Here is a 72,089-nt window from a genome sequence, read left to right as displayed (position 1 = left end):
AGAAAGACTCCAAAAGAATGTGAGCTGTATTTTCAATCTCCGCGACTCGCGGAGTTTGAAGGCCAAAAATGCCGCGAGTCGCGGAGCCCCAAGTTTTGAAAATCCCTATAAAAGCAACCGAATTCTGAGCATTTTTAATTACAATATATCCATCCATCTCTCTATCTATATCGTAAAATATATATATATATATATATATATATATATATATATATATATATATATATATATATATATTTATAATTTATATTTTAATTTTAATTATAATTCTAATAATAAGGGTATGTTAGCGAATGTTGTAAGGGTGTAAGTTGAAATTTTGTCCGTGTAACGCTACGCTATTTTTAATCATTGTAAGTTATGTTCAACCTTTTTATATTAATGTCTCGTAGCTAAGTTATTATTATGCTTATTTAATCCGAAGTAATCATGATGTTGGGCTAATTACTAAAATTTGGGTAATTGGGCTTTGTACCATAATTGGGGTTTGGACAAAAGAACGACACTTGTGGAAATTAGACTATGGGCTATTAATGGGTTTTATATTTGTTTAACTAAACAATACCTTGTTAATTTAATATACAAACTTATAATTCGACGTATTTATATATAACCACATACGCTTGACTGGGTACGGTGGGCGGGATATCTATAAATACCAATAATTATTCATTTTACCGGATACGGAACTGGATTAATAGTTAATAGACTTGTTGAAACAGGGGTGAATTACATTCAAGGGTAATTGGTGTAATTGTTAACAAAGTAGTAAAACCTTGGTTTACACGCAGTCGATAACCTGGTGTATTCATTAAACAAAGTATTAAAACCTTGTTACAATTCGAATCCCCAATTAGTTGGAATATTTAACTTCGGGTATAATGATAATTTGACGAGGATACTCGCACTTTATATTTATGACTGATGGACTGTTATGGACAAAAACCAGACGGACATATTAAATAATCCAGGACAAAGGACAATTAACCCATGGGCATAAAACTAAAATCAACACGTCAAACATCATGATTACGGAAGTTTAAATAAGCATAATTCTTTTATTTCATATTTAATTTCCTTTATTTTATATTTAATTGCACTTCTAATTATCGCATTTTTTTATTGTTATTGTATTTAATTGCACTTTTAATTATTGTACTTTTTAATTATCGCAAGTTTATTTTATCGCACTTTTATTATTCGCAATTTCATTATCGTTATTTACTTTATGCTTTAATTTAAGTCTTGTATTTATTTTTAACATTTTACATTTGGTTTTAACTGCGACTAAAGTTTTAAAATCGACAAATCGGTCATTAAACGGTAAAAACCCCCCTTTATAATAATAATATTACTTATATATATATTTGTATTTTTATAAAAGTAAACTAATATAGCGTTAAGCTTTGTTTAAAAAGATTCCCTGTGGAACGAACCGGACTTACTAAAAACTACACTACTGTACGATTAGGTACACTGCCTATAAGTGTTGTAGCAAGGTTTAAGTATATCCATTCTCTAAATAAATAAATATCTTGTGTAAAATTATATCGTATTTAATAGTATTTCATTGTAAAATTTAATAGTATTTTTATACCACTCTGCTAAAACATCAAGTATTTTTGGCGCCGCTGCCGGGGAAACTCTTAAACGCCGGAAGCGCAACGCTAATATAAAAAAAAGATTTTTAGTTTACTTTTATTAAAATTCGTTTTTATAAAAATACGTTTTAAATATTCGAAAATATAAAAAGAAAAACAAAAATATAGGTATTTTTAAGATTTTGATAAATATTTAAGTTTTATAAAGTTTCTTTAGTTTGTAAAAATATAAGTTTTATTTAATTTATTTTATAAATATATTTTATAAATATAAAAAAAACCGAAAAAATATATATATATATATATATATATATATATATATATATATATATATATATATATATATATATATATATATATATATCTAGCTTTAAGATTTTTATTTATAAAATTATAAAGTAGTCTATTTTTTTTTCTAGTTTTGTTTTCAATATAAGTTTTTATTATAAACATATTTTTTTTTATATAAACAGAAAAATATAAAAACAGAAAATAAAAAAAATAAAAAGAAAAACGCGTCGAATTTTAAACCTGTCAGTTGAAATTTTGAACCCCGCGACTCGCGGGGTTTGCTGCTTTAAATACCGCGACTCGCGGAGTTTCCCTGACACGCTGACAGTACCCTAATTCAGCATTAATTACGTATAATTATTAATTATAATTAATTATAACCCTAATTAGGGTTTAGGTTATTTTATTATTTAGTTAAGTTTTAATTAATTTGTATTTAAAATTTTAATTAGTTTTTATAAATTACAAAATTAATAGTTTTAATAAATAAATAATATAAAAATAATATTTTTATAAAAAATTGTACTTTTTACAACTTTTTGTATATTTTTATATTTTGTCCCTTTTTAATCGTTTTAGCGTAATATTTGTATTTTTAGCTCATATTTAGTTTTAAACTTAGTTTTTGCAATAGTTATTTTACTTCTAGATTTTTAGGCTTTGCCGTAAAATCCCTTAAGTGCTTTTTCTTTAGGCTAAGATTTAGGTGCTTTAGAATTTTGCGACACCTTTTTAAGATTTAGTTTCTTTTTAAGTTATTTCCATTTGGGATTTAGTTTTTCCTGTAAGCTTTAATATTTTTAGACGACTTTTTCCTATGTATCAATTATCATTCCAATTAGTAATCTCAATTTGCGATTATAATTTTAAGTTAGTTGTAGTAATAAGGTTAGGTTAGTCAAGTGTTTTTAAGTTTTATAAGTTTCTTTTATTTTTCCGTCACCTTTTATTTTTCAACCATTTTTCTTTTTCGACCTTTTTCCGACGAACTCTTTTTCTTTCTTATTTCTCGCTATTCTAGTTTTAGGACATAGATTTTTATTCTACTTCTTATCTAAATTTCTTAAAATTACGAAAATTTATTTTAAGTGGTTAAATTGATAGACATCAAAATTTTCTGGTTCGTAGTAATAGTTGGATTTGTACGTGGACCGGGTTATTGGAGCCAAACAGTCCTCAATTATATTGAGACCAAACGAATCCTGCCCCTCTGCTGCATCTTTTGGCTATTCGAAACGTGGGCAAAATCAGAAAAGTCTATTGATTGGATAACTTATTATAATTTTTCTTTCCTTTTTAAAACTAATAGGATATTCAGTGAATGCACCGAGCAAGACGTTCACCACCTTTTGTACGTTCACCACCTGTAACTAGATCAAGACATTTAGCAAATATTACTGCCGTTGATTTTTCTTTAGAATCGTCATCCAGTCGACCAAGTACTTCAGTTCAAATTTCCGATAATCCATTTTTTGAACCTGACCTCACAATTGAGAATCCGGAGAATATTCAGGAACGATTCGTAGATCCTGAACCACTAAACTTTCCTCCGGAATCACCAATCATTCAAACAGAGATTGTTGAGGAACGAACCATTAAATCAGAATCCTCTAGTGATTCCGATTCAACAAATTCAATTATGGAGAATCTGGAACCTTTAAGTATGGAAGACCGAATGAGAGCTAAACGCACTGGCCAAGGTCACGCAATTACTCATCCAGACATTAATGCGCCAGATTATGAAATCAAAGGACAAATTCTACACATGGTGACTAATCAATGCCAATTTAGTGGTGCGCCGAAGGAAGATCCAAATGAACATCTACGTACCTTTAATAGGATCTGCACACTATTTAAAATCCAAGAAGTGGAGGATGAACAGATATATCTCATGTTATTTCCCTGGACTTTAAAGGGAGAAGCCAAAGATTGGTTGGAATCGTTACCTGAAGGGGCGATCGATACATGGGATGTTTTACTTGACAAATTTCTTAAACAATTCTTTCCTGCATCTAAAGCCGTAAGACTTCAAGCAGAAATTGTTACGTTCACACAGAAGCCAAATGAAACCCTATATGAGGCATGGACTAGATATGGAAAGTTGTTAAGAGGATGTCCGCAACATGGTTTAGACACCTGTCAAATAGTACAAATATTCTACCAAGGATGCGACATCACTACAAGGAAAGACATAGATATAGCAGCTGGTGGTTCTATTATGAAGAAAACCGAAACTGATGCTTACAAAATTATTGATAACACTGCTTCCCACTCACATGAGTGGCACCAAGAAAAAGATATCGTTAGATCATCTAAAGCAGCTAGAGCCGATTCTAGCCATGACTTAGATTCCATTTCCGCAAAGATAGATGCTGTGGAGAGACGAATGGAAAAGATGACTAAAGATATTCACTCGATACGAATTAGTTGTGAGCAGTGTGGAGGACCACATTTGACAAAAGATTGTCTCAGTATTGAATTAACAATGGAACAAAGAGAGAATATTTCATACATAAACCAAAGGCCTGGAAATAATTATCAGAATAATTATCAACCGCCAAGACCGATTTACAATCAAAACCAGAATTATAACCGAAATATTCCATACAACAACCAACAAGGTCCTAGCAATCAACAAGTATCCAATAATACTTACAATCAGCAAAGACCTAATTTTCATAACAAACCACCACAACAAACCGATGATAAAAAGCCGAATTTAGAAGATATGATGACGAAGCTAGTTGAAACTCAAACGCAATTTTTCACATCTCAGAAACAAACCAATGAACAAAATGCTCAAGCATTTAGAAATCAACAAGCTTCTATTCAAAATCTGGAACAAGAAGTAAGTAACCTAGCAAGGTTAATAGGTGAAAGAAAACCGGGAAGTCTACCTAGTGATACAAATGCTAACCCCCGGAATGAAACAGCTAAAGCCATTACCACAAGAAGTGGTACAACACTTAAACCACCTGAAATACCTGTAACTTCTGATGAAGCTATTCCTACTCCAGAAGAACCATAACCTGATCAAGATAAGGAAAAAGAACCGGTAGTTGAAAAGGTTAATGAAGATAACACAGTTAAGGCTAAACCTTATGTTAAACCATACCAACCACCACTTCCTTATCCGAGTAAAATGAAGAAAGAGAAACTTGAAGCCGAGCAATCCAAATTCTTGGATATGTTTAAACAGATAAATGTAAATCTTCCTTTCATTGATGTGATTTCAGGAATGCCTAGATATGCTAAATTCTTGAAAGATCTAATCTCAAATAGAAAGAAAATGAAAGAACTCTCGGCTGTTACTATGAATGCTAATTGTTCAGCAGTGCTGTTGAATAAGATACCAGAAAAACTATCTGATCCAGGAAGTTTCACAATCCCATGTTTTCTGGGTAGTCTTAGTTCAATAGAAGCATTGGCAGACTTAGGTGCTAGTATAAATCTAATGCCGTATTCACTATACGCTAAACTAGACCTTGGAGAATTGAAACCAACTAGAATAAGCATACAACTAGCCGATAGATCAATAAAATATCCTAGAGGGATAATGGAGAACATGCTAGTTAAAGTTGGTACTTTAGTATTTCCAGTAGATTTTGTTGTTCTGGACATGGAAGAAGATTCTCAAGTTCCTCTCATATTAGGAAGACCATTCTTAAACACGGCTAAAGCAATGATAGACGTGTTCGGAAAGAAACTGACCCTAAGTATAGAGGATGAGAGTGTTACCTTTTCAGTTGATAGAGCAATGCAACAACCACAATCTGCAGATGATACATGTTATTATATTCAAACTATAGATGCACTTGCAGAATTATTAGAAGAATTTCCAGAATTACAAGGAACAGGAGAATGTTCTTTAGGAGAAGGTAATGAACCAATTGATGAAGCTGAAATGTTAGCTACACTTATAGCTAATGGATATGAACCAACAACAGAAGAAATTCAAATGCTAAAAGAAGAAGATAGATATCGATATAAATCATCGATAGAAGAACCTCCGAAATTAGAGTTAAAGCCACTTCCAAACCATTTGGAATACGCTTATTTACATGGTGAATCTGAATTACCTATAATAATATCATCTTCTCTTACTGAAAATGAGAAATCACAACTCATTTCTGTGTTGAAAGCTCATAAACCAGCCATTGCATGGAAGATTCATGATATTAAAGGAATAAGTCCATCGTATTGCACACATAAAATCCTTATGGAAGAAGGTCATAAAACGTATGTGCAACGCCAACGAAGACTAAATCCTAATATGCAAGATGTAGTTAAAAAAGAGATTATTAAACTGCTAGATGCAGGTTTGATATATCCAATTTCTGATAGTCCATGGGTAAGCCCAGTTCAATGCGTGCCTAAGAAGGGTGGCATGACTGTCATTACAAATGAGAAAAATGAGCTTATTCCTACTAGAACCGTAACAGGATGGCGTGTGTGTATTGATTATAGAAAATTAAATGATGCCACCAGAAAAGATCACTTTCCCTTACCTTTCATTGATCAAATGTTGGAAAGATTAGCCGGAAATAGTTACTATTGTTTTCTAGATGGATTTTCCGGATATTTTCAAATTCCAATAGCACCCGGGGACCAAGAGAAAACCACATTCACGTGCCCTTATGGTACTTTTGCTTACAAACGCATGCCATTTGGACTTTGCAACGCCCCAGCAACCTTTCAAAGGTGTATGATGGCGATTTTTCATGACATGATAGAAGAATGCATGGAAGTATTCATGGATGACTTTTCAGTCTTCGGTGATACATTTGAATCATGTCTAGTTAATCTGGAACGAATGCTTATTAGATGCGAACAATCAAATCTAGTACTTAATTGGGAGAAATGCCATTTCATGGTTAAAGAAGGCATCGTTCTTGGACATAAAATTTCAAAAGAAGGAATTGAAGTGGATAGAGCTAAAGTAGATGAAATTGCTAAACTTCCACATCCCACCAATGTTAGAGGAGTTAGGAGTTTTCTAGGGCATGCCGGTTTTTACCGACGTTTCATAAAAGATTTTTCTAAAATTGCCACTCCTATGAATAAACTCCTAGAAAAAGATGCTCCATTCATCTTTTCAGATGAATGTATCAAATCTTTTAATATTCTTAAAGAGAAACTCACTAATGCGCCGATCATGATAACACCAAATTGGAATCTACCATTTGAACTAATGTGCGATGCAAGTGATTTTGCAATGGGAGCCGTTTTAGGACAAAGGATTGAAAAACGATTTCAACCTATATATTATGCTAGTAAGACATTACAAGGAGCACAAACGAACTATACAACTACTGAAAAAGAACTCCTTGCTATTGTCTTTGCTTTTGATAAATTTCGATCATATCTCGTTCTAGCAAAAACGGTGGTCTATACCGACCATTCTGCTCTTAGATACCTATTTTTAAAACAAGATGCTAAACCAAGATTAATCTGTTGGATCTTACTCTTACAAGAGTTTGATATTGAAATCCGAGATAAAAGAGGAGCAGAAAATCTCGCCGCTGATCATCTTTCTCGTCTTGAAAATCCCGAATTAGAAGTACTAAATGAATCGGCCATACAAGACAACTTTCCTGATGAATATCTATTGAAGATAGATTATAAAGAAATCCCATGGTTTGCAGACTATGCAAACTACTTAGTTTGTGGATTCCTTGAAAAAGGATTATCGTACCAAAAACGAAAGAAATTCTTCAGTGATATAAAACACTATTTTTGGGAAGATCCACATCTGTTTAAAAGTTGTCCCGATGGAATAATACGCCGATGTGTATTCGGAGATGAAGCCAGTAAAATATTAAACCATTGTCACACAGGACCAACAGTAGGGCATTATGGGCCTCAACTAACAGCAAGAAAAGTTTATGATGCTGGATTCTATTGGCCTACAATTTACAAAGACGCACACCTTCTTTGCAAATCCTGTGATGCTTGTCAAAGGGCCGGAAAAATAAGTCAACGTGATGAAATGCCACAAAATGTCATCCAAGTATGTGAAGTATTTGACATTTGGGGTATTGACTTTATGGGTCCGTTTCCAAAATCTCATAATAATCTATATATACTCGTAGCCATTGATTATGTATCTAAATGGGCGGAAGCACAAGCTCTCCCAACTAACGATGCACGAGTTGTAGTCAATTTTTTAAAACGTCTTTTTGCAAGGTTTGGAACACCGAAAGCTTTAATAAGTGATCGGGGTACTCATTTCTGTAATAATCAACTTGAGAAAGTTCTTAAAAGATATGGAGTAACTCATAAAATCTCCACCGCATATCATCCACAAACAAGTGGACAAGTTGAAAATACCAACCGAGCTTTAAAACGTATTCTAGAGAAAACCGTAGGATCAAATCCGAAGGAATGGTCCATTAAATTGGAGGATGCACTCTGGGCTTTTAGAACAGCCTACAAAACTCCAATTGGAACCACACCTTTTAGACTTGTTTATGGAAAAGCATGTCATCTTCCAGTAGAAATTGAACACAAAGCATTTTGGGCTTTGAAGACATGTAATCTTGATTTACATGAAGCCGGACGTCTACGATTAAGTCAACTAAACGAATTAGAAGAATTAAGACATGAAGTATATGAAAATTCGTTAATCTATAAAGAAAGAACGAAGAAATGGCATGATAAAAGAATCAGAAGATCAAAAGAATTTAAGGAAGGAGACAGAGTTCTTCTTTTCAATTCACGATTCAAGCTATTTCCTGGAAAATTGAAATCAAGATGGTCTAGACCATTCATAGTCAAAAGAGTTTTCCCATACAGAATAGTAGAATTAATAAATTCAAATGGGATTGAATTTAAAGTTAATGGTCACAGAGTTAAACACTACATACATGGTCCGATGGAAGAAGACAATGAAGTTAATCACAATTTTGACACCACAGCTAACTAAGTGTGGGGAGAATCAAGTCTTTAAAGGATAATATGTATTTATGTTAGAGTTAGATTGTCTGTTTTCGTGTAGTTCTCGAAAATGGAACCCGAATGGTCTTTCCCTAGCAGACCCTAAAGAACTAGTCTTCTCCCCCCATTCTGAATTTTTATTTTTTTTAGGTTTTTACAAAATGAAGACTGCCTGTGAACTAAACCATGGTCTAATGCTACACGCTTTGATCACTAAACGTAATAATGACACAATACCGAGTGAATTAGTATCAGTAATCAGAGAAAGAATGGACGGAGTTAGAAAAGAATCCAGATGCGAAGATAATAAGTTACAATTTGGTAAAGGAAAATCAAAATCCGCAGCGAAAAGAAGAGCACGACACCTAGAAAGATGTCACAAATGCGGAAAATGGTCACATGGAGGTAAATGTTCAAATAATCAAACCTATTCAAATACCGAATTTGTTACTTTATGCAGAGACGAACCGTTCATATGTTTAGAAGAAAAGACACTGAATACTCGAGGTTACGCCTATGTAGCTATGGAAAACCAATTAAACCGACTATCTTATGAATGGGATAGATCATATAACTAAGAAATCTATTTCACAGGTATGTCTGTACAGTTTTTATATTTTTTTATTCTATTTTAACCTTTTGATAATAAACGCTAATTTGTTCACTATAAAGTATTAAATTGGTATTGAATAAAATTAGGTTTGGCGACCGAAATTATTGATATCATTCAAAAATTTATTACATCACTGCGAAATTTAACGTTTATTCTTAAGGTATAAGTATCTTTAAACAATCAACCCAAAATATTTCAAAAATTCGTCATGAGTTAAATTAGGTTTTGGAACCGAAATTACTTTACCGAAAAGAGGGGCGCATATTTTTGATAATATTTGATTGATTAAAGTGGGATAAAAAGCAAAAAAAAGATTTTTAATTTTATTTTTACCATGTTTTTAAAATTAATATTTAAATCTTAAATTAATATTGTAAACTTTGTAAAAACAATATATTTAAAATTGTAAATATTTGAAAAATTAATATAAGTTTGGTGTGAATTTATAATATGAATTTTTAAATTAAGTTTGGTGTGAATTTTTAATTTTTAAAATATGAATTTTAATTTTATGCATTTCAAATTTTAAGTTTGGTGTGAATTTTTAATATTAATTTTGAATTTTATATTTAAGTTGTGTGAATTTAAAAACAAAAATTTACTTTATCTCATTAAGTTAAAAATATGATTTTTAAAATTCGTCGTAAGTTGAAGACTAGGTTGTTGAACCGAAATTACTTTACCCGAGGGAGGGACGAGAACTTTTATTATCATTATTTTTAATCTTATTGAATTAAAGTATGCCAAAAACATTAAAAAACCCCAAAAATCTTAGCTTTTAAAACAATCGCTACAACATTTTAAAAATTTTAAAACAATCGCTACAATACTTTGAATCGAAGGACGGACTAGGACATCGATCCGAAACGACCTCGTCCTAAATAACAAGGGAAACAAAATTTTAAAAATTAATTACTTAATTGTTTTAATTAATATAAGATGTTAAAAAAAAAAAAAAAAAAAAAAAGCAAACTCCGCGACTCGCGGAGTTTGAAGCCTTAAACACCGCGACTCGCGGAGGGATGAAATTACAGAAAAAATATAACAGCCGAACTGATCAGTCCCAACACACCACACCAAAAATACTGAAAAAACACTGCGAAAAACCCGAAAAAAATCGAAAAAAAACTCCCAAAATTACAATTTTTAACCGTTAATCATCAAATCTTTTACTAAAATCATGTTGAGAAGGATGCTATCAAGGAATTACTCAAGAAAAACGGTAAATTTCTACACCTAAACACCATTTAATCCGAAAATTAGTGTTCTTGAGCAATTTTTTTCCCAATTTGATTTTGATGCTTTTTAGTGTAATTAGGCTTAAATTGTTTATGTATTATGCTTGTATAACCTAGATTGATGCTATTTAACATGATTAGAAGCCTTAAACTTCAAATTTTGAGTAATCTAGGGTTTATGTTCTTGAGCAAATTTGGGACTTTTTGATATAAACAGGTTATGGCCGATTTTTGTCATGAATTATTGCTAAATTAAGTAGTGTAACATGTTTAGGTAGTTAAATGATCCAAACTTTGAGCCTAAACATGATTTTGAGAATTAAAGTGGACTTTTTCAAGTCTAAAATTCATGAACTTGATTTTTGAGAGATAATGCCATTTGAAACTTGTTTAATTACTAGTAATGATTATTTTGACATGTTATTTGAGTTGAATGCTTATGAACTTGGCGAACATTTTCGTATATGCTTATTTGAAAAAGTGTAGATTTGATAAAAATGTGAAAATGAGCTTAAGTTTGATATAAATTGATCATGTCATTGTAATTATTTTCATTAATGATTTTGCTGACACTAATGCATATTTGGATGCACAAAAATTGTGTTTGATGTGTTTTGCAGACTGAAAGGGGTGAATCTTCATCCCAAGCTCGCAATGCTCCTGCTGAGAATGCGGAACAACAGGAGGTGGATAACTACTACAAGCAGGATATACCTCATCCAGTCATGATATTTTCTGATATGCACTTGGAAGATTTGCATCCGAACCTGAGATTTGACAGACTTTGGATAGATTATCCAAAGTATCAAAGGGGGTTGCATACGCTTCATTCTAAAGTTGTTGAGGTACCTAGGGTCATAGAATGGGGACCCTTAGAAGCTGTAGAATTGGCCGGGCCAATTAGGGAATTACTTGTACAGAGGTATGGTAATTCTACTTTTAATGACTGGGTACGTTTATTCACCATGCGTAGACCTGTATATAAAGTATGGTGTGAAGAATTGTTGTGTAGTATAGAGTTGAATGATCGGGTAGCTAGTTTAACCGATCGATCTTTTATTAGATTTTTGTTAGGAGGTTCGATGCGCCACATGTCTTTACTAGACATGGCTCAGGCTTTATGTATATATACGTCTGAGGAGTTAGCATCTGCCGATTGTAGAGGGTTGATACTAAATGGTAGAAAGATAGATGAAAATTTTGATACACACGGTGTGTGGAGTCAAATGACAAGCCATCACCATTTCAAAGGGGGAAATTACTCTTATTTGGATATAGATAGAGCTGAATTAAGAGTAATTCATAGGTTTTTAGCTAATTCGATTACACAAAGGGGTAAGAACAAGGAAAAGGTAAATGAACAGGATTTGTTTTACCATATGTGTATTCAAGACCAACAAAGCGCTGTAAGTATACCGTATTGTGTGGGTTATTATTTATCAGCTATGGTTAGGGGGATGAGACCGCATAGCATAATAGGAGGTGGTATTTTTATTACTTTGATTGGTGAATATCTCGGTGTGGATATAAGTCGGGGGGGATTATTAGTAGAAGAACCAGAACCCCGCAATACTATAGGTTTAAATGTATACCATGGTGCGAAAGTTTTGAAGAGGCGAAATAACGCCGCAGTACAATACCATGGTAGACATCCACAGGTTGAGAGAAACCAACAGCAAGGTAATGTAGGAGGGGGAAATGAGATGCAAGAAATGCAAAGGTTTATAGCTTCACAGGAGTACGAAAATGCTAGACAGAGAGCATTTGAAGATTGGCAAGTTCATCAGAACAAAATCATAGCTCATTGCCAACATATAGGTAGAAACTATATTCCTACACCAAAACCCATATTCCCTCCCTGGTCTATAGAGATGCAGCCACCGTATCCTACGTATAACCCTGCCGAAGCATTTTATAGCACCTATGGTTATGCTTGGAACCCCTATTGGTACCAGTATCATCCCTAGTCTACTTAGTTTTATTTATTTTTTAATTTGTAATATTGATACGTTTAATACTTATGTTAATATTGTAATAGTTTTTATAATTTTCTAACTTTTATTCTTAGATTTTAATAATTTTTGAATGTGGGGTAATATACCAAACTTCAAAAATATGTATATATGTTTGCAGTTTATCTTATGTACACAACAGGGTAAAACAACGCATTTTCAAAGACTGGCATTAAGTTCAGCAAAAGCAACTAATTTTGACGACAAGATGCAAAATATATGTGAAATAACAACAAGACGGAATGAACAAATGATGTGCACCATTTATCATTCAGCAAACAAACGCCAATATGTTTGGAAACTTTGGTAAAATTTAATCATTTTCACACAAATCACCCTCAATAATTTAAATTGTTACTGATTTCTTGCAAATGAGGGCATTGCAAGATCTTAAGTGTGGGAAGGGGTTAAATTCTTTCGGATTTTTAAAATTTTTTACTTTATACACTTGGTTATCATTAAAAATACTAGTAAAGCAGTAGTTGTATTAGAATCTAGTGCTCTCTGATAATAAAGAACAGCCCTAGTCATATATACTGACTACCCAATTCTAGTAAAATTTTTCAAAATTTTCAATTAAATGAACTCAAAATCATGTTTATACATATTTATGAACGATAAAACTAGGCTTTAACACCGAAATTATTGTTACCTCGGAAAGGACATAAATTGAGAAACAAACCAAAATGATAAAATTCATTTAAAATGGAATAGAGGACGATAAAAAGGAAAATAAAAGCCAAGTGTGGGAAAATTTACCAAGTTATCTTAAACATTTATCACATATTTTTGTACAAATAACTGAAAATGCTTTTGCTTTGGACTAAACTAAAAAGTTTTACCCGATGAAAGAAAAGAAGAGATGGATCTACACGATGAATCAATTCCATCATTAAAAGGAAGTAAAGTCTTCCGAAAAAGACACGCGCTTCTTGATTTAGGTCATGAAGTTGTCGTCCAGACCAGCTGTAGGTTGACGAAAAATCTAGAAAAGTCATCACTAAAATCAGCAGGAAATCCACGGACCTCAGCATTGAACAGGGTCGCCAAGTGGTCAGATTTATCCTAACCATGAGAAGGATTTATCTCGTACAATGGGGGGGCACCATGCAAATTAGCTGGATAAGACTAATAAATCAGATCCCCAGAAAGGATAATCTCCTTAAAAGATCAAAAATCAGCTTTTAAGCCTGATATTACTCAATCCTAGAGATTGACCTTAAAGATTGAGAATTCAAACTCATGGAATTCAATGATATCTAAACTCGAGCTTGAACGAGAAAATATTTTGATCAAAATTATAAACCGATTTGTTTTCTGAAAACCCTATTTTCAATGCGTTCATTACCATTGAACGTAAAATCCTAGGAATTCACCTGGAATTCATTAGGTCACCTGAACCAAATCGGGTGTCAACCGTAAGAACGGTGGTTGCATAGCATGGTCAAAGACAAGACCTTGTGCCAGACCGAAAAATTATAAGGGTGAGCTTTACTATTGCTCCTACCAAGGATAGTAATTGCGTCCGACACGTTATAGACCATAATCAAATACATGTCATTAGACATTGCCTTAACAGTTGCTTGTTCAACGCTTTCCTTTACAACCGGACGGTAGTTTACCGAAAAGTAATATATGGGACAAGTAAACTGGACGTGTTGCTTTCCAAATACAAGGTTAGCAAGTGGGTGACACAAAACCGCAAGTTTTGAGCTAAAATTTTCAAATCTGAAACCCACCAAACCCACAAAAATATTTTGCAAACACCGGTAAAGGGTTATTCCGGAAAACTTATCTAGGGTAAAAACTAGATTTAATTTTCAAAAGATCAAATGTTTTCATAAAGATCCAATTTCCTTAATGGATCTAAATTTTTATAGTCATATGGGACTGTAAACCATATCGTTACTACCATTGTTAATACCACCGTATAGAAATCACTGATGTACAAAGTGTGAAGAATAAAGAAGTGATTCTAGTATTTCAAGACGATATTGCTTGAGGACAAGCAACGCTCAAGTGTGGGAATATTTGATAATGCTAAAAACGAACATATATTTCATAGCATTATTCCTCAAGAAAGACAAGCTTTTAGTTGCAATTGTTCTATTTACAAGTGATATTCGTTTAAATAATAAAAGGTGAAGACAAAAGACAGATTCGACGAATTGAAGATGCAAACGACCAAAAAGCTCAAAAGTACAAAATACAATCAAAGAGGTTCCAATTATTGATAAGAAACGTCTCGAAATTACAAGAGTACAAGATTCAAAACGCAAAGTACAAGATATTAAATTGTACGCAAGGACGTTCGAAAATCCGGAACCGGGACATGAGTCAACTCTCAACGCTCGACGCAACGGACTAAAACTTACAAGTTAACTATGTATATAAATATAATATAATATATAATTAATTATATTAATTATATATATATTATATTTATAAATAAATCGTCGGCAAGAAAGACTCCAAAAGAATGTGAGCTGTATTTTCAATCTCCGTGACTCGCGGAGTTTGAAGGCCAAAAATGCCGCGAGTCGCGGAGCCCCAAGTTTTGAAAATCCCTATAAAAGCAACCGAATTCTGAGCATTTTTAATTACAATATATCCATCCATCTCTCTATCTATATCGTAAAATATATATATATATTTATAATTTATATTTTAATTTTAATTATAATTCTAATAATAAGGGTATGTTAGCGAATGTTGTAAGGGTGTAAGTTGAAATTCTGTCCGTGTAACGCTACGCTATTTTTAATCATTGTAAGTTATGTTCAACCTTTTTATATTAATGTCTCGTAGCTAAGTTATTATTATGCTTATTTAATCCGAAGTAATCATGATGTTGGGCTAATTACTAAAATTTGGGTAATTGGGCTTTGTACCATAATTGGGGTTTGGACAAAAGAACGACACTTGTGGAAATTAGACTATGGGCTATTAATGGGTTTTATATTTGTTTAACTAAACAATACCTTGTTAATTTAATATACAAACTTATAATTCGACGTATTTATATATAACCACATACGCTTGACTGGGTACGGTGGGCGGGATATCTATAAATACCAATAATTATTCATTTTACCGGATACGGAACTGGATTAATAGTTAATAGACTTGTTGAAACAGGGGTGAATTACATTCAAGGGTAATTGGTGTAATTGTTAACAAAGTAGTAAAACCTTGGTTTACACGCAGTCGATAACCTGGTGTATTCATTAAACAAAGTATTAAAACCTTGTTACAATTCGAATCCCCAATTAGTTGGAATATTTAACTTCGGGTATAATGATAATTTGACGAGGATACTAGCACTTTATATTTATGACTGATGGACTGTTATGGACAAAAACCAGACGGACATATTAAATAATCCAGGACAAAGGACAATTAACCCATGAGCATAAAACTAAAATCAACACGTCAAACATCATGATTACGGAAGTTTAAATAAGCATAATTCTTTTATTTCATATTTAATTTCCTTTATTTTATATTTAATTGCACTTCTAATTATCGCATTTTTTTTATTGTTATTGTATTTAATTGCACTTTTAATTATTGTACTTTTTAATTATCGCAAGGTTATTTTATCTCACTTTTATTATTCGCAATTTCATTATCGTTATTTACTTTACGCTTTAATTTAAGTCTTGTATTTATTTTTAACATTTTACATTTGGTTTTAACTGCGACTAAAGTTTTAAAATCGACAAACCGGTCATTAAACGGTAAAAACCCCCCTTTATAATAATAATATTACTTATATATATATTTGTATTTTTATAAAAGTAAACTAATATAGCGTTAAGCTTTGTTTAAAAATATTCCCTGTGGAACGAACCGGACTTACTAAAAACTACACTACTGTACGATTAGGTACACTGCCTATAAGTGTTGTAGCAAGGTTTAAGTATATCCATTCTCTAAATAAATACATATCTTGTGTAAAATTATATAGTATTTAATAGTATTTCATTGTAAAATTTAATAGTATTTTTATACCACTCTGCTAAAACATCAGGTTGACATGTGATTATGATGAGTAAGTATCTCACTAAGTATATTAACAATGTGTGATATACATAAGAAATGAGATTACTAAGTTAAGAAACTCGAAATGATATATATAACGATTATCGTTATGATAACGTCTACTAAATACATATGTATCATATTAAGATATTGATACATTATATTTAACATGATAAAATGATATTAAAATATATCATTAAGTGTGTTAACAATGAACTACATATGTAAAAACAAGACTACTAACCCAAGAATTACGGAACGAGACTTATATGTAACGATTATCGTTGTAACGATATTTTAATGTATATATCATATTAAGAGATATTCATACATCATAATATCATGATAATATAATAATTTAACATCTCATTTGATATAATAAACATTGGGTTAACAACATTAATTGAGATCGTTAACTTAAAGGTTTCAAAACAACATTTACATGTAACGACTAACGATGACTTAAGGACTCAGTTAAAAGGTATATACATGTAGTGTTTTAATATGTATTCATACACTTTTGAAAGACTTCAAGACACTTATCAAAATACTTCTACTTAACAAAAATTCTTACAATTACATCCTCGTTCAGTTTCATCAACAATTCTACTCGTATGCACCCGTATTCGTACTCGTACAATACACAGCTTTTAGATGTATGTACTATTGGTATATACACTCTAATTATCAGCTCTTAGCAGCCCATGTGAGCCACCTAACACATGTGGGAACCATCATTTGGCAACTAGCATGAAATATCTCATAAAATTACAAAAATATGAGTAATCATTCATGACTTATTTACATGAAAATAAAATTACACATCCTTTATATCTAATCCATATACCAACGACCAAAAACACCTACAAACACTTTCATTCTTCAATTTTCTTCATCTAAGTGATCTCTCTCAAGTTCTATCTTCAAGTTCTAAGTGTTCTTCATAAATTCCATAAGTATAGTTTCATAAAAATCAAGAATATTTCCAAGTTTGCTAGCTTACTTCCAATCCTGTAAAGTGATCATCCAACTTCAAGAAATCTTTCTTATTTACAGTAATATATATTTCTAATACAAGGTAATACTCATATTCAAACTTTGATTCAATTTCTATAACTATAACAATCTTATTTCGAGTGAAAATCTTACTTGAACTTGTTTTCGTGTCATTATTCTGCTTCAAGAACTTTCAAGCCATCCAAGGATCCTTTGAAGCTAGATCCATTTTTCTCATTTCCAGTAGTTTTATCCAGAAAACTTGAGGTAGTAATGATGTTCATAACATCATTCGATTCATACATATAAAACTATCTTATACGAAGGTTTAAACTTGAAATCATTAGAACATAGTTTAGTTAATTCTAAACTTGTTCGCAAATAAAATTTAATCCTTATATTTTGACTTTTAAAATCAACTAAACACATGTTCTATATCCATATGATATGCTAACTTAATGATTTAAAACCGGAAAACACGAAAAACACCGTAAAACCGGATATACGCCGTTGTAGTAACACCGCGGGCTGTTTTGGGTTAGTTAATTAAAAACTATGATAAATTTTGATTTAAAAGTTGTTCTTCTGGGAAAATGATTGTTCTTATGAACATGAAACTATATCCAAAAATCATGGTTAAACTCAAAGTGAAAGTATGTTTTCCAAAATGGTCATCTAGACGTCGTTCTTTCGACTGAAATGACTACCTTTACAAAAATGACTTGTAACCTGTAATTCTAACTATAAACTTATACTTTTTCTGTATATATTCATAAACTTAAGTTCAATATGAAACCATAGTAATTGGATTCACTCAAAACGGATTTAAAACGAAGAAGTTATGGGTAAAACAAGATTTGATATTTTTTTGATCTTTTTAGCTACGGGAAATGTTTAACAAATCTATACAAATCATATCCTAGCTAACTTATATTGTATTATACATGTATTCTAATATATTATGTAATCTTGGGATACCATAGACACGTATGTAAATGTTTTGACATATCATATCGACCCATGTATATATATTATTTGGAACAACCATAGACACTCTATATGCAGTAATGTTGGAGTTAGCTATACAGGGTTGAGGTTGATTCCAAATATATATATACTTTGAGTTGTGATCTAGCCTGAGACGTGTATACACTGCGTCGTGGATTGATTCAAGATAATATATATCAATTTATTTCTGTACATCTAATTATGGACAACTAGTTGTAGGTTACTAACAAGGACAGCTGACTTAATAAACTTAAAATAGTAAAACGTATTAAAAATGTTATAAATATATTTTGAACATACTTTGATATATATGTACATATTTGTTATAGGTTCGTGAATCGACCAGTGGCCAAGTCTTACTTCCCGACGAAGTAAAAATCTGTGAAAGTGAGTTATAGTCCCACTTTTAAAATCTAATATTTTTGGGATGAGAATACATGCAGGTTTTATAAATGATTTACAAAATAGACACAAGTACATGAAACTACATTCTATGGTTGAATTATCGAAATCGAATATGCCCCTTTTTATTAAGTCTGGTAATCTAAGAATTAGGGAACATACACCCTAATTGACGCGAATCCTAAAGATAGATCTATTGGGCCTAACAAACCCCATCCAAAGTACCGGATGCTTTAGTACTTCGAAATTTATATCATATCCGAAGGGTGTCCCGGAATAATGGGGATATTCTTATATATGCATCTTGTTAATGTCGGTTACCAGGTGTTCACCATATGAATAATTTTTATCTCTATGTATGGGATGTGTATTGAAATATGAAATCTTGTGGTCTATTGTTACGATTTGATATATATATATATATATATATATATATATATATATATATATATATATATATATATATATATATATATATATATATATATATATATATAGGTTAAACCTATAACTCACCAATATTTTTGTTGACGTTTAAAGCATGTTTATTCTCAGGTGAATACTAAGAGCTTCCGCTGTTGCATACTACAATAAGGACAAGATTTAGAGTCTATATTTGTATGATATTGTGTAAAAACTGCATTCAAGAAACATATGTCGATGTAATATATTTCTATTGTAAACCATTATGTAATGGTCGTGTGTAAACAGTATATTTTAGATTATCATTATTTGATAATCTACGTAATGTTTTTAAAACCTTTATTGATAAAATAAAGGTTATGGTTTTTTTAAAAATGAATGCAGTCTTTGAAAAACGTCTCATATAGTGGTCAAAACTTCGCAACGAAATCAATTAATATGGAACATTTATAATCAATATGAACGGGACATTTCATACGCTGTCAGATGGCGCCCTAACCTGGTGGAACACACTGGCTCAAGCTAAGGGTATTGATGAGGCTTATGCCATTCCGTGGGAAGAATTCAAGGGGGCCATGATCGAAGAGTACTGCCCCAGGACAGAGATACAGAAAATGGAGGCTGAGTTCTGGGAGTTAAATGTTGTGGGTAGCGATCTTGATGGTTACAACCATAGGTATCTGGAATTAGCGCTGATGTGTCCCACGATGGTCACCTCGGAATTTAAGAGAATGGAACGATACTTGTGGGGACTTCCCAAGTCCATCCAAGGAAATGTCACCTCTTCTAATCCTCCCAACATCCCGGCAGCTATGCGCATGGCGCATACCCTTATGAACCAAATTATCAGCAAAGAACCGGAAAAGGGTAAATCCGAATCGGGAGCCAGTGGTGAGAAGCGTAAGTGGGACTACAACAACAAGGGGAGAACCTATGATCAAACCCCCGCTAAGAGGCCTAACGATGAAAGGAACCCTAACCCGAACACTAGCTCAAACCCCAACTACAAGGGTAGTCTACCACAGTGCAAGAGGTGCTACAAGCACCATACCGGGTACTGTAATGCGGTCTGTGAAAAGTGCAACAGGATCGGGCACGTTGGCAAGAACTTCAAGATTCCCATCCCAACTGTGAGGACAAACCTAAACGGACCAAGGAAATGCTATGAGTGTGGACAGCAGGGCCACCTTAGGAATGAGTGTCCCAACAAGCGAAAGGACGGAGGACCACCGCGTGGAAGAGCTTTCAATGTGAACGCAAGGGATGCCCGTGAGAACCCCGACTTGGTTACAGGTATATTCACTATCAACAATCTATTAGCCTCTGTCCTATTTGATACTGGTGCCGATAGGAGCTATGTTTGTAGACACTTTTGCTTTAAGATAGATTGGTCATTAGTGCCTTTAGAGGAGAATCTGCTAGTTGAGGTAGCCAATGGGAAACTTGAGAAAGTTGACCAAATTGGCCGAGGAGCTATTATTAACATAGCTGGCGTGGATTTCGAAATAGACTTGATACCCATCAAATTGGGAAGCTTTGACGTAATTGTCGGCATGGACTGGTTGACTAAAGTAAGGGCCGATAATATCTGTGGAGATAAAGCTCTTCGTATACCACAAGGAGATGGTGAGCCATTGACTATTTACGGAGAGAGATGTAACTCGAAGCTGAACCTCATTAGTTGTATGAAAGCGCAGAAGATCATGAAGAAAGGACGACTTGCTGTTTTAGCACACGTGAAGGCTTTAGAATCAGAGGAGAAGAGTGTGAATGACGTACGAATCATGAATGAATTCCCTGACGTCTTTCCGGAAGAGTTGCCTGGATTACCGCCACCCAGAGCAGTGGAGTTCCAAATCGATTTAGTGCCGGGAGCTGCACCCGTAGCTCGAGCGCCTTATCGTCTGGCACCTTCAGAACTGCAAGAATTGCAGAGTCAACTTCAGGAATTGCTCGACCGAGGGTTTATCCAACTGAGCTCGTCGCTTTGGGGGGCGCCCGTTTTATTCGTGAAGAAGAAGGACGGATCCTTCCACATGTGTATCGACTACCGCGAACTCAACAAATTGACGATTAAGAATCGATATCCTCTTCCCCGAATTTACGATCTTTTTGATCAGCTACAAGGATCGAGTGTGTACTCTAAGATTGATTTGCGATCCGGTTACCACCAGTTGAGGGTGAAGGAGAGTGATGTGATGAAGACTGCGTTCAGAACCCGCTATGGTCATTATGAGTTTCTCATGATGCCGTTCGATTTAATCAACGCACCCGCTGTATTCATGGACCTCATGAATCGTGTCTGCAAGCCTTATCAGGATAAATTCGTTATCGTCTTCATAGATGATATCCTCATCTACTCCAAGAGCGAAGAAGAACATGAGCAACATCTTCGGTTAGTGCTTGAACTCTTGAGACGAGAGCAGCTTTATGCCAAATTCTCCAAGTGTGAATTTTGGCTGAAGGAAGTCCAATTTCTGGGTCATATTGTGAGTAATCAAGGTATCAACGTTGATCCCGCCAAGATTGAAGCTATCAGCAAGTGGGAGACACCCACTACTCCGACTCACATCCGCCAATTTTTAGGTCTTGCCGGTTACTACAGAAGGTTTATTGAAGGTTTTTCGTTGATTGCGCGTCCTTTGACTGCACTGACTCACAAAGGAAAGAAGTTCGTTTGGGAAACCGAACAATAAGTAGCATTTCAAACCCTAAAACAAAAGCTAACCACCGCACCTATCCTATCTCTTCCTGAAGGCAGTGACGACTTCGTTGTGTACTGCGATGCTTCGAAGAATGGTTTTGGTTGTGTCTTGATGCAAAGAACGAAGGTCATTGCTTATGCATCTCGTCAGCTGAAGATTCATGAGCGAAACTACACTACCCATGATCTCGAACTTAGAGCCGTTGTCTTCGCTTTGAAGTTGTGGAGACACTATCTTTATGGGACAAAGAGTACCATATTCACCGATCACAAAAGTCTCCAACACATCTTTGACCAGAAACACCTGAACATGAGACAACGACGATGGATTGAGACGCTGAATGACTATAATTGTGAACTTCGTTACCATCCTGGTAAGGCCAATGTTGTAGTCGACGCTTTAAGTCGAAAGGAGAGAACGGTACCTCTTCGTGTTCGGGCTCTGAACATCACCATCCATTCGAATCTCAATAGCCAGATCCGAGTAGCCCAAGATGAGGCTCTCAAAGAGGAGAATATTTCTCAAGAACACTTGAACATTCTCGTTTCACGATTCGAGGTTAAGGAGACTGGACTCCGATGCTTTGCCGGAAGGATTTGTGTACCTAGTTATGGAGATCTACGGAGCCTTATACTAGATGAAGCCCACAAGTCGAGATATTCGATTCATCCAGGAGCCGGAAAAATGTACCACGATCTTAAGGAACAGTATTGGTGGCCAAATCTTAAGAAGGATGTTGCAACTTATGTTGGGAGGTGTTTGACTTGCTCGAAGGTTAAGGCTGAACATCAGAGGCCATCTGGATTACTCCAACAACCAGAAATCCCACAATGGAAATGGGAAGCAATTACGATGGATTTCATCATGAAGCTACCAAAAACGGTGGGCGGATACGATACAATATGGGTTATCGTTGACCATCTTACAAAATCTGCTCATTTCCTAGCAATGAAAGAATCAGATACAATGGAGAGACTTGCTCAACTGTACATCAAAGAGGTTGTATCTCGTCATGGTGTGCCTCTATCAATTATCTCAGATCACGATCCCCGTTTTGCTTCCAGATTCTGGCGTTCTTTGCAAGGAGCCTTGGGAACTCGTCTCGACATGAGCACCGCGTATCACCCCCAGACCGACGGTCAGAGCGAACGAACGATTCAGACTTTGGAGGACATGTTGCGTGCCTGTGTTATTGACTTCAGAAAGTCTTGGGAAAGGCATCTGCCGCTAGCCGAATTCTCTTACAACAACAGTTATCATTCGAGTATTAAAGCCGCGCCTTTTGAAGCGTTGTATGGCCGCAAGTGTAGTGACCCGGGAATTTTCGACTAATTTTAAACTTAACTCTCGATACGATTTAATATATTTTGACACGATAAGCTAAGTCTATTATCCTGAGTCTCAAAATTTTTGAACTGTTTTCTTGCATTCATTTAACTTCGACTATTTCCGACGATTCACGAACCTGTACTTGTAAATAAATATAAGTATATATATATATATAATATTTGAATTAATAAAGTATACTTTAATTAATTGGAATTGAAAATGTAAAAATAATAATTAGAATAATTAAGTTATTGTTAAAATATATATATATATATATATATATATATATATATATATATATATATATATATATATATATATATATATATATATATATATATATATATATATATATGAATATATATATATTTGTTATATTGAAACTATATATGACTCTATTTTATATATATATATATATATATATATATATATATATATATATATAATATAAATATTAATTATCAAGTAAACGTCATCAAATAATATAATATTACATAAATAATAAGTGATATTAAAATTCGCAAGTTCAAATATAATTGTTATATTAATATTATTATCGTTACTTTTAATATTGGTAATATTAAAATCAATAATTGTATTATTAATATTATTACTCATAATATAAAATATATATATATATAATTGTTATGTATAAGTTATTATATTAACTTGACTACTAAAAACAAATATTATTATTTAAAGCTATTATTATCAGTATTCTTATTAATATTATTATCATATTAATATCCTTATTATTTCTATTATCATTATTAATGTTATTAATATCATGATTATTATTAATGCCTATTATTGTACATAGTATTGAGATTATTATTATCATCCAGTAACTAAATGTAATAAAATTATCATTTATTGTTAATAATAATATTATTTATCATTTATTATTACTAGTCACTTTATTAATAATATTATCATTAATAATATTATTATTAGGAGTTTTAATAATACTAATATGATTATACTTGTTAAATATCAAAATTTAAGAAATTGATATATATACATACATATATAAACAAGATACATAAATACAGATTTATGTATAAATACATGTGTAGATATATATATATATATATATATATATATATATATATATATATATATATATATATATACACACACATATGGTTAATTATATAAAAATAGGTAATTACGTATTTGAATTTATAAGATCCAAAAAAAATCAGTTTCCTGTCTCACCCAATTAGTGTAATTGATTGATGATAACTGTTTCTAATTGATGAGATTAACCACAACACATTCCAAATTCTATTACATGTCGATCTCCAAAGCAAACAGATTAGTTGCAAATCGTTTCCTACTTTTATATATTCTTCCCTTTACGTACTGAACGAACCTTCCTATCCCCAATTTGTTACACGTCCAAATCCTTTCTCAATACAAACAATCTGATCAATAGTATAAATCGTACGATTCTGTTAGCCATCATTATCTGACTTATTTCTTTCTTGTTTTCTTCTTCTTGTTTGAAGAACCATGTGCGTTCTGTTACATGTTGACTTCACGAATCAATTATAATCAATAATGATCAAAATATCTGATTCATTCTCATTATGTATATCAATCACTACAATTCATAATTAAAACAAAAATAATGAGAGAGTTAAGACTTACACCATTACGTCATTTTTCTTCTATGAACCCGACAACCCATGCCACCACCACTTTTTTTTTCTTCGAGCCAACTATATCACCACCACATTATCGATGAAACCTTTCACCACCTCTAGCATCCAACACCACCTTGCTCGAACTCTTTCTTGTTTTTCTGTTTTGAACCAACGGTTATCACCTTTCGATCACTACTTCAAACCACAGCTCAACACCACCATTAATCTCCTCTCTCTCTTATCTTCTAAACCGTAAACCACAATCAAACTTATATTTTTTTTCCTTCTCTTCTCCTGGTTCGTTAGTCGTAACCCTCAACCATTTTTTCTTCTTCCTCGTAAACAAACCAACTCAACCATCACCAAGGAAACCTCTTGTTCAATCACAAAAGAACATCAAAACTGAAATATTCTTTTCATTATTTTCTACTAACTGCGAAGGCTCCTATTTTATAAACATATTTAAAGTGGTGATAGTTAGTATAATAATAAATTCCATGATTTTATCCTCCATGATGGCGGACCCAAGATGGGCACATACATCACGCGTAAATATATTCTTTTGATGATGATTGAATACGGGATTTAATAAGGTTAATGGTAGGGTACCTTAGGTTGACGAGATTGTCTCTATCTTTCTATATTTCTTTTTTTTTACGAAACCTCAACTAGACTATATTCAAAAAGTGATAACGGGTTCCTAGTGGGCTGTGGACTCAATTTAATATGGGTCGGTTTTTAGATAGGTGGATGGGCCGTAGGAATTTAATGAAAGTAAGGTACCAGCTAATCTCATATTAATCAAGAGTTTTTATTCGGCTGAAATATATATCTTTGTTGCTGCATAAATCGAAAACAGTCCACGAATCTTTTATCCTATTTGTTGGGCCGTGACCCAACTTAAACTATTTTGTTGAGCTGCTACGATGCTGTTGTCTCTGCTGTTATTCGAAGATTCAAAGGCGTATGATAATGAGGTTAATGAACGAGCAAAGAATAGAAAGATTATAATTATGATTCATAATTTATGGTTATGATTATTACTATGATGAAGATTCATTGCTACTGATATCGCTGTTTCTATGGATAATCCAACACACACACACACGAGTTAAGTGAAGGTGAAAATGATATATAGTGTTATCGAATAAGAGAATGATTAAACGAAACCGATAATCATGATTTTATGTTGTTATAAGAATGAAAGTGGAGATGGTTACGGTTAGGTGTTGTATAAGGAAAAGATCATAACAATGAGCGAAGAGGGATGCTAACGCTTGATAATATGATGAAGGTGGTTCATACAGCGATTTATGATGATCCACGATTATGATCTTATAGGTTGTGATTATGTTAGATAGTTATATTTAATGATAATAATAAGAAGAAAGGGAAACAGCAAAAGCCAGGATAAATAAAATTAAGGGGTGTATTTAGTCAGAAAAACAGGAATAGACGGATGGTTAAGGGGTGGTGTCGGGTAACGAGAGGTCGTGGGTTTGAGCCTGGGAAGAGTCATTTTTTTTTTAGGCCATTACTTTGAGGTAGTATTCTCTTATTATTATTATTATTAGTGTTATTATTATTATTATTATTATTATTATTATTATTATTATTATTATTATTATTATTATTATTATCATCTAAGAAATATTAGATACATAAAAATATATTTGATACATAATATATTAGTATTACATAAAATTATAAAATAAACGTATTAACACTAATTATATAAATATTTACATATAACAAATTATTAATTTTCAACATGATACTAATCACATATATATATAAGACTATCTAAATATTAATTATTTTAAATGAATATACAAACTAAAAATATAAGATATATAATTTAAAATATAATATATAAATTAGTTCGACTACAATTATGTGTGTTAATATATACATAAATGCTATAGGTTCGTGAATCCGAGGTCAACCCTGCATTATTCAATTGTTCAATGTCGTTATATGTATTTTTACTACAAAATACAGTATGGTGAGTTCATTTGATTCCCTCTTACTCTTTACATTTTTGGGACTGAGAATACATGCACTGTTTTTACAACTGCTTTATTAAATGCTTTTGAAATATATTTTGAACTGCGAATACATGAAATGCCTTTATAAATGTTTGACGAGACAGACACAAACAAAACATTCCTTGAATGAATTATTATGCAGACAGGAGTTCTGTGGATTATTGCTGAATTATGTGGACAGTATGATTGCCACAATTGATATGAATATTTTTCCCCTGATTATTATGCTTGGTAACCTAAGAATTAGAATTCGGGTATGGCCCTAATTCACGCGAATCCTAAAGGTAGCTACCGAGTTTGACACCCTCACCCAGAATGTTCACTAGACGGAAGGGCTAGTGGGCGTGGTGTTTAGTACTTCGAGGTTTATATTATTATTATACAGAAGAGATGTTCTATTTTGGGGATATTATTATGCGCATTATATGTTAAGGTCGGTTACCAAGCCAAGCTATGAAAGCAATGAAAAGTGAATGTTATGTATCGAGAGAATGATTTTATCTTTTTGCAGTTTGCGAAATACCTGATTTGAGATAGTAACTTTATCTCTGAAATACCTGATTTGAGATAGTAACTTTATCTCTAAAATGAAAATATTGTGGTCTATCAAAATGATGAATTTTTACTGTTTACAATAAACTTATGAACTCACCAACCTTTTGGTTGACACTTGAAAGCATGTTTATTCTCATGTATGAAAGAAACCTTCCGCTGTGCATTTGCTCATATTACATGGAGTCGTTCATGACATTTAGACGTCAGTTCACCGCGATGGTACCATGTGTTATTGTATTCGTTCGGAAGATTTTGTACGGGGTATGACAGCAAGTGTCGTTCTCCTATTTGTTGTGCCGAGTTAGGCGAAGTGCAAATCACCGGACCCAAGATAGTCTATGAAACGACGGAGAAGATTTCTCAGATTCAGGCGAGACTTAAGATGGCCCGCGATCGCCAAAAGAGTTATGCTGATCTTAAATGTAAAGACTTCGAATTCAATGTGGGTGACCGAGTAATGTTGAAGGTCGCACCTTGGAAAGGCGTAATTCGTTTTGAAAAGCGCGGAAAGTTAAACCCGCGATATATTGGTCCTTTTGAAATTTTGGAACGTGTTGGACCTGTTGCTTATCGTCTGGATCTTCCGACTCAGTTGAGTGTTGTTCATCCTACCTTCCATGTATCAAATTTGAAGAAGTGCCTTGCTCCACCGGAACTTGTCATACCATTGGAAGAACTTACGATTGATGACAAACTCCAATTCGTGGAAGAACCTGTCGAAATTATGGACCGTGAAGTCAAAACCTTGAAACGCAATAAGATTCCAATTGTCCGAGTTCGATGGAATGCCAAGCGTGGACCTGAGTTTACCTAGGAACGAGAGGATCAAATGATGCAGAAGTATCCTCACCTTTTCCCAACTCCATCACCATCAGCTTAAATTTCGGGACGAAATTTCCAATAACAGGTGGGTAATGTAACGACCCGACTTTTTTGACTTGCTTTCGTGCCTTGTATTTTTGCAAAACTGCGATTTTGTGCGTACTATGCTACTTTATACTCTGGAAACTTGATATACGTGGTTTACTTCCAATTATATGTTAAAACGTGCCTTTAAGTGCGTAGGATACTTGACTTGATCACCGAAAACCTTTATGACCGTTAGTGTCACTTAACGTTTCGAATAAACCGCGGACTGCGCACACGTTTGACTTTTGTCGTAATCGGAATATTATGACTGTGAAATATTAATTATTATTTTATAATAATAATTACTTGGGTTTTTGGATGCTTAATTACGCGTAGTAATTTAATTAAGCTTACTAGTTAGTCTTGTTGGACTTTCTACCTTGTTGGACTTGAGCCCACCCTACTCTAGCTAGTGGCCCAATTAATTAGCCCACTTATTAATTACTAGTGACCCATTAATATATAAGACAATTACCCATTTAATTAGAGGGAACATGCTAGCAAAAATGTCAAGTATTATCCATAATGTTACATGGGATCCTAGCATAAGTACCTACTTTAGACAACCATTAACCAAAAAGCAACTTTGTATCCCCCCTCCCCCTACAAAACCTACGGCCATAAGGCCCCTCCCCACACCCCATTCACCTATAAATACTAGCCTAATCCCATCCATTTAACACTTGCTCTCATTTGAATTTCACACACACTTGCTCTCTTATTTCCTTTCTAGTCTTTCTCACTCTAGAAACTTGTAAGTTTTGCCTTTTCTTCTTCTTCTTCTCCTTTCTATTTCGTGGTCATCATCATCATTAAAGATCAAGCTTTTTAGCTTTGATCTTGATTACATCTTGTTGATTCAAGCATGAATCCTTCAAGATCATGGAAGATTCAAGCTTTCTAGCTTTGAATCTTCACCAACTTTGTAGATCTAGATTATTTTAGTTTTAATCATGTTATTTTGTTGAAAAGATTCAAACTTGTGTTTGTAATCTTCATGTATCTTAAAGATCCAAGCTTTATGCTTCAAGATCTTCAAGAACAACCAAGATGCAAGCTTTCTAGCTTGAATCTTCATATCTTATTGTTGGATCTAAGTTTTCTAACTTATGATCTTGTTATTTTGTTAAAAAGATTCAAACTTATGTTTGTTATCTTCATGTAACTTAAAGATCCAAGCTTTATGCTTCAAGATCTTCAAGAACAATAAAGTACAAGCTTTCTAGCTTTGCAACCTTGTAACTTGTGTGAATAGGATCCAAGCTCTCTAGCTTAGGGTTCCATCACCTCATTTGACTTAGATTGTGTTCATACTTGTTTGATTGATGTAAAGTTTGTAGCTTTAGTTGTAAATGTGACTTGTAATTGTGTTAAGACTAAGGATATGATGTAACCTTGGTTCATCATCCATACGTAGAGGTCGTAACAGCTAACCGAAGTCAGCCTATTGTTTCAATCTCTATTCTTGTCAAACTTACTTAGCTTTTATGATGATGAATGATGAAGATGATGACACTTAAACTTATTTTATGCACTATTAGAATTTATAAAGACAACCTACTGACCTAGTAACCCTTGATTTAGGTTGACGACCTTTCGGACCGACTTACTACTTGCGTACTTTCATTACCGACTTTACCGCTTTTATCACTGTGAGTTATAGCATCCCTTTTTACTTTAATTATTTTGGGACTGAGAATACATGCGCTTTTTACGTTTTACATACTAGGCACGAGTACTTAAACTTTATATGTGTGTGGGTTATACAACAGCATAAACATTCCCCTTAGCACGGTAACGTTTAGTCATTGGTTTTTGAACCGGTGAACGCGAATCTTAGATATGGATCCATAGGGTTTGACATCCCCACTCGGGCTAGTCGCGCTAGCATTTAACGGGTGTTTAATACTTCGTGAACATACGCACTCACCAAGTGTACTTTCAGGGGGTTATAAACGTTAAGTCTAGTTACCGGGTGCCCACGGTTATACATATACTTTTCATACTGTTTTGTTACACTGAAATCTCGTGGCCTACCTTACGTTACTGTTACAACTTAAACTATAGCTCACCAACATTCGTGTTGACTTTTAAGCGTGTATTTCTCAGGTGCCTAGAGGTTTCTTGCTTCCGCTGTTAGATTTGCTGTCATGCTGTTATTGAATTGCTGTTAAGGACCTGCTGTATTAGTTATCCGCTGCATTACTAGAGATGTCTCATTCATGGAACTTTTCTTTTGCATTCGTTGTTTATGTTAATTTCAAACAATGGCTTTGTAACGACCTTAGGGTCAAATACTTATGTTTATGCTCCTATTCGTAGGATGCACGTTATCTTTTGTAAAACGCTATCATTTATGAATGCAAACTGGTTTTCAAACAGCATATAGTGTTTGACCGTGTGAAGATCCTGTTGATGACGAATCGTACACGATGGTTTTGTACGGGGCGTCACAAATAAAATTTATAAAGTTCATTTAATATCATAAAAATATAATGATAGGTATTATTAATGTAATTATATTACATGTAGTAAAATATCTTTGTATCACATTTTTATTTGATAAAATAATGTCGATAATAACAATAATAAGTAAAAGTTGTATTATTTTGTAATAATAATTATTATTATTCCACTAATAACAATATTTATATTTACTAACAATGATATTAATTATGATAAAATAATAATTTTTATTAATAATAATACTAAAATGATAATAATACTAATGATATTTTATAATAACAATGATATTTCTATTAAAAATAATAATTTTAGTAAAAATGATAGTTTTAATATTAATAATACTTTTAATAATAATAATAATGATAAAAATAAAGTTTATGATATTTTTATCTAAATCAATAACTTACAATATTTTTATTTCATCATGTTACTTATACTCATTATTTCCTAATCGATTCGTTTAATAGCTTTTAGTACTCTTTTATATCGCATTCATAATAATGATAATAATAGCAATTATAATAATTAGATGATACTAATATTAGTTTTAATGATAATGATACTAATAAGTATTATAATAATATTAATGATAATACTAATAATTATAATAATAATAATAATAATGATAATATTAATAATAACTTTTAATGATAATAACAATAATAATAATGACAATAACAATTTTTAATAATAATACTTATATTAATAATGATAATATTAATAATAATAATAATAATAATAATAATAATAATAATAATAATAATAATAATAATAATAATAATAATAATAATAATAATAATAACAACGACGATAGTAATAATAATCATTTTAACAATAATACTAAAATTTAGTTGACTATAACTTCTAATCTGTTCATCGAAACCATTCGATATCTAAATGAAAAGTTATTAATTTTTCGCCAGCTTTCCAACGACATGCATATCATATACCTTATCTCAATCGCGTATGTATCAAATTCACAATTTATCATAAACTATCTAATGACAAAATTAAACATACAAGCATGCATAAATATATATATACTCGAGCACTAGTCAGGGATACACTAACAATATATAAAAATTAAGTTATGAGTGCTCACGTATCAATATTGAGATTCAATATTGCAGGAAAGTACGTAGACGCAACAGAGACGATAAACACTAGATTGACCTCACGAACATACCCCCGAACATTACCCATAACCTCCATAGCTATAACCCATAATTTCCTTAGCTTTGTTCCGCTCGAAAAATCCGTTTTAAAATAACTCGGACATACCCTAGTCGTAGTATTTTATGTAATAATAATAATAATACTAATGTTATTAATAATAATAAGATTAATAATAATATTAATCTTAATAATAATAATAATAATATAAATAATAATATGAATACAGAGGGAGTAAATTATATCGAGAGGTGTGTGTGTGCACAACTGAAACGAAATCGTTCACTTTAAAGACTTGGCCACACTTCCCTTGCCATGCGGTCGCATGGTTGATGTGTGGAGTGCCCATGCGATCGCATGGGGCTTGACTCCAGCTCACATCCCACTTGATCATGGCTGCCGACACTCTTTAATTTAAATTATATTTATTTATTTAATTTATATAATTAATTATATATTATATTATATTTACGTGCATAGTTAACTTGTAAAATTAGTTCCGATAACTTGTACGTTGAAGCCCGACTTATGTCCTAGTTCCGGTTTATCGAACGTTCATTCGTACGTTAAGAAAACTAACGTTATACGTTTCATGATGTGTTCCTTTAACAAAAATATAAACCTAACTTTTCAATAACTAAATCCTTCGAAGTGTAACTTGAAGGTTAGAGTGTTTTGGTCATTTGCTTCCGTAAATCAACTTCTCATTACTTATCAAAGTGTATTTAATTCAAAACGTTTTATATCTAAGTTAATATTATTTTTTTGTAAAATATATATATATATATATATATATATATATATCATTATTTAAAATATAAACTTGTACACATTATATATATAATTGATATATTTATCTAATAATATAATATTTCGTTTTTCAAAACTAATTATATTACAAAGTTCATTTTATATAATTTAACTTGTTTTTATAATAGAAATTATTATATCAAATAATGTTTTTAATAATATGAGAACTAAATAATTAAATTACCAAGGGACACGAGTCAATCATTATAAAGCACGCTTTTGAAAATTAAACGAAAATCTTTACTAACTTTTGACTAACTCTTGTTAATGACATTTTTATAAATTACTTTACTAAATATTTCGAATACTGATAAAAATGACAGATTTCTTAAATCACAGTGGATCTCACAACAGAGACCTTAATCATACAATGTATCTGATAAATCAATCATTTGATATTACCTTCTATTTCCATCGATAAACATATTGAAACAATTACGTTTATGTAAAGTATTATACATTTAATACTTTTTTAATATTTTCAAGTTATAATATATATGACTAAATTGCGCCGTTGGTCCTTTTGGTTTGCACAAAATTGCATGGTTTGGACAAAAGTTTGTTTTCAACGTCGTTGGTCCGTGTGGTTTGAAAATTGAACCTGGTTGGTCCCCCACCCAAACGTCTGTTTAGATAGAGCCGTTAGAGTGTGTCACATGCTTGTCACATGAGGGTATTTCAGTCTTTATACATAGGGACCAACAATGTATTTTTTCTGAAACCTACATATTCTTCCTTCATCTTTTTCCCCCAAACTAAAATAAAAAACCCCAATATCTTTTTCATCAGATTCATGAAATTTAAATCCACCTTAAAATAAATCCCCATCTCCCAATCAATTTATCTCTTCATTCATCAAATCATCAATTCATCTTCATCAATTAATTCATCCACCTCCGCAACCATCTTCATTAATTCATCGCCGCCACCATCTTCATTCATCAATTAATGGCCAGATTTACGAACGGAAGCACTGCCGCCATCATCATCTGTGAAGGGAAGCACCGCCACCGTCGTTGGTGGCCGGATTGACTATATTCTGACGACGAACAGCAGGTCGTAACCTTCAATTTTACTTCATGAATCGACGACGAACGACAAGCTCGATTACTATATTCCGATTGACTATATAAATCGATGAAGACGGTGAAGTTTGCAGGTGAATTACTGTTACTGCTTGCTTCACTTCATGCTTGTAACCTTCAATTTTTTCGTTTTTGGGTTTCATGAATCTCAAGGTTATCAACTGTTGTTTGGGGTTTAGTTATGGTTTACCATATATACTAATATCAAACAAAATTTTGGTCGTTTCATTCTTTGGTGCATGTAGTTTTTGCCAAGGGAAATTTATGCATGTAGTTTTTGCCAAGGGAAATTTATGCATGTAGTTTTTGCCAAGGGAAATTTATGTAAAGTGAGTTATACATAAGGGATAGAACATGTAAATATATAGGCCTAAAAATACCAGATATAATAATTAAGAAGTCTAAAGTGTAATATTTTAATTCAACATAATAACTCTTAGATAAAACCCACACAATTTTATGACGAGATTTATCTTTTTTCCCGCTGCGATTTAGGTTTCATCGTTGTCACCGTTAAACTCGAATTAATTTTACGAACAAAACGCAACTAGTGATATGGTTTTTCAATTAAGCTTCAAAAATTCCCACCTCGCATGTTCACATATCCAACGATGATTGTCTGTATGTGATGAAATCATTATTTATGTTGTTTTTAGTTGAATAGATATAGATATGTATATGTGTTGGTCCCTATGTATATCAGTGTATATGTATAAATATGTACTCCGTAATGAATTTTTGGTCCATGAATATTTGTATAAATATATACTCTGTAACTTATGTATCTATGTTTTGGTTAGATTTTTAGATTTAATTTTGATTAGGGTTTAAGTTTTTAATTTAGACAAATTAAGGTTTGAAGGTTGTTGAAGATAAATGGAAAGGGGGAGAGGAAAGAGGAGGGGAAAATGATAGTAATAACGCAGTTGGTTCCTATTGATGTAATGGACAAAAATACCCTCATGTGCCACACACATGGGTGATTTAACGAATCAATTTTAACAGCCATTTAAGAGGAGGACCAACCAGGTTCAATTTTCAAACCACACGGACCAACGACGTTGAAAACAAACTTTTGTCCAAACCATGCAATTTTGTGCAAACCACAAGGACCAACGGCGCAATTTAGTCAATATATATATATATATATATATATATATATATATATATATATATATATATATATATATATATATATATATATATATATATATATATATATATATATATATATATATATATATATATACATGTACATATATAATCATATCCGTTCATTTAATGGTTCGTGAATCGTTGAAATTTGGTCGAGGTTAAATGAGTGTATGAACACAGTTTAAAATTCTTGAGATTTAACTTAACAAACTTTGCTTATCATGTCGGAAACATATAAAGATCAAAGTTTAAATTTGGTCGGAAATTTCCGGGTTGTCACAAACCAAACCATAAAGGAACCAGTTATCTCCGCCAAATTTTCTACGGACATTTACAAACCCCTAGTTACAAATAGACAGCATACCTCAGCGGTCAGCTTCAACCACAAGTGGAAGTAAGTAGCAGTCGCCAACCTTAATACACCACCACCCGCAACCATCAAAAAACAGGAACCAACTGCAGCAGCCACCCAAAGCTGCCAACAGCCGCTACCCCCCTCCGATAGCCGCCGGCAGCAGCCCATCCACCGAAAACTGCCGAATTTCAACACAAAGACACGCACACCTGCGGCCACCCAAATCGACCCCGCACCCAAACCAACCCGAATTCCGATCAAAAGGGCTGTAGAGTTCCGCCGGAACTCGTCGCCTACAACCGCAGATGAGAAGAAAACGGAGGCCAAGAACAAAGTAAACGACCAAGAGACCAACCCAAACCCCACCGAAACAGCAACAACCGAACAAACATCCCAAAAAACACAAAAAGCACCCAGAACCCGTATGAAGAGGGAATAGATCGGTGTACCTTATTAAACGGAAAGCGGTAAGACCGAACCACCGGCGAGATGTTGGTGGTCCGAGAGGAGGTCAGTGAAGACGCTACAAAACCGCACTAGATTCAGATCTAGAAGATAGGAGGTGGTTGTTGAACAAAAAAAGGACAATCAAGGAAGAACACGATGTAGAAGAACAAAAGAAGAGTGATAACAATGATATTTCTTTAAAAATATAGAGTTTATTGAATAAAGAAAGGAGATAAAGTGATAAAAAGAATTACCTGCCGGAGCAAATTTAGATTCAGGGAAGAAGATGGATGTGGTTGACACGATTTTCAAGTCAAAGAAAAAGTAGTTGTGTTCTAGTGATAAAAATAAAAAAAATAATAAAAAAAAAAACCTTAATCTTTTCACATTAAGATATCGAAGGAAATTAACTCAACCTTTTTCCTACCAAAAGGGTTACATTTGAATCAGAACCTTACAAATGTATTAATAATACAATATCATTAAATTTACATTAAAGGACTAACTAATTAATCGAATTCAAATTCAAATCCTAATAATTTAACTTTTTTACATTATAGGTTCTAATCAATTTAAATTTCTCATAAAAACACAAAAAGTGCATCTTTTCATCAAGAAGATGATGATGAACACATTCTCATCTCCAACACTTTCTTATGAGAATTCGAGTGTTTATAACTCACAAAACTAGGACTCTTTGCTGGCCTATATTCGGGCAGCAACCTGCCCGACTTGTACCTTACCCCGCATGCATTACAAAGTGTTTTTGGCCCATCAGGCCCAGCCCGCCATTGTGGAGTCCTTTGTGAAAGACAATGGCTGCATCTCCTACCTTGCCCGGTGCTGCCCTCTCCTTCCTCATCATGCTTCATCTGCTTGTACACCCCCTGTCCGTACCCTTCACTTTTTATGCTTGTAGGACTTGTACTTTTAATGGGTAAAATCAACTCACTATCAGCTAACCAATAAGCTTGATGAAGCAAAGGTGGGTCAGTGTTAAAGCACTGTTGAGACCAGCTTAAATGATTTGTACCTTTGAATTGACTTCTTTTTCTTTTGCTTCTTGCTTTGGAAGGTACAACTAGTTTATGCAGTGAAACATTGTTGCCTCCTACTCGGGGTTTCATTTTTGCCTCAGAGCTTGGTGATTCTTTGGTTGAACCTTGTGCATTACCAGTTGTACTTTCAGGGTTTAAGGGAATTACTGATGAAATGTAACTTCCAGTGCTGGATAAACAATCTTCCACAAAAATTGATAGCCATTCTGTGTTGATATCCCCTTCTTCCTGCATAACTTTCAAAATTAGAACTAGTACATTAAAGACTTGTACCTCATGCAATAAGGCTTGTACCAACATATGAGGTTAAAGTTTTGATATTTTACATAGGAAATACATAACTGAAATGTTGTACGGAGTACTGAATATATAAGCAAATAAAATATGAAAGTAAATAGGCTAGGCTTAAAAGTTAAATGGTAGTACCATAGTGTGGCCGGAGAAAAGGTCATCTAGGCTGCCTGGTTTAGGGAAAGATGGAGATAAAAGATGTTGCTCCGGCTGGTTTTTAGCCGGAAACCCACCTGAAACAGAGACATTCCAGCAAAAGTCCATTTTCACTTTTTTCTTAAGACAAAATAAGAATAAGATTTAAGATTTTGGAAATAAAGCAGAGATTTCCCACCATAGCTTTGGTTTTATTCAAAATAATTTACAAATTTGGTCCCTTAACTATTCTTTTTTTTAAAACAAACCTTTGTTATTAAAATGAGATGTACAAACGAAAGGAAAATATAACAACGAGTAAATAGACCCGTAGAATCATGAGTTGTTTTTAAATGAAACAGTTTAATAATATGTTTTAGGTATTAAGTGAACGAAAATGCTAAAGTCATTTAGTTTATTGACCCGTCGAACCACAGAGTCCGACTAAGAAACTCGTCAGCTGAACATTTCATCAAACACCTAAAATGCATATTAAACAATCTACATCCAATTATAAGAGATAATATTAGTTGTCATTTTATTTTAAAATTGTAAATTAAAATATAAGTTTAAAATTAGTTTTCTTCTTCCTAGCTTGTATACCTTTTCGTACCCAATTCAAAATAATTAATTAAAATAATTCAAAATTATTTAATTTTAATAATTAAAATAACTATTAATAAGATTTAATAATAATAATTAATTAATAAGATTTAATTTTAATTCAAAATTATTTAGATTAATCACATCACCCACCATGCTTCGATTTTTTTCTTTTTCTTTTTTATTTTTTCCTAATAAAGGAATTAATCTAATAATAATAACATCATCATTAAAGGATTTTAATATTAACTATAGATTTCCAGCATCTAAACCAACCGTTTACCTTTTTTTTCAATGTCTCTATCTTCATTTTTTTTTTTTATCGAAAGTCAACAAGAGCATTGCATATATTAAGAATGAATGTACAAACTGTTACAAAATTGGAAGCTCTACAGGAGAACACCTGCAGCCCCCAGCGACACACAAACCACTATACAGGAGTTTACATATGATGAACTTTTACAAAGATGAAATAATAACGAAGACAACACGAAAAAAACACGAAAGTAAAGCGCGCCATACTTTGGCTCTTTTTGGGAAGGGTTGTCAGATTTTATGTCTTCTAAAAACAAACAATTTTCAGATAAAGTGATAAAGAAACAGTAATTTTACTTAATAAATTAAGAGAGCTGTACAGAAACAGTTCATTAAGTTGAAAGTAATGGGTCCTAAAGCACCTATTTATGCTATACTAAAGAAAACATGGAGATTATAAACTTATGACTCAAACGATACAGAGGACAATGTAAGATAACGAATTAGCCTATTCCTTTCTTGGTAGCGATAGGCGCATCATAGATAAAAGACATTGACAACCAAGATAGCCATTCCATGTTCCTTCTTTTTCCTGCGATTAGAATCGTATGATCGATTGATTCGTCCTGAAAAATGGCATCGATTGATTCGTCCTAAAAATATTCACATTTATTTTTCTTTCCTATTTATGCTGATATAATACTGCTTCATCCGTCCCTAATTTATAGTCCACTATGTAATGGTTGTGGTTATGGGTTTGTGGTGTTGGTTTTTTTGATAATGTGGCGATGTGAATTGAAAATATGAAGTAATGATGATGTGAGTTTATGTGTTGATTGGACGTGTTGTGATAATGTGATAAAATATAATTCAGCGTTGAATAAAAAGGAGATATAAATAATTTTGTTAAAATGTTTTGGACCAATAAGATTAACTCACGGATGTGAATTTTATCGTTACTTTGCAACACACGCGCAAGTCACAGTTCAAAAGCCACGCTCCATTAACTGAAAAAGAAGGCGTGAGATTGTGCCATGTCACCACCCAAGACGTGGAATGGTGACCGGTGTTAATGGTCTTACTAACAAATACTCTGTAGCTATAAAATCTATAAGACCACTTGTTGTGGTTGGGAGCGTGGGTTGGGGGCATGGGTTGCTTTTTATACCTTTTTGATGACTAGGATGAGTGAGTAGTTTTTATGGAGTTGTGGTGGTGTGAGTTAAGAGTATTATGATGATGTGTTAAAATATAATTGGGTTAGGTATTAAAAAGGATATAAAATAATATTTTAAAATTAATAAAAAATTAAAAAAAGTAAACAACACCGTTGTCATCCCCGTTGCAGGCTCATGCACGCTCCTCTTCATCCTTCTAGCCACGCCTCGATACGGGAGGTGGGGGCGGCGCCAGGTGAAACATCACCCTCCCACGCGGTTTTCTTCCACCGCTACAACAAGTCTAATAGAAGGTGAATAATGCTTATGTAATAAAGCTTAACATGCAGAAGTTAAAAATTCAGTGAATTATATCTTTAAATTACGGATTAGTCTTAACCAAACAAAAATATCTACTACGGAAGGTGGGCCAACCCCAACCACCATATCGAAAGTGGATTACAACATAGAGAAGGGGAGGTCACATGGAGTATGTGAAACCTTTCTTACATGCTATTGTTGGTGACTCACTCTAAAAAGTAAATAGCTCCATGGTTTCTCAACACACTTTATAAAGTAGTCTAGATTGTAGATATCACGGTTTCAATTTTTCTTATTTCTTACAGTAATATACTCCTAAAATATTTGTAATGATACTGTAATGATACAGAAAAATATTGTACTCCGTATAAGGTTAAGAGTAAGTATGCGATTATTATGTTTGTAGTAAAATTACTCCATACAAGATTATCAAATTATGAACATACGTTTTAAGTTGCTTTGACCGATTGTGATAAAACGACAAAAAATAGAAACTAATTTTAGTGTTAACCAAAAAATATGTCATATCAGTTACAGTCATGCAACGTTCTTTAAAATATGTATAAGAGCACTTTCAACCATGACGCTAAAACAAAACAAAGAGCAAGCCTAAGTGAATTTGATCATTGGCGCCAATGGCAAGTCAAAGGCAAGCCAATGATCACACGTCATGCTTTCTCTGAATGCATAGTATTTTCTCTTTGGGGCTTTTTGATTTTAATACTTGTACCCAATTAATTGTACATTGATTTAACTAAATAATTAAGATTGGTCCATGTGATGGTAAATTAGTGTGTGATGAATGTTAGTATAATTTAATGAGTGAGTAATGAAAAGAAAATATTGAGGTGACACACAGTAAGTGACGAGAAGGAAGTAATTAACGGTTGGGACGTGGGAGCACTCTAACATTGTTTGGTCATAATATAGTATAGTACAATCAAGCATGCTCTCTTTTCATTTCATTGTCCCAACACGTATATAATATGATTACTCCACAATTCACAAGCATTATTGAAGCAATGGGGCATGTTCATCAAACTACAAGTTAAGAAGGTGCGTGATTGTGATAGGAAAGGACACTTTCAAAGATGCACCAAAATATATTGATATATTGTAATACTCAGCATTCATGTGATAGACCGAACTAAAGAAGGAACTGGACAAAAGTTGATGAATAGATTGAGCATTTGGAGGCTACATTTGCAATAAACCTTAGACCTTGCACCAAATAATTAGAAGTATTTTATGAAATAAATCTATTAACTTTTGCAAATTTTTATGGCATTAGGGTATAACTTAATGTACAAGTAGACAAAATACTCCTAGCAATTTTCTGCACCAGTTCAATTATTTTTAGAGTAATAACATAAACTCCAAATTACACATAATAATAATAATAAAATTATAATAATGCCCGGAAAATAAAGACACGCAGGGACATAATGGGTCTCAAAGTAAGATTTGTTTGTTGATGGTAAAATGAAAATATGGAACAATATTAACTGTTTGCTTATTTACGTACTCGACAGTAAAATTAAATTACTACGCATTTATTATAAGACAAATGATATGTGTATTTTGAATATCATTTGGTTGTTACTTGTCTCTTTGTCATGGATGGTTCGTCCACGCTAACTGTTATTTGTATACCATCAAACATGTTTTAAGTGTTATATTTTAAATTATAAGAAATGTTTGATGGTTAGTAAGGATGACAATTGATCGAATATAGATCAGGTGATGCCGTATTCATATCCATATCCATTTGATTTTTCCTCATCTATATTCATTTAGTTTCAGGTCATCCATCCATATACATATCCAGTGGATTAAGAAGGTTAATGGATATCCAATAGATATTAAAAAGTGTTATAATATTTTGTAATATGAGATTAAAATAAAAACGTAGTATATCAAAAATAAATATAAATGACGTAATTAAAATCTATCCATAAGAATATGTAATCTTTGTTGAAGATATAACAAAATTTGTTAAATTTACTATAAAATATAGATTATGAAAAATTAAATATGAAATTGTAAGTTTATTTTGTTAGATATACGTGTTTTATTGTAATATATTATAGTTATTTCATTATATAGTTGAAAGCAAAATGTAAATTTAACGGTAAATGAACTTGTAATAGTAAATATGTAAGCATATATCTATATTTATGTATTTGTATATGTATTTCGGGTGGTAATGAATATATCCATGGATGAAACTTTTCATCCATGTCCATATCCATATCCATTTAGATTCATCCATATCCACATCCATTTAGGTTCATCCATATTCACCACGAAGCGGGTGGATCGAGTGGATATCTACCGGATCGGGTGGCCATTGCCATCCCTAGGTTAGAGACAAAAATGATCAGTGTACAAATCATTTGCCTGGTTATCATTTAGTCTTTTTCTACTAAAAGAAATTTAATCAAGTCAACATTAAATCAAAGAATGAGACCAACGATCAAAAGATGGTGCCGGCTAACCATCTCTTGGCGTTAAAATACTAGTAACATTGTAGAATATATGTTTCAGTCATATCACTAGTTGAACACTCATTGATTAATTATAGTATTATACAGATTTTAAATGAGTAACTTAACAATGTATGTGCTACAAACAAAATATGACAAAAATATGTAAAATCTACTAAATGTCTTAGAAACCAATGACCAAAGTCAAGATTCTGAAATTGGACGGCAAGAAAATGCCTAAAAGAACATTTGGATAACACAAATACACAATGCCCAATCAGATAGATTATTTTAAAAGAATTAAACCTTGATTGCATGATACAAAGTGGTCAACCTACATACCTTTGAAAAATGAAGCCTAGAACATAACATTGAAAATAGAAAATAACAATTAACATTAACAATTAACAATAACAATAACAATAATTGTAAGAGTAATAAAAAAGACTCAAAGTTACTAACTGCCATGATTTATTTTCTTAGGTTTGGACAAGAACTATGTTGACCTTTTGTGAACACTTGTTAAAATGAAATCAATAGATTACACCAAAATCTATACAAACTGTGTGGACTGTGAAGAGCAGACCAGGTACAAACAAATTTTCTAACATTGTTCCTTGTTTTATCCAATTGCAATTCAAAACAATGCCCAAAGCCCCAAACAAAACAATCCATATATCAACAAATATTTTTTAAGTTCATTCATTCGTATGAAGAATTGAAATTATCATAACCACATTCATCCAACAACATTGTAGATTATAAATATATATGCCGAATAGTTTTTAAGCCCCGAAATGCTGCAAATGGAACAGCATAACTGTTCCTTTACCTTATATTAAGGGTCCAAATGGGTCCGGATGAGATTAAGCCTACCAATCAACTGTGTTTTATCTTCAAACTACGTTAGTCAAAATACTAATCTTATTACAATTGCAGGCTTGCCACAGTGGTATACTTGGCTGCAAGGTTTACCCATTTGACCAAAGGGATATAAAAATCATTGGCTGATTCAATACCAAGACAATTCAAATTTTTATACCAGGAACAAATTGGCTGATGCTTTACTAAAACAACTCAAATTTTTATTTGAATTTAAATTTGATAATAAGAAATAAAAAACTTACCTGATGCAGAAATAATAGCAGATTGATCGAGAAAATATTCCAATGACTAACAAACTATAAACAACAAAATCACCAATGATCTTTACATGAACATACACCTGCTCCAAAATGATGAAACCGGTATGAATCTCTAACTACTATATCCCTGTTACAGATCTTCGAAACATACTTTATCCAATTATGGCAATCATTACATACTCGAAGATTCTTCATTACACGCAAAGGAATCGCATTCGACAAACTCAAAAGCCCAAATGTAATAGCTAACTTTTCACTATGTATGCAACTAGATGGATCCTTCTGTTCTTGTTCCACCTCATTCAAAAGACTATATCGATCTTGAACGTAACCGATATCAGCAGCCCGTTTATTCAAAACTTCTAAATACTCATAAATCTCATCAGCTAATGGATGCAGACGATCGCCAACAAAAAACGCATGAACTGTGTTTTTAACCTCAACCCAACTACGACCCGGTACCTTTTTCACACCTTTATCTTTCATTAACTTTCTTGTTCGGTTTCTGTCGTCCCATTTACCAGAAACTGCATACATATTTGATAATAAAACATAAGTGGCTGAATCTTCAGGTTCCAATTCAAGAAGATGTTTTGCAGATATTTCTCCAATTTCTTTATTTTTATAAACTGTACATGCACTTAAAAGTGTCCTCCACACCATTGCGTCAGGTTCAATCGGCATTGACTTGATAAATTCTAGCCCACGGGTCAAAAGCCCGGCCCGTCCAAGAATATCCACAACACAAGCATAGTGTTCGGGTCGTGGGACCAGACCATAAGTTTGACTCATCGAATTGAAGTATTCAAGCCCTTTTTCAACTAACCTAACGTGACTACAAGCCGTTAAAACTCCTACAAAAGTAACATAATTTGGTGTAAAACCGAATTTTTTCATTTCTTCAAACAACTTTATAGCTTCATCTCCACATCCATGCTGAGAATAGCCCGTTATCATCGCATTCCATGAGATCTCGTTTTTATCCCGCATTTCAAGAAACTCTTTTTTCGCATCATTAAGGGACCCACATTTCGAATATAATGTTATCAGGACATTTGAAGCCTCGGGTTCTAAACTATAGCCCGTTTTAATCATTCTTGAATGAATTTGTTTGCCTTGGGTTACATTTGTTGTATTAGCAGCAGCACTAACTGCAGACCCGTACGTAAACATATTCATTTCGACTCCAATTTCATTCATTTTCGAGAATACTTTTAACGACTCTTCGTAATTACCACTCTGCGCAAATCCCGAAACCAATCCATTCCATGAGACGTTATCTTTATGATTAATCTTGTCGAACGCCAAGTAAGCTTCGTTTATTAAACCACATCGAGCATACAAACAAACAAGTGCATTACCAATCGAAAGATCAGATGAATAACCACAAACAACTGATTGCCCATGTATTTGACGACCTTGATCGATTGTTTGAATACCTGCACACGCACTAATCGCACTTGAAAATCCAATGTTATCTGATTGTATACCTTGATGTAACATTTCTTCAAATGTTTTAAGAGCTTCGAAAAACAGTTCATGTTGAGCGTATCCCGCTATCATTGCTGTCCAAGAAACAACGTCCTTCTCCTTCAAACGCCTGAGAATTTTCTGTGCAGTGTACAACTCTCCATGCTTAGAGTACATATCAATAAGTACACTGCTGACATATACATTCGTCTGAAACCCCGTTTTCACAGTTTGTGAATGAATCTGTTCCCCCAGGTCTAGAGCACCGACTAAAGTACATGTTCTTAGTATACTCGGATACGTGTACTGGTTAGGCCTCAACCCCCGAATCTGCATTTGCGAAAAGATATTATATGATTCACAAAGATCCCCTAACTGTCCATAGGCCACTAACATCACGTTCCACAAAACTACGTTTTCATTTTTTGTTGTACGGAAAAACTCATGAGCCGTTTTGACATCAGAGCATTTTGCATAAAGGTCAAGTAACGAGCCTTCAATGATTATATCTGCACATATTCCAGATTTTATTGCATACGAGTGTAGTTGCATTCCATTGATCAAATCTCCGATTGATGCACACGCACTTAATAATCCAGAAACTGTAACAGAATCAGGTTTCAGTTTATCAGACTGCATTTTTCCGTACAATTCAAGAGCTTTTTCACTAAGTCCTTTTTGGGCCAGACCTGAAATAAGAGTATTGTACGATACACCATCCCGATTTTCCATTTTAGTAAAGATTTGTTCTGCAGATAACAAATTCCCGCAACGTGAGTATAATGTGACAAGAGCATTACACACGAAAGTTTCGGATGAAAATCCCCACTTATGAATTAACGAATGCAACTGCTCTCCTAGGTCAAAAAATGAAATCTTTGTACACGAACTTATGACGCTAGAGAAAACGTACGGAGTGGGTAAAATCCCGGAATTATGCATTTCGGTAAATAATAAAATACTTTCTTCTTCATGTCCATTTTGTGAGAATCCAGATATCATAGCAACCCAAGTAACATTATCTCTTAAACACAACCCTTGAAACACATATTTCGCTGCATCTATACACCCCTTTTTTGCATACAAGTCGATTAACGGATTACAAGCAATATAATTTGTACCAAAACCACAACGAACGATCTTGGTATGAATCTGCTTTACATAACTATAATCGATCTTATTATCTCCACTACACGCACGTAAAACATTCGAAAATGTCACTTCATCAGGGTCAACATTCTCATCTAACATTTTCGAAAACAGGCCCAACACCATAATACTCAACTTCTTTTTAAGCAAACTAGAAAACAAATTATTCCAAAACAATAAATCTCTGTCAGGCATTTCATCGAACACCTGGCATGCATAACTTAAATCGCCATGAGCAAGATAAACATCAGCTAACCGGCTGCAAATTCCATGATTCTTATCGAAACCCGATTTCATTAACCTCCCATGAAGCTTTTTAACATCTGTTAAGCATCCAGAAGTTAAATATCCTTCTAAAAGCCAGTAGTACGTCTGATGGTTAGCATAAATTTGGCGGGAAATATTTAACCCCTTTGTCTCATTAATTTTATGGCTCAATTCATCTTCTTCATTGATCAATTGAATACACGCAGAAGTATTAAAAGCAGCTGCTGATTTGAATCCACTTAATTTCCAGCTAAAGAACTACAATTACAGCAATACCTATCATTAATACGATTTTTTTTATATATAAAAAATTGACAAAGTCATTAAATTAAGGGAAATGAAGTTTTCAGTTGATGTATGTACATGTATACCTTTGGGAACGTAGTTGATTTAGGCGGGAAAGATTGAATTGGGGCAGTTAACAGTGAACCACGTAATAATATCATTGGACGTCTTTAGTGAAAAAAATAAAATTATTAAACTATATATACAAATAGATAGATACTGATTTACAGAACCATCTCTTTAGCATTAACACGCAGGGGAAAAGGGCGAAGATGAAGATTAGGTTAATATCATCATTGTTAAGAATGAAAGTTCGGAGGTAATTCCTAAATTTATGGTAGGAAACTAAGTTACTGTAAATTACTAATGAGTTCGTTATACAAAGAATTTGTTAGTGCAACTTAAGATACTTATGGTTGCGTTTGGTAAATATCTATAGCTGAATTTCAGTTAGTTCGTGATACATCTCACATTCTCACTCTGATGTAAAGTTGGTACTCGATTTTTTTTTTTTTTTTTCCTAAGTTTAAAATTGAAGGTTAAATTTTTTAAGTGTTTCGTAAATTACTTGAAACCGAAAGTTTATAGATGTTATTCGACTGGAAATGACAATAAAGGACTTGACCTCTCAAATAGGATTAAAGCTTCGGGAGTTTTCAAGTCCGAACCTGCTAAACAACATAAACCCCCTCGTGCCTATGAAGCTGCGATAACTCTGTCGCAAAGTAAGTAGTAGCCTCGAGATTAGTCAGCTTGCAAAGTGAAACTCGGGTAAATAAAAAAATAATGTACTGGACTCTAAAGGGTAGCCTAGTGGTCGGGACTTGAAAATCTCTAGTATAGATCCAAGTTCAAATCCCATTGATTACAATTTGGAGCTTTGCTTTTTTTTTTTTTTTTTTTTTTAAAAAGGAGCTATTTTTTTTTTTCATTTCATAACTCTAGAGATTATTGTATAAGCTAGTTTAATTAACTTTTTAATTTCACAAGGTCATTAAGTTTTATCACTCAATAATCACAATAACTCGAGCGTATGAAAAAATAAGTTTAAAATAAGCTTCTCCTAAACAAACCCTATATCTTGTTTTGATTCGCGTTCTAGTCCACAAGAATCAATAATTATTTGTGTCATTGATCTCAACCAAAAACATTCCCGAGTAGCTTCATGTAATGCAATCACTTCGACATGATTTGATGATGTAGCAACAAGTGTTTGTTTTTGAGAACGCCATGATATTGCAGTACCTCCATTTAGAAATACATATCCAGTTTGAAATTTAGTTTTGTAACAACCCAAACCATCCAACGACAAAACCACGTGAAAACAGCAAAATAAAAAAAAAAATCCTGAACAGCATGTTGCGCGGCGCGCCATATAGGCCGCGCGGCGCGCCAAAGTGGACTGTCAAAAAAGTTCTTAAATGCGAAAATGTTTGACTAGTTCCCGACGTATTTAGACAAAACGCTTTTAACCGCATGTTCAATATATGAAAACTAGCGCGTTCCATTAATAAAATTTTAGTTTACGAAGCGGGGCCCACATTGACCCAAATTACCCTTTAAGTATCAAAATACAATTTTCGACCATAAGACTTTTAATACAAAACAAAGCCGAGCATGGCGATTGGGGATACGCTACCCAATCCGAATAAATCCAAAAGCAAGCCTTCTACGCAAACTATGCAAGTCCTCTAATCCTCGCGCTTACCTGAGCCACCATCCGCATGCAATCTATAAAAAGAGTCAACAACGAGAGGGTAAGCTAACGCTTAGTGAATGATAATATACTACATACATATATATGTATAAAATGGACACGCCACAAAATAACAAATACCGCATACCGAGGCATCCATATATAAGGCACTACACTAAGCATACCGTACGATCTCTAAGCAACGAGCTAAAGATACAACAACAATATAAGTTCACCAACGACGATGTGAACAACGCCAAATAGCTACACCCAGAGGGTTAGCTACAACACAACAATACATTAATATATAACAATATAAACGAACAAGGTTAACACCTTAACCCAATACCGAGAACCAAATACCACAATGAAGATTGGCCGAACTACACGAGCCTTAGTAATCCGAAACCACACGAGATTACTATCTTCACAACATCGAGGTTGGCCGAACCACACGAGCCTTAGTAATCCGAAACCACACGAGATTACTACCTCAATAAGATGACCGAACTACACGAGCCACCATGAATCCGAACTACACGAGATTCATTTCCACAATACAATAAGATGACCGAAACCACACGCGTCATCGTGAATCCGGATACACACGCGATTCACTTCTCAACATTATACCCTTCGCCATTGGGGTTATATCAACCACATCACAACCACGTGTGATAATGTACACGTGAACGCGTACTTCGCCAAAGATGGTCAACCAAAACGCACAACCGTGCCAATTGAACTCATACAAAAGTCCATCAAATCCATCTATATGTGAAGTGAGCTCTATAGCCGAGAATCACTTCACCCGACCCGCACCCATCCTACACATACATATGCACATAGGATATTATCACTCACCTTGAAGTCTTGAAGAAAGCTTCCAAGTAAACCGCAACTCGCCAATGGAAAATACCTATTCCATTATCACAATTACAGCAATACACTTAGAGTGGATTTACAAATCAACCCAATTCGTCACTTAGTGTAATTTCGACCCAAATGCACTTCCAAGCACAAACCGTGCCCAAAACTAACCAATAATCACTAACACAAGTGAGAATGGTCCTAATACGCCAATTAAACCCGAACTCAAGTGTTAAACACGTGTCATACCCATTTTGACACTTAAACCCTAATTTTGACCCATAAGGTCAAAATCTCACCATTTACAAGTTTTGACACCAAAACACATTTAACTTGGTTTTATACTTCAACTTAATCCATTTCAAGTTTATAAACCTCATTAAATCTCCAAATGGGTCATTGTGATGACCCGGAAATTTCTGACCAAATTTAAACTTAATCTTTGTATGATTAACATTTTCGACACGATAAGCAAAGTCTGTAAAACTGAATCTCAAAATTTTTGAACTACTTTTATATATTTAAATACCTTTCGGTTGTTTTCGACGATTCGCGAACAATTATATGTAAATAGATACATATATACTATAACTTGAAAAGGTAACAATGTATTAATTATTTGATACCGTACATTAAACTTATTGGTTTAAATATCTATTTGAATATATATGATAAGTTGAAATATTTATTATTAAAATTTATTTATAAATAACTTCCAATGTGTATTTAAAAACTGATTTATATATATTAAAAAGATATATACATATATATAATTTTAAGTTATTTAGTAAACGATAGTAACATTTTCAAATTGCTACAGTACCCAAAATGCTACAGTGTTTTTGAAAATCACTATTTGCTACAGTGAAATTGACTTTGCTACAGTGAATTGCTACAGTAAAAATTGACTTTGCTACAGTAACTTTGCTACAGTGGTATATTTTATGGATGATTTAAGACTATATTTTGACAAAGGTACGATTCACGAAACGTAAAGTACAAGTTTTCTCAGCGTACGAAAGGGCGTTCGAAAAACCGGAACCGGGACATAAGTCGAGTGACAACGTACGACTTATCGGAACAAAAATTACAAGTCAACTATGCACGTGAATTTAATATAATATATAATTAATTAATTTAAATTATATATATTATATTTATATTTTATTATGTCGACAAATGTTAGGACAAAAACAATGTGAGCTGTCCCTGGTCCTCATGCGAGTTGCATGGCCAGAAGGCCATTTCCATGCGAGTCGCATGACTCCAGATTTCAGGCCAAGTGCTATAAATTCTCGAGTTTTGGCCAGATAAATCACACACACATATATATTATTTTTACTCCGTATTTATTTATTTTATTATTATTATTATTATTATTATTATTATTATTATTATTATTATTATTATTATTATTAATAAGATTATTATTAATCTTATTATTTTTATTATTAGTGTTATTATTTTTGCGATACAAAAATAATAATATACATAAAATATTACGACGGAGTGCTGTCCAAGTAATTTTTCAAAACGAGTTTTCGAGCAAGCTAGAGCTAAGGAAATTATGAGTTATTGCCAAGGAGGTTATGGGTAATGTTCAGGGGTATTTTTTGTGAATCAAACCTCGTGTTTATCATCTTCGATGCGTCTACGTGCTTTCCTGCAATATTGTATATCAATATTAAACAGTGAGTTTCATAAGATCCCTTTTACTCTCTACATTTTTGGGCTGAGAATACATACAAATGTTTTATTAACCGATATACAATATTTATATGTGTGAGTTTCATATGCTTCCTTTTTAATTGCTTTTGCAATCTATATTTTTGGGCTGAGAATACATGCACTTTATTTTAAACGCAATGGATACAAGTACATACTAAATTCTACACTGAGTTTGAACCGAAAATCCCTTAGCTTTGGTAACTGTTAACTGCCAGTTATAAGAACTGGTGGGCGCGAGTAGTAGTATATGGATCCATAGGGCTTGATATCCCCGTCTGAGCTAGAGCGCTAGCCTTTTAACGGACGTATGCTATTTGAGAAGCGTACACGTTGGTTTGCGTGTATTATTAAGATGATTATACAAAGGGTACAAATAATATAAGCATTAAAGTTTAGTTACCAGGGTGCTCAATTTTGTAGAACCGATTGATAAACGTTTCGGATGAAACAACTGAAATCTTGTGATCCCCCTTTTATGTAAAACCTATTGATAAACGTTTTGAATAAAACAACTGAACTTTTGTAATCCACATTGATATACGGATTATGTGTAATATTAAAACTATGAACTCACCAACCTTTGTGTTGACACTTGAAGCATGTTTATTCTCAGGTTTTCTAGAAGTCTTCCGCTGTTTGCTTATATGATATACAAGCTATGTGCATGGAGTCTTACCTGGCATATTTTTCAAGAAAACGTTGCATTCACCAATTCATCACCATGTACCTTATTTGACTGTATTGTCAACGAAAGCACTATTGTAAACTATTATATACGGTGATTGTCTATATGTAGAAATCATTAGTTGTCGAAAACCTTTGATTTAAATATACATTTATGGTATTCCTTTTCAAAAGAATGCAATGTTTACAAAACGTATCATATAGAGGTCAAATACCTCGCAATGAAATCAATGAATGACGTGTTCATCCCTATGGATTTGGAGCGATCGTCACAGTCATAATCACCACCAAACCCTAATTTGACCCAAAGTCACAATTAGTCAACCAAATAACCTTAAATGGGTTTCAATACTTTCATAATCACTAACTTGAGTGATTAAACTCAATTTCAAGTCCTAAACATGGCCAATTAGTTCACCAACCCAAAATCCACCAACACTAACAATAAACCCGATTACTAGCATCACTAAACCCACTTCATGAGTCTAAATGGGTTTATCAACAAATCAAGTTCAAACCCTAACTTTGAATAGCAAAATCAACAATGAAATTCGGAGTTAGAACTTACCAATACCGCCAAAATGATGCCATCGACGAGTAGAACAACTTTAATGCTTGAGGTTTGACCCGAAACAACCTCCTTCTTCTCCAAATGGAGTTCTCTCTCACTAGAACTCAATCTCTCTCTAGGGTTTGAGGATGGGAGTGTTTGTGTGGGTGAGAAATGAGCTCCAATGGAGTTCTAGGTCAGTCTTGATGACCTCAAACCGACCCTAATTGAAAAGACCAAATTACCCCTCATTTAAACCTTTTAAAAAGGCTGAAAATTGCCTCTGCAGCAATCGGCGCGCCGCGCCAGAAGGTGGAGCGCCGCTCCAAATAACTGGAAATTGTGGTCGAGCCCAAAACAGGTTTCAGCAACTTGTTTTGGCCATAACTTTTCGACCGTAACTCCGTTTTTGTTGAATCAAATATCGTTGGAAACGTAATAAGATATTCTATCCAATGGTAAGGCTTTGAAACATCAACTAAAACTTTATTTGGGGTTGAAAAGATACGTACACACCTTGTCACTTCGGACAACGTCCAGTTTCCTTCGACGTTCGAGCAAGCAACACGTACACTTCATACACGCATCATACACCATAAATACATTATGTACAATCAATATTTGGGTCTTACAACTCTCCCCCACTTAAACTCGATCACGTCCTCATGATCTTCTCCACTTAACCAATTCAGAACTACTCAACGGTCCTCAATTATAAGTCCTAATCCGACTTTTCTAAGCAATTCTTCCCAATGAATCGCCTTTAACAACTAAAATCGTCACCCGCAATGTTATCGAAACTAAAATCCGAGCACTAAAACTTGCTCAATCCCCCATTCATCAGGAAAACTCAACCGATCTCGTACCGAGATATCAACCCTATAGTGTACCCTTTCCAAGTACAATGCTAAAAACAACCAAATATCGACCTAAGGTCAACAACCCGAAACGATGAAGACCGAACCAAACGAACCCTTACGGATTACACCAATCACTAAACATCCCTTGTAGTGCACCATACGACCAATACACAACTACCGTAACATCATAATCCAACGGCTAGAACCGATAGCGCCCAAAACGACTATGGAAACGCAAAACCCAAGGTGTACGAAATCAACCATCGTCACACCCGTAACAAACATGTGAGCGAAACACGGATATCGCCTCACTAATCCCACAACATGGTCCTCACGACCCCACCATCGACGTATAAAACGACCGATAGTTCCCGCAACATGGTCCTTATGACCCTACCATTGGTGTATCAAACAACCAATAGATCACACGACACGAAGGCTGGCCGAAAACACACGCGCCCTAGTGAATCCGAACTACACGCGACTCACTACCTTCACCACAACAACAATCGGGAATGGCCGAACTACACGCGCCATAGTGAATCCGAACTACATGAGAGTCAATATCCCGGAGGAATGACCAAACTACACGAGTCATTTGTGAATCCGAACTACACGAGACTCACTCCTCAATACAATGACCGAAACCACTCGAGTCATTTGTGAATCCGAACTACACGAGATTCACTTCCACAACATCGAGGTTGGCCGAACTACATGAGCCTTAGTAATCCGAAACCACACGAGATTACTACCTCAATAAGATGACCGAACTACACGAGTCACCATGAATCCGAACTACACGAGATTCATTTAGTTAAGATGACCGAAACCACACGCGTCATCGTGAATCCGAAACCACACGCGATTCACAATCTCAACATAGGAATGGTACTCGCATTTCCCACCGGTACTCGCATTTCCCGATAGTGTTACACCATACCGACATAACACTACTCCCTTGATGAAGTCAGCGGACCCCGAAGGTCATACTCCACCAATCTCAACACCGGATGAAGTCAGCGAACCCGAAGATCATGCTTCACCGATATAACACCATGCTCATGATGAAGTCAGCGGACCCTGAAAGTCATGCTCCACCAATCACGTATTCCCATGATGAAGTCAGCGGACCCTAAAGATCATGCTTCATCAAACAACCATACCATAATCGAGCAAGAACCACCTATACCAAACATAGGTACCAAACAATAATTCTCCACAAGAGAACCCGACACACACCTCCCTTAACCGGAGGATTTCACCTTGCTCGCCAAACACGTCCATTATCTCTCAACGAGATTTACCACGTTACCACCTCGGTGATGATTCAAATCCAAACCATAAGTACAATTTATTCGAAATTGTACTCTACCACAAATCAACCCAACCAGGTCTCGACAACATTTTCCGGATCTACCAATAGCATCATCCGAAATCTCACACTAAAACTTCCTCGTGCGGGAGTGTAACTCCCCCACTTAGAACCACGTTCCATATCCACAACTTGTACAACCGCACAATGCTACCACAGGTAGACTTTACCAACAATTGGGCTCACACGACCCATTACCACATCTTGCTCCAACCTTGAGCACACGAAGGATTTTAACCAACCCTTAAACACTTTGTACGAAAAGTGTACCGCAACACAATCGGAGTCGAACACCACGCTAGTAGGTATAAAAGAGGCACCTAATGTCGCGTCATAAAGACTCCATTACCAACACACATCGAGATTTAAAACACTCGATCTCAAGGGTTCCAACCAACCGACGAACCTCATGATTCGTCACTTCAACATAAAAGCGAACACGCGCTTAACAACCAAACACCAAAACCATTTCTGTGGCTTGGTAGAAACGTTTCCCAAATACTAAGGAATGCTTGGTTGCACCAAGTCTTACGCCCTTTGCCCGTCAATCAATCATCAACATAGGGTACTTCCATTAGGAACGTCACCCATAGCATAACATGCACAACAAAGGCACGCAACTCAAACTCAAACGGCATTTAATAAATAATCAGAAGACATATTTATCAAAATTAAACGTACCTTAACGTCTCCTGGCCGCACCCGTCCCCGCTAACTTGGGACATTCCGACTTACGATGTCCTTCTTTTTGGCAATTGAAGCACACCATACCATCACCCTTTGGTACCGAACATTCCCAAGACTTGTGACCCCTCACGCCACAATTGTAACATCTAGTCGCACTAGAATCCGACATACCCGTTCGCGTACCACCCGTGCTCACACTCGGACCCTTAGCCCTCTTACTCGGAGCACCATAAGAAACGACCCTTCGCTCACTTGAAGGTTTACCCTTTTTCGATCGTGAATACGACTCGAAACCTCTAGCCAAGTCGAATAATTCCGAAAACGATTTCGCTTGACCCCGGCTAATTTTATTTTTCAAGTCATCATTCAAGGTCCGATAGAAATCTCCCATCAACAAACGATCATTCCCCAAATACTCCGGACAAAAACGAGCCTTCGCCATAAAGGTCATCTTGAGAGTACTCAAATCCATAGATCCTTGTCGCAAATTTCGCAACTCATTACGCAATTCCCACAAATCGGCCGAAGTTCGGAACTCCTCGAAGAATTCCTCCTTAAAGTCGTCCCACGATAAAGCCATAAACGTCTCGCCACCGACAAGATCAATCTTACCATCCAACCAATCCCTTGCCCTACCCCGCAACAAACTCGTAGCGAGTCTCGTCTTTCTCTCGGGAGGGCAATCAATAGTATGGAAACACCCTTCGACGTCCGAAATCCAAGTTGTGCTTACCAAAGGATCCGGCTTTCCGTCATACATCGGGGGTTTAGTCCTCATGAAGCTCTTAAGATAACGCTCCATTTCACCATTACTTTGAAGTTCGGAATACCTCCTTTCCATTCTTTCTTCTAACGCACCCATTTGCTCCGCAACGGCGGCTGCAACCCTAGTGTTAAACTCTGCGTCATTCGCCTCGGTCTCGTTTCGCGTCGTCATTCTAAAGAATGCCAAACGATTAGTCCACGAACGTGTAAAACCGTACGCACGACACAGCCCCATCTTGCTAAACACTCATCGTACATCACTTGTTAGACACGATTTGCACCCGTAATAAGGTTTGCAAGTTCTTATTATGCACACATGCCGCATCGACTCGTTAGTACAACGACCGTCTCGCTCGATGATATTCACAAACACAACCAAAATTCTACGCGGTACAAACACACGCGAGAATTATTATCACAACACGACAACATATTAATAATATCCGCATTACTAATATAAACGTTAGTCAACCTATAGCCAAGGCACTAACCAAACCCATTCCGACCCGTAATCCTACAAGTCCCGCAACAATTTAAGCACACACAAGTCTAAGTCTAGGCACCTATCTCAAGTCACCTAAATCCCTTAGACCATGCTCTGATACCACTTGTAACAACCCAAACCATCCAACGACAAAACCACGTGAAAACAGCAAAATAAAAAAAAAATTCCTGAACAGCATGTTGCGCGGCGTGCCATATAGGCCGCGCGGCGCGCCAAAGTGGACTGTCCAAAAAGTTCTTAAATGCGAAAATGTTTGACTAGTTCCCGACGTATTTAGACAAATGCTTTTAACCGCATGTTCAATATATGAAAACTAGCGCGTTCCATTAATAAAATTTTAGTTTACGAAGCGGGGCCCACATTGACCCAAATTACCCTTTAAGTATCAAAATACAATTTTTGACCATAAGACTTTTAATACAAAACAAAGCCGAGCATGGCGATTGGGGATACGCTACCCAATCCTAATAAATCCAAAAGCAAGCATTCTACGCAAACTATGCAAGTCCTCTAATCCTCGCGCTTACCCGAGCCACCATCCGCATGCAATCTATAAAAAGAGTCAACAACGAGAGGGTAAGCTAACGCTTAGTGAATGATAATATACTACATACATATATATGTATAAAATGGACACGCCACAAAATAACAAATACCGCATACCGAGGCATCCATATATAAGGCACTACACTAAGCATACCGTACGATCTCTAAGCAACGAGCTAAAGATACAACAACAATATAAGTTCACCAACGACGATGTGAACAACGCCAAATAGCTACACCCGGAGGGTTAGCTACAACACAACAATACATTAATATATAACAATATAAACGAACAAGGTTAACACCTTAACCCAATACCGAGAACCAAATACCACAATGAAGATTGGCCGAACTACACGAGCCTTAGTAATCCGAAACCACACGAGATTACTATCTTCACAACATCGAGGTTGGCCGAACCACACGAGCCTTAGTAATCCGAAACCACACGAGATTACTACCTCAATAAGATGACCGAACTACACGAGCCACCATGAATCCGAACTACAAGAGATTCATTTCCACAATACAATAAGATGACCGAAACCACACGCGTCATCGTGAATCCGGATACACACGCGATTCACTTCTCAACATTATACCCTTCGCCATTGGGGTTATATCAACCACATCACAACCACGTGTGATAATGTACACGTGAACGCGTACTTCGCCAAAGATGGTCAACCAAAACGCACAACCGTGCCAATTGGACTCATACAAAAGTCCATCAAATCCATCTATATGTGAAGTGAGCTCTATAGCCGAGAATCACTTCACCCGACCCGCACCCATCCTACACATACATATGCACATAGGATATTATCACTCACCTTGAAGTCTTGAAGAAAACTTCCAAGTAAACCGCAACTCGCCAATGGAAAATACCTATTCCATTATCACAATTACAACAATACACTTAGAGTGGATTTACAAATCAACCCAATTCGTCACTTAGTGTAATTTCGACCCAAATGCACTTCCAAGCACAAACCGTGCCCAAAACTAACCAATAATCACTAACACAAGTGAGAATGGTCCTAATACGCCAATTAAACCCGAACTCAAGTGTTAAACACGTGTCATACCCATTTTGACACTTAAACCCTAATTTTGACCCATAAGGTCAAAATCTCACCATTTACAAGTTTTGACACCAAAACACATTTAACTTGGTTTTATACTTCAACTTAATCCATTTCAAGTTTATAAACCTCATTAAATCGCCAAATGGGTCATAATCACCACCAAACCCTAATTTGACCCAAAGTCACAATTAGTCAACCAAATAACCTTAAATGGGTTTCAATACTTTCATAATCACTAACTTAAGTGATTAAACTCAATTTCAAGTCCTAAACATGGCCAATTAGTTCACCAACCCAAAATCCACCAACACTAACAATAAACCCGATTACTAGCATCACTAAACCCACTTCATGAGTCTAAATGGGTTTATCAACAAATCAAGTTCAAACCCTAACTTTGAATAGCAAAATCAACAATGAAATTCGGAGTTAGAACTTACCAATACCGCCAAAATGATGCCGTCGACGAGTAGAACAACTTTAATGCTTGAGGTTTGACCCGAAACAACCTCCTTCTTCTCCAAATGGAGTTCTCTCTCACTAGAACTCAATCTCTCTCTAGGGTTTGAGGATGGGAGTGTTTGTGTGGGTGAGAAATGAGCTCCAATGGAGTTCTAGGTCAGTCTTGATGACCCCAAACCGACCCTAATTGAAAAGACCAAAGTACCCCTCATTTAAACCTTTTAAAAAGGCTGAAAATTGCCTCTGCAGCAATCGGCGCGCCACGCCAGAAGGTGGAGCGCCGCTCCAAATAACTGGAAATTGTGGTCGAGCCCAAAACAGGTTTCAGCAACTTGTTTTGGCCATAACTTTTCGACCGTAACTCCGTTTTTGATGAATCAAATATCGTTGGAAATGTAATAAGATATTGTATCCAATGGTAAGGCTTTGAAATATCAACTCAAACTTTATTTGGGGTTGAAAAGATACGTACATACCTTGTCACTTCGGACAACGTCCAGTTTCCTTCGACGTTCGAGCAAGCAACACGTACACTTCATACACGCATCATACACCATAAATACATTATGTACAATCAATATTTGGGTCTTACAAGCTTTATGTGGATCAGATAAATAACCTGCATCAGCATAACCAACCAAATCTTGTTTTGATTCGTTAGAATAAAATAATCCTAAATCAGTAGTTCCTCGAAGGTATCGAATTATGTGTTTGATCCCATTCCAGTGTCTTTTGGTAGGAGCAGAGCTGAACCTTGCCAACAAATTAACTGCAAAAGAAATGTCAGGTCTTGTACAATTTGTAAGATACATAAGAGCTCCAATTGCACTAAGATATGGTACTTCTGGTCCAAGAATATCTTCATGATCTTCACATGGACGAAATGGATTAGTTTCAACATTGAGTGATCTAACAACCATAGGAGTACTTAATGGTTTTACCTTGTCCATATTGAAACATTTCAAAATCTTTTCAGTATATGTTGTTTGATGTACAAGTAAACCATTAGGCATATGCTCAATTTGTAAACCAAGGCAATACTTGGTTTTTCCGAGATCTTTCATTTCAAATTCTTTCTTTAGAAGTTGAATGGCTTCATGGATCTCTTTATTTGTACCTATGATGTTAAGATCATCAACATAAACAGCTATGATCACATATCCGGATGTTGTTTTCTTAATGAAAACACAAGGACAAGTAAGGTTATTTGTATACCCTTTGCTTATCAAGTAATCACTTAATCGGTTATACCACATACGTCCCGATTGTTTTAACCCATATAAAGATCTTTGTAATTTAATCGAATACATTCTTTGGGTTTTGCATTTGATGCTTCTGGTACCTTAAATCCTTCAGGTATCTTCATATATATATCACTATCAAGTGATCCATATAGATAAGCAGTCACAACATCCATGAGATGCATTTCTAAATTTTTTAGAAACTGCCAGGCTGATTAAGTATCTAAAAGTAATTGCATCCATAACAGGGGAATAAGTTTCTTCATAATCAATTCCCGGTCTTTGAGAAAAACCTTGAGCTACAAGTCTAGCTTTATACCTTGTAACTTCATTTTTCTCATTTCTTTTTCGGACAAAAATCCATCTGTATCCTACATGTTTCACATCTTTAGGAGTGAGAATGATGGATCCGAAAACTTTTCTTTTATTGAGTGATTCTAATTCAGCTCGTATTGCTTCTTTCCATTGAGCCCAATCATGTCTATTTTGACATTCAACCATAGATGTTGGTTCTGGATCATCATCATTATTCATGATGTCATATGCAACATTAAATGAAAATTTCTCATCAAGATTTTTCATTTCATTTCGGTTCCATAATATTTTTGAATGTGCATAATTGATTGCAATTTCTGTATTGACATCATCAATCTCCTCTGCAGTAGGAGTACTGATTTGTGGTTCTTCTTAAACACTTTCTTTTACCTTATTATCAGCTGATTTTCTTTTTCGAGGATTTTTATCTTTGGAACCAACTGGTCTCCCACGTTTCAGACGTGGCATAGATTCTTGAGTGACTACATTATCAGTTTTCCGATTTGGAATCTCAACTCGAGCTGGAGTATTAACTGCTGGTATATATGATTTAGTCACCCTTTTTGTATCTGTGAATGCATCAGGCAATTGATTTGCAAGTTCTTGTATATGCATTATCTTTTGAACTTCTGTCTCGCATTCTTTTGTGCGAGGATCAAGATACTTTAATTGAGGTTCACACCATGAAACATCATTTTCTTTATTTTTTATTTCTCCCCCGAATCTAGGAAACAATGTTTCATTAAAATGACAATCAGCAAAACGTGCTGTAAAAACATCACCTGTCATAGGTTCAATATACCTTATGATTGAAGATGTTGCATATCCAACATATATTCCCAACCTCCTTTAAGGACCCATTTTTGTACGTTGTGGTGGCGCAATTGGACCATATACTGCACAACCAAATGTTCTAAGGTGGGAAATATTTAGCTCTTGACCAAAAGCAAGTTGTAGAGGGGAATATTTATGACTTGCACTTGGTCTGATGCAAATCAATGCAGCAGCATGTAAAATTGCATGACCCCATATAGATACAGGGAGTTTTGTTCTCATTATCAATGGTCTAGCGATTAACTGTAAACGTTTAATCAGTGACTCGGCTAAACCATTTTGTGTATGCACATGAGCAACAGAATGTTCAACAACAATTCCTATAGACATGCAATAGTCATTAAATGCTTGAGATGTAAACTCACCAGCATTATCAAGTCTTGCCTTTTTAATGATGTAATCAGGAAAATGTGCTCTCAATTTAATAATTTCGGCAAGAAATTTTGCAAATGCCACATTACGGCTTGATAACAGACAAACATGAGACCATCTACTAGATGCGTCTATTAGGACCATGAAATATCTAAATGGTCCACATGGTGGATGAATTGGTCCACAAATATCACCTTGAATTCTTTCAAGAAACATTGGTGATTCTTTCTCAACCTTAAGTGGTGAGGGTCTAGTTATCAATTTTCCAAGAGAGCAAGATATACATGGAACCATTGTATCATGAAGGATTTTTCTATCCTTCAGTGGATGTCCATGTGTACATTCAATAATTCTTTTCATCATTGTTGATCCTGGATGGCCCAATCTGTTATGCCATAAATTAAATACACCAGGATCAATATACTTTTCTTTAATCACCATATGTGCTTCTGGTACATTTATATGTGTATAATGTAATCCAGAATTAAGTCTTGGCAGTTTTTCAATCACGTGATTCTTGTTAGTGATACTTAAATATTTCTCATTTTCTGCCGTTACTGACTGATAATCATATCCATTAAGGTATATGTCAGAAAAACTCAATAAGTTTCTGCCTGACTTAGGAGAGAATAAGGCATTATTAATTAAAAATGTTGTACCGTTTGGTAATATGAATTTTGCCTTTCCTATCCCTTCTATCAAGTTAGCAGCACCTGATATTGTATGTATAGTTCCTTCCGTTGGTTTCAAATCAATGAAATATTTTTCAGATTTAAGTATAGTGTGTGTAGTACCACTATCTGCTATACAGAGATCTCCACTACTTGATTGATGTTGTGTTCCAGCAGAATTCATATTAAACTTCATATATAAGAAACAAACAGTAAGTATATAAATGTTACACAAAATGTTTATTACACACAAATATATAAAACTGAAACATTTGACATACATAGAATTGAAACATCAAACATAGAACTGGAACATTTGATAAAACATATAGAACTGAAACATTTGAGAAAACATGATGACAAAGGTTAAATCGTTTTATTTATAAAAGAAACATATTAATTTAATTCAAGAAATCTTCATATAAATCAGATGGTTGCTCAGTGACTGTTGGATCAATATTATCCACAAAATTTACTTCCTTTTCTTTACCTTTCAGCGAATCCTGATACATCTTAACAAGATGTTTAGATGTTCGGCAAGTATTAGCCCAGTGGCCCATTCTACCACATCTGTAACAAGATTCTTCAGAATTTTTAGAAGAATTTTTTTCAACATCTTGTTTAGTGGGCTTGTTTTGTGGTTGATATTTATATTTTCGTGGATTATTATTTCTTTGACCACCACGGCCACTACCACGGCCACGTCCACGCCCATTCCCATTACTATAAGGATGGTTTCTACCATAGTTATGGCTTTTGGCATGATGATGGCGATGGTTATTATAACCACGACCTTGCCCGCGTCCTTGTCCCTGTTTATAATTATTTGCAGTATTTGCTTCAGGGATTGCAAGTGTACCAGTAGGACGGGATTGCTGATTTTTCATTAATAGATCATCATTTTGCTCTGCAACCAAGAGATATGAATTAAGTTCAGGATATGTGTTGAACTTTAGCATTCTCAAATTTCTTTGCACTGTGATGTTGGCAGCATTCATTGTGGAGAAAGTTTTCTCCAACATGTCTGCATCACTTATTTCATGTCCACAGAATTTAAGTTGTGAGACTGTATTATACAGAGCTGAGCTGTATTCATTTACTTTCTTAAAGTCTTGGAACCTTAATGTTCTCCATTGATCCATAGCAGCTGGAAGTAAAATTTCTCTTTGATTATTGAATCTGCTTTTGAGACCTTCCCATAAAACATGGGGATCTTCTACAGTCACATAATTATTTTGTAAGCATTCATCAATATGTTGATGAATAAAGCAACATGCCGTTGCTTGTTCTTTTTCAGAACAAGTGTTGTTTTCATTTATGGTTTCAAGAATGCCCATTGATTTAAGAAGCATTTTTACTTTTATAACCCATGGCATGTAGTTGTTTCCCGTTGATTCTAAAGGAGTAAATTTAAGCTTTTTCAGATTCGACATTTTCTATTATCAAAAATTAAAACAAACAACATGATAAATTAGAGTCAATTTATATTCATAAGTATATAAACATTAAACATAAATTTAATATAACATAAATGATAAGTAGACGACATTGTCGACCATCAGTGGCGGATCCAGGAAATTTTTTTACCGGGGGCGAATTTTTTTTAAAACTTAAAAAAAAAAAATTTATAAAATATAGAGGTTTTGGGGCAAAATATAGAGGTTTTTGAACAAAATACGAAGGTTTGGAGTCAAAATATGGAGGTTTTGGGGCAAAATATGAAGGGTTTGGGGCAAAAATTTTTTTCCGCCGGGGGCAAAATCGAAAACCGAAAAAATTTGCACTAAAATTTCGAAATCCACCGGGGGCGGGCGCCCCCTCTCTAACCCATTGGATCCGCCTCTGTCGACCATATGTAAGCAATCATAAATAAATGTTATATAACATAAATGATAATTAGGTGACAGTGTCGACCATATAAATGTTAGATAATAGAAATATAAATGTTAGTAACATAAATGATAATTAGGCGACAGTGTCTACCATATAAATGTTAGATAATAGAAATATAAATGTTAGTAACATAAATGATAATTAGGCGACAGTGTCGACCATATATTATTCAGGTGGTATAACCGACCATATATCATTTAGGTGGCAGAGCCAACCATAATTAGTATTAAGATTATCGTGCTGATAACGTGTTATAATTCAGTAGGCTTATAGCTACCTTTAGTGGTTTGATTCTTGATGTTATAATTCAGTAGGCTTATAACTACCTTTAGTGGTTTGATTCTTGATTAAGAATGCTAATAATGAAGTGTAAGAACAAAGATGATAATTGAGAGAAAGAAAGAAACACTTTGTAAGTGTGAGAAAATGGTGCAAGTTTAATGCTTGCATTCATGGCTATTTATAGCAAAAATATCACAAGTTTAGGTAATACAATAATATTACTTTTGTGTATCAATAATTAACTATCCATATATATATATATATTTATATATTATAACAATACAATATAAAATATAAAAAGAGCTTTCAAATCTTACCAATTCATGAATAAAATAATTTTTTAATTCTTAAAACTAGCAATGTAGTTTTGAAATTTCAAATGTAGCATATTGAATGATTAAAAGTCTTAATTACCTAAACTATAATGTAAGCTAGATTGGTTAGGTTGGATCTCGGATCCATGGTCATGTTTTGTGTAATGTAGGCGTTAGTTGTTGCTCTCTCTGCAACTTTCTCGCTTTGTAATCTTTCGTATGTTTTATGTCGTGTGGATTTGGCTTACGTCCAAAGCCATGTTCTAATCTTCGTGTTCTTATTAGGGCCCCCCCCCCCCAAGCGGGCTCGTGATTTATATATTTGTTTTTCGAAAAAAAAAATGTAAAAATAAAAATAATAATATTACTTTTACCATTAAATAGTATGTACAGAGAGCAGTTCAATAAAAATCGAAGTAAACTTTATAACCGACCTATATACTTAGGTTAATCTGAAACAACACTAAATCTCACATGGGAATATCATATAAATAGAAGAAAAATCGTTTATCCATATACCACCCACATGTAGAGAAAGAGTTCTCCAACCGCGTGAAGAAAAAATTATCTCTATATATACTCGAGGGTACAGAGATAAGAATAATGTGAAAATGATAATCAAATGAGTAGTTACGTTTGATTTGATTAATTCAGTTCAATTTTAGAGGTCAAAACCGTTATGGTTTGATAATCAAATTTTTTACTCAAGGCTATTTAAGACAATAAAAAATTTGATAGACTTTTGTACCGCCTCTGATTACAATAAAGTGTTTTTTAGTTACTTTCAGATTGGGAGCTGATATTTCCACATCTAATTTTACTACTTCCAACATATTTTCAACATACTTCCTAAAATGCCCCTATAAATTAAATATTTATTATTAAAAGTTGTGTTACCAAACTTCACCGTCTCTTTCATTTTCTTATTATCCTTTTCTCTCTCTCTTTCATTTTTTTTTCCACCCATAAAATTGGTAACAAGTTCTCGTGATTAAGATATGATGCAAAAAAACTTGATAAAAGACTAAATAAACAAAACTAAAAACTTCCTGTTGAGAAAAGCGACACCGAATTATAGCAAACCGCTAGTAATAATTGAAATAACGATAATAATAGGACACCGAGATTTAACGTGGAAAACCCCAAAAGGGTAAAAACCACGGGCAAGGAAAGAAACGCTTAACTAATAAGAATAATAGGAATTACACTTCTCTCTAATTACAAGGATAAACATTAATCTTTATATCTCTTGTAATTAGGAGATTACTCACAAACTCTCTATTTAACTCTTTTAGTACATGAAAGAAAGAAATGATTTTGGGATGATAAATGAGCTATATGATGGCTCTATTTATAGTAGTAGAAATGGGGTTGGTGTAGTATGAATGCATGCAAGTAGTCAAATTTGCCTAACACAAATTGTAGGCACTAAATACCATTCAATTCCCATGTGAGTATTGACTCACCTACTCCAATATTCAACAATCTCCCACTTGAAGATTTGATTAAAGTTCAATCAATCTTCACACGGTAATCCTTCCTTGCCAATGATGTTGCTTACGTCTCTGCTAGGCCGCATGAGGAACGACACCAAATAAACTTGTCACGGTTATTTGACTTTGTTAGAAAATCAGCCACATTATTATCAGTATGAATTTTCTGCACATCCACGGTTCCTTCTTCTACTTTCTCACGAACGAAGTGATACTGAACTCGTATATGCTTTGTCTTTGAATGAAATGCCGGATTCCTTGCAAGATGCAAGGCACTCTGGTTGTCACAAAATAGAATGATATTCTCTTGTTTGTGCCCGAGTTCCTCCAACAACATCTTCAACCATACCGCCTCTTTAGTAGCTTGAGTAGCTGCTACATATTCTGCCTCTGTTGTTGAAGTGGCTACAACTGACTGCAGTTTTGAAACCCAACTTACTATTCCACCACAAAGTGTGAAAACATATGCAGTAGTAGATTTACTTTTATCGATATCACCTTCATAATCTGAATCAACATACCCTTTGACAATAAATTTCGGTTCCCCATAACAGAATGCAACATCTAAGGTTCCCTTGATGTATTTAAGGATCCTCTTCACCGCATTCCAATGCTCTTTACCAGGATTCGCCATGTACCGACTAACTACTCCCACTGCATGTGCAATGTCTGGTCTTGTACATATCATTGCGAACATTAAACTTCCCACTGCTGATGCATACGGTACGCGAGACATCTCCTTCCTCTCGTTTTCACTGCTAGGACACATAACGGAGGATAACTTGAGATTAGTAGGAAGTGGGGTTGAGATTGGCTTACTATCTTGCATATTGAAACGCTCCAAGATTTTTCTCAAATAATTCTTTTGAGAAAGCCAAATCTTCCTATTATCTCTGTCTCGGTGAATTTACATCCCTAGAATTTTGTTTGCGGCACCCAAGTCTCTCATTTCAAACTCCCTACCAATTGAGCCTTCAGCTTATTAATACGATCTTTGTTGGGGTCTGCAACCAACATGTCGTCTACATATAACAGCAAAATGACAAAATCATTGTCTCCAAACCTCTTGAAATATGCACAAGGGTCTGCATAAAGTCTGTTATATTCAAGGCTCATTATGAAAGAATCAAATCTCTTGTACCAACATCTCGGCGCCTGTTTGAGACCATACAGAGATTTCTTTAACCTGCAAACCAAGTTCTTCTTTCCTTGTAGTTCAAAACCTTCTGGTTGAAGCATATAAATTTCTTCTTTAAGATTTCCATGAAGAAATGCAGTTTTCACATCTAGCTGCTCTAGATGCAAATCAAATGTAGCACACATCGCTAGAACTACTCGAATTGTTGTAAGTCGAACCACAGGAGAAAATATTTCATTAAAGTCCGTACCTTCTTTCTGAGCATATCCTTTAACCACCAGTCTTGCACGATACCGCTCCATTTGATCATTGCCATTTCACTTGATCTTATACACCCATTTATTTTCAATAGGTTTTCTACCTTTCGGCAATGGCACAAGTTACCATGTTTTATTTTTATGAAAAGCTTCAATTTCTTCCTGCACAGTTGTCATCCACTGAGATGCATCTGAATGATTCAGTGCCTCGCGAAGAGTTGTTGGCTCTCCTTCCTCTGTTAGAAGACAATATGCAACATTGCTTTCCATAATATAATCCGAGTGCCACCCTGGACGTTTTCGTTCCCGATTAGAAATACGAGTCGCTGGAGCTTCATCAACGACTACTTGATTTTCATCGTGCTCTGGTACTGCTTCAGAAGAATCTTTATGAAATTCATTACCCACCTGTATCGGTATAGTTTCTTTTGAAGTGCTAACATCTTCAAGATCTTTGTCTTCCGTAAAGACAACATCTCTGCTGATGACTACTTTGTGGGCAGTGAGGTCCCACAAGCGATACCCCTTAACTCCATCAGCATACCCCAAGAACAAACACTTTCTGGACTTCTGATCCAACTTTGTCGTTTGTTGATAATTGTACATTGCGTACACAGGACTTCCAAATACATGAAGGTCAGAATAATCAACTAGTTTTCCAGTCCACATTTTCATCGGCGATTTCAACTCAGTTGCAGTTGATGGTGACCGATTTATCACGTAACAGGCAGTACTTACTGCTTCTGCCCAGAATGATTTTTTCAAGCTTGCAGTTGCCAACATCGTCCTTGTTCTATCTAACAAGGTTCTGTCCATCCGCTCTGCCACTCCATTTTGTTGAGGAGTGTATGCCGTCGTGAACTGCCTTTTGATACCTTCTTGTTTGCAGAACTTATCAAATTCATCACCAGTGTATTCTCCTCCATTATCCGTCCTTAAACACTTGATCTTTTTACCAGATTCAAGTTCAACCCACACTTTGTAAACTTTGAAAACTTCAAACACATCCGCCTTTCTCTTGATTGGGTACACCCAACATCTCCTAGTATAATCATAAATAAATGATACAAAATACTTTGCTCCTCCTAGGGATTGAACTGGTGCTTGCCACACATCAGAGTGAACCAATTCTAGAATCAATTTACTTCTAGAATTTGATGTGTTAAACTTCAGGCGATGCTGCTTGCTGATTACACAATGTTCACAGAAAGGTAGTGATACCTTTGTAAGACCAGGAATAAGATTTCTTTCAACAAGAATCTTCATACCTTGCTCAGACATGTGTCCAAGCTTTTGATGCCATGTCATAGCAACTTTATCACTTGAACTATTCGAAGCAACAGATGCTTCCGATTCCTGTACCGTCTCGCCTTTCAGAATGTATAAATTAGCACCCACCTTTTCTCCTTTCATAAGTACAACCGCGCCTTTCTTGATTATCATGATCTTCTCATGTATCACCATCTTACAACCAAGATCATCCAATTGTCCTAAAGACAATAAGTTCTTCTTCAAACTCTCCACGTGTCGTACACCTTGAATAGTACGAACTGTACCATCGTGCATCTTCAGAATGATATCTCCAATTCCAATTATCTTTAGTTCATGATCATTGCAACTGTATACAGATCCTCCTGAGATACGTTCATATTGTTTGAACCATTCTCTTCTAGGGGTCATGTGAAAAGTAGCTCCCGAGTCAAATAACCAGACATCAACAAATGTCTTTCTGCCTTCATTTGCTACCACTGCTTCACTAATCAAAGCAGTCCCATCTTCTGAAATGCTTGCGATATTTCCTTGAGGATTAGAGTTATTTAAACTCCGACAATCCTTCTTCAGATGACCTTTCTTGCCACAATTGTAGCATGTATAGGTCTTCTTCTTTTTAGACTTCGGTTTACCATGATCGTGACTCCCACTTGGGCCACGTTCCGTTGATCTCCCTCCTGACACCAATAAGGCCTCCACTTGTCGTGAACCGGCCTGTTTGTCCTCCTTGTTATTGCGCCGATTTTCTTCTTCTAGAATAGCAGCCACAACTTCATCATAGACTAGATACTCCGAGAGAACATTATTGGTTAAGTTAATAATGAGTTGATCATACGAATCAGGAAGACTCTGAAGTAAAAGTTTAGCACGTTCTTTTGGCTCTATATTGCAACTTAATGAAGCGAGTTGAGAAAATAGAGTATTCAAAGAATTAATGTGCTCATTAACTGAAGTAGATTCATTCATGCGTAGCGCATAAAGTTTCCTCTTAAGGAATATCTTGTTGTGGAGTGATTTGGTCTCGTACAATTTTACGAGGTGATCCCAAACCTCTTTCGCTGTCTTCTTTTCTTCAATGCTAGACAAAACGCCATCTGCTAGTGCCAGATGAAGATTTGCGATAGCCTGGCCGTCCATCTCTTCCCATTTTTCATCAGTGACTTCGGCTGAACGTCCACTGATGGCCGCCAAACACTTATCCTTTCTCAGGATAGCTTTCATCTTTAGTTTCCATAACGAGAAGTTACTCCCGTTGAACTTTTCAATTTCGAATTTCGTAGACATTACTATAATCACAATCTTCTTTTCGACAATACTATTTTTCTGAGAAATAGTACCCGAGAACTTTTATCGAGTGAAATTAATCTTACTTATTTTCTGATGTGGACGATCCACTCCCGTGGCAACCACAGAGCATACGATAAGTAGATTAATACACACTAGATATTAGAACCTTAGCTCTGATACCACTTGTTGAGAAAAGCGACACCGAATTATAGCAAACCGCTAGTAATAATTGAAATAACGATAATAATAGGACACCGAGATTTAACGTGGAAAACCCCAAAAGGGTAAAAACCACGGGCAAGGAAAGAAATGCTTCACTAATAAGAATAATAGGAATTACACTTCTCTCTAACTACAAGGATAAACATTAATCTTTATATCTCTTGTAATTAGGAGATTACTCACAAACTCTCTATTTAACTCTTTTAGTATATAAAAGAAAGAAATGATTTTGGGATGATAAATGAGCTATATGATGGCTCAGTAGAAATGGGGTTGGTGTAGTATGAATGTATCCAAGTAGTTAAATTTGCCTAACACAAATTGTAGGCACCAAATACCATTCAATTCTCATGTGAGTATTGACTCACCTACTCCAATATTCAACACTTCCCCTGATAAAAATATGATGCGAAAAAACTTAATAAAGAAAAGGAGACTAACAAGCAAACTAAAGATTGATTTCGTTTATCTGTATTTGTACGATCCTTGCAAATCTTTAAATATAACAATAATCAATGATTAAAGATAAGAAACTCATCAAAAATGAAATATTAAAAATAGCCACAAATTTTGTTAAAAAAATGCTTAGAAAATACCACAATTTGTATCATTAGCTATGGCGATTTGCTGTGTTCAAAAATACCACGACAGAAAACGACGATTTGTTAATGTTCCTGGCGCCAGTAGCCGCTAACGGCCGCACCATAATAGGTGGCGCGTGGCGACGTGTTTAGCGACGGTTTTCCGATAAACTAGTACTCACAGGTTCGGAAAAATGCAATTAATTTATTGGTGCAGGTGGTATCATCTAAATCGCTAGGATTCAAGAGAAAATTGCGTTTAAAATTTGGGGGTTGTTTTTGATCTTGGAATAAAAAAGCTTCTGCTTGCAGAGAGATGTTACAGGAGAGATGAAAACCCTTTTTCTTATTTTATTTTTGCTTGATCCCCACCAATATAATAATACTCCATAATATTCTGTAGATGAAAGAAGTATAGCAACATAGATTATCCTATTTCACACAAGGTATTTTGGGTAGTTAACAATAATTGAAGTGGATCTATTCAGATTTTTAGATAAAAAACCTCTTAAAAACAAATAACGCCCTAGTAACATAATAACATGTTCCCATGAAAACATTCAAAAGCATTAGAATGAAGTCAAATGAGAATGAAAATACAGTTGAATTCTAAAGCATGTGAAAACATAAAGCATGTTAAACAATAGGCATTGTCTATAAAAGCCAGCCTCCAGTTGTTTTATTTGAGGAGCTCTCCACATCTATTTATGCTTCCCAACCTCTGAGAACCGTAGCTCTAGCAACACGATTGACTCCTAATGTAAACGCACCCATTCGTAAATCACAGTTGTGAGTTTTACACATTTCCTTTACATCCTTGAAACCTTGTCCAATGTATTTCCTTAACTCGGTGTTGACTTTTTCCTCATCCCACATAAATCCTTGAATGTTCTGTGTATCATTTATCATGTAACAAAATTGTATTCAGCATTTGATAGATGATTAGAAGGGTATGGTAAAATGGGCAGGTCAACAGGTCAACCTAGATTCTGATCAAAATGTGTGATTAATTTAGGCCTGTAAAAATGGGTAGTAATAAATCCTCTTTTGTTATTTTTAACAAATTGTTATTGTGTCAAACATGTTTAGACACTTTTTTTATTAACAAATTGTTAATGTGTGATATTCCATTTGACCCGTTAACTATTTAGCTTAACTAGTTTGATCTCATAGATAAAAGACCACCCAAACTGACCCACTTTTTATTACATAAGTCAAACTTGACATAT

General features: G+C 34.5%; 3 protein-coding genes across 5 annotated transcripts in view; all 3 read right to left on the bottom strand.

Moving 5' to 3' along the window:
• Positions 1 to 36,757: 36,757 nt before the first annotated feature.
• LOC139896789 (GATA transcription factor 7-like) lies at positions 36,758 to 37,892 on the bottom strand. The gene is made up of 2 exons (XM_071879425.1): positions 37,735 to 37,892; positions 36,758 to 37,536 (listed from the first exon to the last, which is right to left on the bottom strand). The coding sequence occupies exons 1-2, from the start codon at positions 37,861 to 37,863 to the stop codon at positions 36,862 to 36,864; spliced, it is 804 nt and encodes a 267-aa protein (XP_071735526.1). The 5' UTR covers positions 37,864 to 37,892; the 3' UTR covers positions 36,758 to 36,861.
• A 5,797-nt stretch (positions 37,893 to 43,689) lies between these two features.
• LOC139896788 (pentatricopeptide repeat-containing protein At4g13650) lies at positions 43,690 to 47,073 on the bottom strand. The gene is made up of 2 exons (XM_071879424.1): positions 46,959 to 47,073; positions 43,690 to 46,845 (listed from the first exon to the last, which is right to left on the bottom strand). The coding sequence occupies exons 1-2, from the start codon at positions 47,031 to 47,033 to the stop codon at positions 43,753 to 43,755; spliced, it is 3,168 nt and encodes a 1,055-aa protein (XP_071735525.1). The 5' UTR covers positions 47,034 to 47,073; the 3' UTR covers positions 43,690 to 43,752.
• A 24,375-nt stretch (positions 47,074 to 71,448) lies between these two features.
• Positions 71,449 to 72,089, bottom strand: part of LOC139896786 (glutamate dehydrogenase B) — a 6,350-nt gene continuing 5,709 nt past the window's right edge. For all 3 annotated transcript variants that reach the window (XM_071879421.1, XM_071879423.1, XM_071879422.1), the window contains exon 11: positions 71,449 to 71,751. In XM_071879421.1, coding sequence (XP_071735522.1) covers positions 71,566 to 71,751 — 186 coding nt within the window. In that variant the 3' untranslated portion in view covers positions 71,449 to 71,565. The remainder of the gene's footprint in view (positions 71,752 to 72,089) is intronic.

This window comes from Rutidosis leptorrhynchoides, chromosome 3 (assembly GCF_046630445.1).
Source record: "Rutidosis leptorrhynchoides isolate AG116_Rl617_1_P2 chromosome 3, CSIRO_AGI_Rlap_v1, whole genome shotgun sequence".
NCBI lineage: Eukaryota > Viridiplantae > Streptophyta > Magnoliopsida > Asterales > Asteraceae > Rutidosis > Rutidosis leptorrhynchoides.
The sequence above is the reverse complement of the archived record's forward strand: the minus strand, read 5'-3'. Positions and strand labels throughout refer to the sequence as shown.

Bases quoted from the DNA above. Each gene is read 5' to 3' on its own strand.
- LOC139896789 (XM_071879425.1), bottom strand. From the start codon at position 37,863: ATGGACTTTTGCTGGAATGTCTCTGTTTCAGGTGGGTTTCCGGCTAAA. The intron at 37,537-37,734 runs GTACTACCATTT...AAAGTTATGCAG, and splicing joins TTTTCTCCGGCCACACTATG to GAAGAAGGGGATATCAACAC.
- LOC139896788 (XM_071879424.1), bottom strand. From the start codon at position 47,033: ATGATATTATTACGTGGTTCACTGTTAACTGCCCCAATTCAATCTTTC. The intron at 46,846-46,958 runs GTATACATGTAC...CTGTAATTGTAG, and splicing joins AATCAACTACGTTCCCAAAG to TTCTTTAGCTGGAAATTAAG.